At 39.3% G+C, this 72,089-nt stretch overlaps 5 protein-coding genes across 5 annotated transcripts; 4 read left to right on the top strand and 1 right to left on the bottom strand.

Annotated features, from left to right (window-relative positions):
- Positions 1-13,183: 13,183 nt before the first annotated feature.
- On the top strand, positions 13,184-17,576 carry LOC121318735 (L-proline trans-4-hydroxylase-like). The gene is made up of 6 exons (XM_041255739.1): positions 13,184-13,543; positions 14,485-14,719; positions 15,343-15,434; positions 15,744-15,883; positions 16,344-16,448; positions 16,759-17,576. Exons 1-6 carry the CDS (start codon positions 13,414-13,416, stop codon positions 16,852-16,854), a joined length of 798 nt encoding a protein of 265 aa, XP_041111673.1. The 5' UTR covers positions 13,184-13,413; the 3' UTR covers positions 16,855-17,576.
- Positions 17,577-27,320: 9,744 nt separating this feature from the next.
- On the top strand, positions 27,321-30,830 carry LOC121318734 (cis-aconitate decarboxylase-like). Its single transcript, XM_041255738.1, has 6 exons — positions 27,321-27,413; positions 27,580-27,649; positions 27,846-28,033; positions 28,343-28,435; positions 29,309-29,514; positions 29,847-30,830. The coding sequence occupies exons 1-6, from the start codon at positions 27,396-27,398 to the stop codon at positions 30,769-30,771; spliced, it is 1,500 nt and encodes a 499-aa protein (XP_041111672.1). The 5' UTR covers positions 27,321-27,395; the 3' UTR covers positions 30,772-30,830.
- A 13,891-nt stretch (positions 30,831-44,721) lies between these two features.
- Positions 44,722-51,419, top strand: LOC121318733. The gene is made up of 9 exons (XM_041255737.1): positions 44,722-44,801; positions 45,878-45,991; positions 46,725-48,407; positions 48,533-48,632; positions 49,033-49,181; positions 49,433-49,545; positions 49,656-49,745; positions 49,980-50,102; positions 50,530-51,419. The coding sequence occupies exons 1-9, from the start codon at positions 44,735-44,737 to the stop codon at positions 50,707-50,709; spliced, it is 2,619 nt and encodes an 872-aa protein (XP_041111671.1). The 5' UTR covers positions 44,722-44,734; the 3' UTR covers positions 50,710-51,419.
- A 7,434-nt stretch (positions 51,420-58,853) lies between these two features.
- On the bottom strand, positions 58,854-65,940 carry LOC121318731. The gene is made up of 11 exons (XM_041255736.1): positions 65,918-65,940; positions 64,253-64,427; positions 62,392-63,858; positions 61,923-62,015; positions 61,682-61,786; positions 61,157-61,266; positions 60,761-60,958; positions 60,463-60,625; positions 59,721-59,886; positions 59,248-59,342; positions 58,854-59,144 (listed from the first exon to the last, which is right to left on the bottom strand). Exons 2-11 carry the CDS (start codon positions 64,407-64,409, stop codon positions 59,059-59,061), a joined length of 2,640 nt encoding a protein of 879 aa, XP_041111670.1. The 5' UTR covers positions 64,410-64,427; positions 65,918-65,940; the 3' UTR covers positions 58,854-59,058.
- A 6-nt stretch (positions 65,941-65,946) lies between these two features.
- LOC121317866 (cis-aconitate decarboxylase-like) lies at positions 65,947-69,751 on the top strand. The gene is made up of 7 exons (XM_041253963.1): positions 65,947-65,962; positions 66,152-66,203; positions 66,473-66,531; positions 66,729-66,916; positions 67,230-67,322; positions 68,194-68,399; positions 68,747-69,751. The coding sequence occupies exons 1-7, from the start codon at positions 65,947-65,949 to the stop codon at positions 69,669-69,671; spliced, it is 1,539 nt and encodes a 512-aa protein (XP_041109897.1). The 3' UTR covers positions 69,672-69,751.
- The last annotated feature ends 2,338 nt before the right edge of the window (positions 69,752-72,089 follow it).

The following is a 72,089-nucleotide window of genomic DNA, read 5'->3' as shown; positions in this document are numbered from 1 at the left end:
GAAACTACAGCAGTGGACCTATGGGAGGCGACGGCAGGAGCGGACCCTCGGGAGGCGACGGCAGCAGCAGACCCTCGGAAGGTGACGGCAGCAGCAGACCCTAGGGAGGTGACGGCAGCAGCGGACCCCCGGGAGACGAACTCGGGAGGGGAGCCTCTGGCCATAGAGGCGGCAACGGGAGCTCCACTTCTCCCTCGTACCCTGTACCTGGTGATTCCACAGATGATGCGGAGCAGCAGGCAACCCCGGGCAATGCGGAGCAGCGGACAACTCCGGGCGATGCAAGCAGCAAGCAACCTTGGGCGGAATGTGGAAGGCATCCTTGGGCAGAGCGCGGCAGGGAAGGAGCAGTCCCTCCCATGGTGGTGGATGTGGGAGCGGCCAGTAGTCCTCCCACTGCTGTGGAGGTGGAACCAGCAGGAATTCACCCTCTGCTGGTGGAGGTGGGAGCTGCATGCAGTCCTCCCATGGCAGTGTAGAAGGTGGAGACAGAGGCAGCTCCTGCTGCTCTGCTTCTTTTGGCGCTGGAGACAGCAGCAATGGTTCTCTCCCTCTAATAATTCACCCACCTTTTTGAATAACTTTTTAATAATTTATTTATTTTGAGCCAACACCTATAAGCCTTAACTATTGAAGATATATAAATACATACTGTACATAAATAAATAAACTTTGATATGATTCTTTTATGAGCTCAGAATAATTTTGAATCAGTTTGTTAATCATTTATGCAATAAAAATCGTACTTGAGCATCACTGATTAATGTACCTAATCATCAGGACATGTAGGTTCATTGTTATGTAATCCACTTGTTTCTCTTCTGGTAATGCAATGGCATTTTGGTTCAATTTTTTTGTATTGGGAAAGACAAGAGCCACCAATTGCTATACATCCATTTCTGTGTTATATATCTGCCTGGATTCACTGCTTGCAAAAGTACATACAGTGTCAAAAAAAAGTTTGTGAACTCCTTAGGATTTTTGCATATTTCAGATATTTCAACCCTAAAATGTTATTAGATTTTAATCTAAGTCTAAATAATAGATAACGATAACCCGTTAAACAAATGACAGAAACATGATACTTTTTAAACATTTATTTATCCACAAATGTTTCAACATTCAATATCCATGTGTGAAAAAGTATGATTCAGTTACTGGTGGCACCCCCTTGAGCAGCAATAACTTCAACTAAGTGTTTCCTGTAACTGTTGATCAGTCTCTTACATCGGTTTTGAGGAATTTTGGCCCATTCCTCCTTACAGAACTGCATCAAATTTGAGGGCTTTCTTGCATGGACAGCTTACTTCAGGTCCTGCCTCAACATTTCGATGAGGTTTAGGTCCGGACTTTGACTAGGTCATTCTAAAATGCAGAATTTTTTCTTCTGCCGCCATTCTTTTGTAGATCTGCTGGTATGTTTAGGATCATTGTCTTGCTGCATGCCCCACTTTCAGTTCAACTTCAGCTCAAGGATGGATGGCCTGACATTCTCCTCTAGTATCTTCTGATACAATGTAGAATTCGTGATTGTGTCAATGATGGCAAGCCGTCCAGGTCCTGAGGCAGCAAAGCAGCCCCAAACCATCACACTCCCACCACCATGCTTGACGGATGGGATGAGGTTTTTCTGTCTGAACACAGTGTTTCGATTTCACCAAACATAACATTTCTCATTGAGGCCAAAAAGTTCTACCTTTGACTCGTCTGTCCAGAGAACATTGTTCCAGAAGTCCTGTGGATCATCTATGTGCTCTTTGGAAAACTTCAGACGGGCAGCAATGTTCTTTTTAGAGAACAGTGGTTTTATCTTGGCTATCTTTCCATGAACACCATTCTTGTTCAGTCTTTTTCTGATATTTGAGTCATGAACATTCACATTAGCCAAGGCAAGAGTGGCTTGCAGATCCTTGGATTTTACTCTGGGATTCTTTGTGACTTTCTTGATGATTTTCCGGTTTGTTTTTGGACAGATTTTTGTAGAAGGACCGCTCTTGGGAAGAATGACTGTGGGCTTTCTCCATTTGTATACTATCTGTCTGACAGTGGATTGGTGGAGCCCCAAATCCTTAGAAATGGTTTTGTAACCCTTTCTAGACTGATGAGCATCAATAACTGTTTTTCCGAGGTCCTCAGAGATTTCTTTTGATCGTGGGATGACGTGTTTCCACACACCTATATGGCGAAGAACAAACTCACAAAGTTATATTTATATAGGGTGAGGCCTCCCATACTCACCCATGAAGATCTACCTAATTACAGTGCCATGAAAAAGTATTTGCCCCCTGTCTAATTTTCTGCATTTTTGGATATTTTTGTCATTGAATGTTATCAGATCTTCAACCAAAATCTACTATTAGATAAAAGGGACCCTGAGTGAACAAATAGCACAAAAGTTTGTAGTTATTTAATTTATTTATTAAAGAAAGTTATGCAACACCCAATGCCCCCGTGTGAAAAAGTAATCGCCACCTTTAGCAGCAATAACTGCAACCAAACGCTTCCTGTAGTTATTGATCAGCCTTTCACAGCGCCATGGAGGAATTTTGGCCCACTTCTTCTTGCAGAACTGCTTGAACTCAATGACATTTGTGGGTTTTCAAGCATAAACTGCACATTTCCGGTCTTGCCACAACATCTCAATGGGGTTTAGGTCTGGACTTTGACTAGGCCATTCCAAAACTTTAAATTTCTTGGTCTTCAACCATTCTGATGTAGGCCTGCTTGTGTGTTTCGGATGATTGTGTTGCTGCATTACCCAGCTGCGCTTCAGCTTCAGCTCACGGACGGATGGCCTGACATTCTCCTGTAGAATTCTCTGATACAGAGCAGAATTCATGGTTTCTTCAATGATGGCAAGTCATCCAGGTTCTGATGCAGCAAAGCATCCCCAAATCATGACACTACCACCACCATGCTGGACTGTTGGTATGAGGTTCTTGCCAGACATAACGGGACCCATTTTGGCCAAAAAGTTCCACTTCTGACTCATCTGTCCATAGAATATTGTTCCAGAACTCTTGAGGATCATTCAGGTGCTTTTTGGCAAACTTGAGACCAGCATTCATGTTCTTAATGAGCAGTGGTTTCCACCTTGCTACTGTGCCTTATATCCCATTTTTGCCCAGTGTGTTTCTGATGGTGGAGTCATGAACACTGACCTTAGCCAAGGTGAGAGAGGCCTACAGATCCCTGGATATTGTTCTAGAGTTATTTGTTATTTCCTGGATTTTACACCTTGCTCTTGGAGAGATTCTGGCAGGACGGCCACTCCTAGGAAGATTCACTACTGTCCCAAACTTTCTCCATTTGGACAGTATGGCTCTTACTGTGGTTTGGTCTAGCCCCAGAGCCTTAGAAATGGCTTTGTAATTTCCAGACTGATAGGCAACAACAACTTTTTTTCGGAGGTCTTCAGGAATTTCTTTTGATCGTGGCATTGTGCGCCTCTGTGTGCTGTCAACTTAATTCTGATGGTAAGGGCCAAAGTTAGTCAGATTTATATTGGGCAGGGTTGGCCCAAATCAGGCCTGGTTGTTAATCAAAGTATTCAAACAGCTGACCCTAATTATCCCTTTAATTGGATTAAGTTAACTAGGGGGGCAATAACTTTTTCACCTGAAGATTGCATCTTTGATTACCTTCCACACCAAACAAATGAAAGAAGCAACAAACTTTGGTGTCATTTTTTTTCTCTCAGACTCCCTCTATATACTACTACAACCCACAAAAAGATCTGACCAAATTCAATGTGAAACATGTGCAGAAATGCAGAAAATCAGATAGGGGCAAATACTTTTTCACGACACTGTATTTAAATACCTGATTCTAATTATCCCCTGAATTGAGCTGATAAAACCAGGGGTACATTTACTTTTTTTGTTTCGCTAATTCATACATAATTTTGTTTAAAAAAACATGAAATTGGTTAATTTAAACTCTATTGGGTATTTATGAAAATAATGGTTTTGATTAAAGAAGGCCACCATGGTTAAATTATGGAATTTCCATAATTATCAATGGGGTTCACAAAGTTTTTGTCGGCATTGTAACTAAGGTAAAGCTTTTCCCCAAAAAAACTTTAAGCTTTATTGAACATTCTTCATTTAACTGAGATTAAAAGCAAAATAATTTAGAAACCCATTATCAGCATCTTTTTTTTATGACATGCTGTTATTATAATTGAAGTGCCATGTAGCTACAGTGGCTCTCAAAAGTATTCAATCCCCTTGGACTTTTTTACATTTTATTGTGTTACAACATGGAATCAAAATGGATTTAATTAGGAGTTTTTGCCACTGATCAACACAAAAAAAAAGTCCATAATGTCAAAGTGAAAAATAAAATGTACAAATTGTTCTAAATTAATTAAAAATGCAAAACAGAAAATAATTGATTGCATAAGTATTCACTCCCTTGAGTCAATATTTGGTAGAGGCGCCTTTGGCAGCAATTACATGGATAAGTCTCTACCAGCTTTCCACATCTGGACGCTACAATTTTTGGCCACTCTTGCAAAATTGCTCAAGCTCCGTCAAGTTGGATGGGGACCTTTGGTGAACAAAAATTTTCAACTCTTTCCACATATTCTCAATTGGATTGAGGTCTGGGCTTTGACTGGGCCACTCCAGGACATTGACTTTGTTGTTTTTAAGCCACTCCAGTGTGGCTTTGGCTATATGTTTTGGGTCATTGTCCTGCTGGAAGATGAATCTTCTCTCAAGTCCCAGGTCTCTTGTAGACTTCAGCAGGTTTTCCTCTAGGATTTCTCTGTACTTTGCTGCATCCATTTTGACCTCTATGTTCACAAGCATTTCAGGCCCTGATGCAGAGAAGCATCCCCATAGTATGATGCTGCCACCACCATGCTTCACGGTAGGGATGGTGTTCTCAGGATGATGTGTGGTGTTAGGCTTGCGCCAAACATAGCGCTTAGTGTTGAGGCCAAAAAGCTCTATTTTGGTCTCATCAGACCGTAGAATCTTCTTCCGTTTGGTCTCAGAGTCTCCCACAAGCCTTCAGGCAAACTCTAGCCTAGATTTGATGTGAGTTTTCTTCATGAATGGCTGTCCTTTTGCCACTCTCCCATAAAGGCCAGTTTTGTGAAGCACCGGGGCTATTATAAGAACATAAGAACATAAGAAAGTTTACAAACGAGAGGAGGCCATTCGGCCCATCTTGCTGGTTGTTAGTAGCTTATTGATCCCAGAATCTCATCAGGCAGCTTCTTGAAGGATCCCAGGGTGTCAGCTTCAACAATTGTAGCTGTATTGTAGCTGTATGCACAGTGTCTCCCAGCTCAGCCGTAGAATGCTGTAACTCCTTTAGAGTTGCTATAGGTCTCTCGGTGGCCTCCCTGACTAGTGCCCTTCTCGCCCAGATACTCCGTTTTTGAGGGCGGCCTGTTCTAGACAGATTCACAGTTGTGCCATATTCTCACCATTTCTTAATAATGGACTTTACTGTGCTCCGGGGGATATTCAGTGCCTTGGAAATGTTCTTATATCCTACCCCTGATTGGTGCTTTTGAAAAACCTTATTCCGGATTTGCTTTGAATGTTCCTTCATCTTCATGATGTAGTTTTTGTTAGGAAATGTATTAACCAACTGTGGGACCTCCCAGAGACAGGTATATTTAACCTAAAATCATATGAAACACCTTAATTGCATACAGGTGGACTCCATTCAACTAATTATGTGATTTGTAAAGACAATTGGTTGCACCAGAGCTTATTTAGGTGTGTCACAGCAAAGTGGGTGAATACCTATGCAATCAATTATTTTCTGTTTTATATTTGTAATTGATTGTGGCAAAGTGGTTTGTAGTGCTCCGGTGTATAGGTGAGTTGAGGTGCTCCAACAAAGGACAAACCGGTCTACCGGTCAAGTTTCTTGTAATGCCCTTTTTAAACCGGGTTTCAAATAATAAAGCTAGCTCTACCCAGCAATGGGTATTGTCAGTGAAAACTGGACCCAAAATAATAAAGCTGGTTCTACCCAGCAATGGGTATTACCAGCTACAAAACAAAGGGGTTGCAGTCCCAAAATAATAAACAGAAAAACACGTCTCCAAACTGGGTGCTCTGGTGCAGGTACGGTGCTCTGAGTGCTGGTGCTCGTGCGCCTTCAGGTCCGGGCTTCTTGCTGCAGCTCCAGCTTCGTATCAGCCGTCTGGCAAAACAAACACAATACTCCTCAATGAACCCGCACTTCATTCAAGATTCCGTACTTGTCTCCTCCCATTAACCACAACAAAGGAGCCGATTACAGCGTCACGTCCCCCTAAAGTACCCTAAGCCCCGCCCCCTCCGATAGCTAGTTCAATCACGTCTCCTCCAATTCATGACTGAAACTTCGCTCACCGTACTAGGGCGATGACTCCAGGTACCATAACGCCGCCCTCTTCCTGAATGGCCGGCTCCTGACTGTCCCCGGGATGAACTGCCCAACCATTCAGTAGGAAGGCCGCAGCTCCTGTTTTACAGTGCCCTCACTGGTCGAGAGGGAGATTTTTGATTCGGATTCATTCGCTCTCTGTCACATTGATTTAGAAGAATTTTTAGAATTTATTTTTCACTTTGACATTATGGACTTTTTTGTGTTGAACAGTGGCAAAAACTCCTAAATAAATCAATTTTGATTCCATGTTGTAACACAATAAAATGTGGAAAAGTCCAAGGGGGGGTGAATACTTTTGAGAGCCACTGTATATCCCTTGTTCCAAATAACCTTTTTAAATGTAACCTCATCGATGTAGTCGGCTTTTTACCTGGTGAACCTAAGCAGCAGATTTCCCAGGAGGAGAGAGCTCAGCTTGGCCTGTTGCCAGTGCAGGTTAATCATTGTTCTATAATGCACTTATTTGTTTCCTAGGTTAAACAATGAATTTCTTTGTTCCAGGAAGTGCTAAAAGTGTTACAGTAATCCACCCAATATGGTGAATTGGCAGCTCTAGTTCTCTTTTTCAACAGTAGATTAAATGGATTGACACAGGAACATTCCTCCAGCCGGAGGTATTTTCCTGTCAACACCTTTCAATGCATTTCTGTGATAATGAACTTATCAGTCTAATATTTTTTGTTTGTTTGTTTCCTCCATATTGACATCATTTTCCAATAAGGGCTTCAAACATGACTTTCTGACTTGCTCTAAGTCCTACAAGGTGTGTGTTAGACATCAATGCTACCCAGGTTGTCTGCTTGCAGTCCTTCATCTCTATGACCTTGATGTACTTATGTCAGGTTATGTTTCAGATTGTCAGAAACAGCAACTGTATTGAGTGTTATCACATGAAACTGCAAAGCCTCCACTTTTACTTTAATAGTTATGTAGCACAGAGAGAGTATGCTCCTTCACGGCTGGACCCCACTGTTTATTTATGTCTCTAGAGGCACACTATGTTAATTTAATATTATAATATTCTGTATAGTATAATAATATAATAACAAAATGCAGAATAACATTATGTACAGTATATAATTAAGCAACAACTTAAGTACATTGTTAGGCATGAAGAACCTCTGTAAATAGGGTGTCCCTGACGTTATTGACTAACACATAACCACTATCTTGTGGACCCAGAACACTTTTAAAATACCATGAAAATTAAAAGCATTGAGCCACACTTGGAGCTCGATGGTTGAAACAGCTGCAGCCATAAGCTGACTCTTCACATTGTTGATGTTGAAGCCCAGCCTTGCCAGATGCTGCATCACAGTCGTTGTGTGGGCCACTGCTCCCTCTCATGACTGGGAGCAAATCAGCCAGTCGTCGAGATAGTTTAGAACTCTTATTCCCTGCAACCGCAAGGGGGGAAGGATAGCATCCACTCACTTTGAGAATGTACAATGAGCTATTGAGAGGCTGAACAGCAGTACGGAGAACTCATAAAAGCTTCCCTGAAAGGTGAAGCAGAGGTACTTCTTGTGCTCTGTATGAATAGGAACTTGAAAATACGCATCCTCTAAGTCCACGGTGGTAAACCAGTCACCCGGCCGGACTGACTGGAAAATGTGATGGTAAGTCAACATTTGGAACCTCCTCTCCTTCAAGAACTTGTTGAGGAATCTCAGGTCACTGTCCTTCTTGGGTACCTGAAAATATCTCGAGTAGAACCCCTCTCAGAAAGAGGTGGAGTCTATGAGACGAATGGCTCGCTTGCACAGCAAGGTGGCCACTTCTTTTTTGAGTACTGATACCTGAAGAGGGTCCATCATCGATGTGTGCGTGACTTCCCGGAAGGGGGGAGGTCCCAAACAAAACTGCAGCGCGGACCTGTTGTGCACGGTAGCAAGCACCCAGGATTGCAGCTGGTGTGTGGAGAAGGGATGGGTCTGACGCTGTAGGCCTACAGGGCCCCTGCTGGGGCTGCTGAGGTTTGGGCGGAGCATGCATGACATGGTTGGAATTTGTTTCTTGGAATGCTGTTGCACAGATGCACCGCGCTCTGCATTCCCTTTGTCCTGAGGAGGGGCTCGGTTGCCTGTAGTCTATGCCTCAAGTCACCCAGCAGAGCCGTGGGCACCAGGACCGTGCTTGTGAAAGTGTGCAAGTGGGTAGCAGCCATTGGCTTGACCTACCCCGCACCAGAGCACGGGGATGGAGATGCAGCGCAGCCACTTGTTGAGATGGTTCACAGTCTTGGTGAAAGCGTTGCAAGATCTCCCCCACAGCCGGCCCAAAGTTATGTCCCGGGGATATCGACGTGTCCAGCAAAGCCGCCTTATTCGCGTCAGTCATCCTTGCCTGCGACAGCCACAGATCTCTGCAAGCCACCACCAGGATTTCCAGGCTTTGGCCTAGGGCTTGCCCTTAAAGACAGGAGATCTGGAGCAATGTGCTTGAAAAGAGGCGACGCTCATTTGCCACTGGCTTTGGGAGTGGGGTCTCTGTGAGCACGTCATCCAAATACACAGTGAGTATATCCACCATATTAGCCAGATGGGTCACCTGCGCCTCCGCTGTGTAAGCCCTCTTCAGATGTGTCTCTGTAACCCCGCACTAAGGGTTTGGGCACAGCGGGTCCCTAGGCAATCCTCCCCACCGCGGAGCCTTAACCAATGCCACGATGGTGGAGACAACCGAGGGAAATCCTGCCAGGGACAACTTTTCCACACCTTCCAATGAAATAAGCCGAATGGCTTCCTTCAACACATTCGGCGCTGATGCCAGTCGATCCCAAGAGGAGCGTACCTCTTCCATAAAATCAGGGAACAGTGGGAAGGACTGGGTCTGGGAGCCACTGCCTGCGTCCGAAATACAGACCAGTGGGGATCTGTCGTTGTCGCCCAGAGATTCTGCAAAAAGTTTACAGCGCATCCCATCAATGCCGACATGGAGCTGGGCAACGGTGGAAAACTAGCCTCATCAAAGCCGAGCAGCTGTCGCAGAAGTCCTTGTTCCCTATGGCCTCAGTGGCATGTTAGACCCCTAAGTATCACATGAGAGAGAGTTCTTGTCATAGTGGATAACACGTGCACTGAGCGCCGTATGCACCAAGTAGTTAAGCGCACCAAGTGCACCAATTGCACTGAGCATGGCGTAAACCAAGTGTCACTTGTACCGAGTGCACCAAGCACCGTATATATGGTAGACACTATGCGCACTACTTGCACCAAATGCCTTGTATGCAAAATGTACCAAGCGCCTTTGTACGCACCTTGTGTGCACTGCCGATGTGCTAGCAAGGTTAAGGTTATTTAGCATCACAGTCGTGTATATATATATATATATATATATATATATATATATATATATATATATATATATATATATATATATATATATACAGCTCTGGAAAAAATTAAGAGACCACTGCAAAATTATCAGTTTCTCTGGTTTTACTATTTATAGGTTATGTGTTTGGGTAAAATGAACATTTGTGTTTTATTCTATAAACTACTGACAACATTTTTCCCAAATTCCAAATAAAAATATTGTCATTTAGAGCATTTATTTGCAGAAAATGACAACTGGTCAAAATAACAAAAAAGATGCAGCGTTGTCAGACCTCGAATAATGCAAAGAAAATAAGTTCACATTCATTTTTAAACAACACAATACTAATGTTTTAACTTAGGAAGAGTTCAGAAATCAATATTTGGTGGAATAACCCTGATTTTCAATCACAGCTTTCATGCGTCTTGGCATGCTCTCCACCAGTCTTTCACATTGATGTTGGGTGACTTTATGCCACTCCTAGAGCAAAAGTTCAAGCAGCTTGGCTTTGTTTGATGGCTTGTGACCATCCATCTTCCTCTTGATCACATTCCAAAGGTATTCAATGGGGTTCAGGTCTGGAGATTGGGCTGGCCATGACGGGGTCTTGATCTGGTGGTCCTCCATCCACACTTTGATTGACTTGGCTGTGTGGCATGGAGCATTGTCCTGCTGGAAAAAAACAGTCCTCAGAGTTGGGGAACATTGTCAGAGCAGAAGGAAGCAAGTTTTCTTCCAGGACAACCTTGTACTTGGCTTGATTCATGTGTCCTTCACAAAGACAAATCTGCCCGATTCCAGCCTTGCTGAAGCACCCCCAGATGAGTCCAATTTTCAGCTTTGCCCAACACCTGGTCATCTACTGGTTAGATGGAGACCTGGAGAGGCCTACAAGCCACAGTGTCTCGCATCCACTGTGAAATGTGGTGGAGGATCGGTGATGATCTGGGGATGCTTCAGCAAGGCTGGAATCAGGCAGCTTTAGTATGAATCATTATTTCCTCAAAGAGTGTTGATGCTTTTCTTTTGTTTTCTATTTTTAAATTTAAATGGTAGATTAAACTAATCAGACAGGTGTTACACAACGGTTAACCATAAATCAAAATGACAAACACCAACATACTTTTTTTTTTTTTTTAACACTTTTTTTTTTTTTAAAAACACAAGGGTGCTGATCGATCATACAACTTAGTGTTAGTGTGATGTTACAGAATCAACACATTCTGGATGTAAGAGAAAACTGAAACAAAACTGCTAATGTGAATGATCCTACACATCAGATATAAGGTTGCTTTAATAGGTACACATGTCAATGCTGGTCAAATGATATAAAAACATGTAATTGTAAGAGTAGCAGCATGTATGCATCGTGAACAAGTAAAAAGTAAGAAAGAAAAAGTATTGTCCACAATAGTCTATAACAAGATAATTGGCTTGTTGCAAGAACTTTGTAATAGTAAAAGGCTTGTCTATTTCTCAAAAATAATAATCCCAGTCCTCTTGATATGATTTTCAACAGAAACAGTTTAATTCTGAGACTAAAAGGAAAAATATCAATGATACACAGTTTGTTATCTTGTCTGTAATAAATGCCAGTTCCAGACCCAGTTGTCTGTTTGTGAGAAGCGGTCTTTCGTTGGGTTTGATCAACTCTATGTTAAACAACACTTGGAAAACAAAAGGGTCCTTTGAAATACAAAGGGAACAGATCTTGTCCTGCTTTCCCACTCCCTCTACAAAGCTACTCATGGAGAGGGCATTTAATGAATACATTTTTATATGGAAAATGTTATATCTTACAACCTCCACTTTTCTGACACAAGGAAGTTGACTAGCATGAAAAAAAAAAAAAAAAAAAAAAACCCAATGAAGGCATACACCCAATGAAGGCATTCTTGACTTTCCATTACTTTTCTTATACAGTATTTCCTTACACACCTTCTAGTATTACATACGTGCTGTCCTGCAACACTCGCTACCTGATTTCAAAATTCCCTTTCTAGATGCTTGCTATTTCCTGAACTGGACTAACAATGGTGCTCATTTTTTCCATTTTAAACTGTATGCACTTCACACTTTCCACCACCAAATAGGCGCCCCTCTTAGATCATTTGTGCACCTAGTTTGGGGAGGGTTGTTTAAACTTCTGTTTTAAAAAGCTACCAGGAGGTAATGACTGAAATTATTTAATATACACAAAGTGAACCTAAGCAACAAGGAGAACACACGGTTAACTCTTTTATGTCATTTTATGGGGTCTATCACAACTTAGTCACTCTGTATTTGTAATGTTAATACTGTAAGTAAATCCCAGCTGGGTTAACACTGAGTTAAAGAGCAGGGGTATTTACATACATCACTCTTTAGATCATTGAAATAGACTGAAATAGGTGTTTTGCCTCATTCGCAATTGCTTTTTCTGCTTTGATCATTATTGAGTACTGAATACTACTAAATACAAAATGTTGTACCTGCTGACACATGCAAACAGCTTTTTTGGTGATCGCTACATTTATCGGTTTTCTTTTTCCAATTTGAACAGCCACTTGTACACAACATTTCCTCTGCACATACTACCAACGAGTACAGATTGGTCAACAAAGATAGGCCTACCAGCATTAATTCCAACAAATTTCTCACTAATTAGGTAGCTACATAAATGAATTTTGAAACAATCATTAAACCTGATGAGGGGGTCCAACTTGAGAATTGACATTGACACCTGACAAAGGGGCTGGATGGTGTGTTGGTCCTGCATGCAATTCAAAATCATAGGCTATGCCACTAGCCCCAGTAAGAAACAAATGTAACTCCACTTCTTTGGTTTCATAAGTTTATTTCTGTCTATGTTTTTTTTTGTTCAACTTTCCACAGAGAGGTTGAAGCAGTTCCCGCAGTTTGATAACACAGTTAGTATTGCCTTGTGGCATTTTAGGTTTGTCAGTGAAGTGAAGGTTTTGGTTGATGTTTTTCCACTGATAAAGTGGCATAACATCAGCTGCCTGGGGTATATAGTATTTTAAGCTCCAGTACTTCCTTAACCCAAACATACCAATGAAGGACAAGTAGAAAATAGCACCTAAGAACTTTCATACATTTTTTACAACATACATTGTGTCCCACAAATACAAAGGCTAACTTTCTTATTTTGGCATTGACATGCACGAAACAGGGTTTAAAATATACTGGCAGGTTGGGTATGGTCATCTAAATGGGCAGTTTCCTTGTAATACTTGAGTAACTCTAAAATGTATTTTAAGAAGAAACTGGTTGAACAATCATTCATTTCCTTGTGCTAGAATGAGTCGTGCTTATTGGATGATATCACTGTAGATTGAGTCACTGGGGGAAGGTAATAAGTATTCTTTGTACTTTGAAATGTTTTGCAATTTTAAAAGTTCTCCCAAAAACATGGTAGTGTCAGGAGGTGGAGTTACCTGCACAGGTATATATTGTGCTCATTTTCTTCTTATGAGATAGACTAGAGGTAATTTTAAGCCTTGAGTAAGCCTGCTTAAAATAAGTGGTGAAACCTGCATTACCCTGATTTTCATAATTTATTTTGTTTCCTAATTTTTACCTGTATATAGCAGTCCGGAATTCTCCTGCCTTAAAACATCTAAGACTATCAACCAGACTCCGAAACAAGAAACACAGAGAGTGATCTTGCAGCTGTACCTCCAATTCTACACAACGATGACCCCCTCACTGGCTGAACTGTCTGAGACCTACTGGAAGCATGGCTTCCTAACGGGAGTGCCAGTGCTAGACCCCGAAGAGCTGGAGAGAGCTACAGAGGGCTTCAGTAGACTGGAGAACGAGTTCGGTGAGTATATCCCTAGGAGGTTGGGAGACATTTAGACAGTATAAAAACTAAAAGAAACAATTCAATTCAATGAGAAACTTTTGACTAGAGGTCATTTTCAATGTCTTCAAATGTTGGAATTGTTTTGGATTCACATAATGTGCTTTTGTAGTATGGTCTCCCCCATCAACTGATAAAGTGTGGTTGCTGTTTTAATGGTTACAGGAGGTTAGGAGGCGTGTGCGTGTGCTAATTATCCACATTATGGGGACTAATAGGGGGTGCCCTACTAGTATCTGTAGTGCAACTGCTAATACTGGGCAAACAAGTGCAAAGAGTAAGCTTCAAATATGAATTGCTTTTTTACATTCATATTGGATGTTGTTTGCAATCATTTGGAGTGGTTCTGGGTTCAGCTGAGTTATTGAATGTTTTTATAAATCTGCCTTTACCTGGCTTTTAGCTGCTTCCAGCTTATTCACAGAATTCCCAACCTGCATATTCCATTCAAATCATATGACAAAGTGACCTTTCAACCTTACCAGCCACAGAGAGTGCAGAAGGTGAGGCCAGTGAAGTTGAAAGGTCACATTGTCAAATGAGGAAGGAAGGCTGTTCAGTGCAGGCACTTAGGATTCTCCAGACAAGCTCAAAGCAAATTTAATGCCTAGTAAAGGCAGATTTAAACTCAGTATCGGAACAACAGAACCCACTCACGCTAAATGACTGTGATTGCCGTACAATAATAATGGAAATGCAAAAATGCAATACAATTGTAATACAATTCAATAACAGCTGCTTATGATATACATTTTATAACCCTACCAAAGTCTTTTCTATTAAATTATTTCAATTTGTTTGGTTGTACTATTTGAACAGATGTAAAATCTTTTGCCATGGCTTGTATCAATGCACTGCTGAGTGCCTGTCCTCACCTCTATTACCTACTCTCTCCACTGTAGGGTTGGAGTATACCCAGTACAGTCTTCATAACGTGCACTTGAAGTACCGCTGGGTGATGTCTCTGGCCACCCATCCCAAGGTGCTGGAGCTAATCAAGGGGATCCTGGGACCCAACGTCATCCTCCTTGATTCACGCTTCATCTGCAAATACCCGACCAAACAGAAGAGCCCCTCAGATGCCTGTGAAAGTCAGAAGCATGTGCTTCCCTATGTTGCCTGGCACCAGGACATCAGGTCAGTAATGTAGGACGGCAGTGCTTCATTTTAAACACATACCTACTGTACAAAGCTGTTTTATTGCCAGAAATTTTGAATAACCACCAGGGGGCAATAATGTGCACTATAAATAGTATAGGGCACATATGTGACCACTTCCCTTTATACACATACAGTACATGTATACTGTCCCCTGTCAACCTTCTTTCTACATACCCTTTAAAGGTTTTGAGGTTTCTTTATAGCACCCTGTTTATTGCACCTTTGATTAAATGTCTTCATAAAACACTGACATAATGCAGGTGCTGTATTGTTTATTGAATCAACCTTGGTTACTGAAAAGTCCATGTACAAAGCTTATAGCTCCTGTATTTTTTATTTATTTATTTATTTATTTATTATCACAGTCCAACTGGAAGTTTGTCTAGTATTAGAAAAAAAAAATATTTTAAAGGAAAAACAAGAAAATAAGAGGATGTTTATTTAGTACAAACTCAGTGACTGCACTAATTACACAAGCACTGGACCTCAAGGGAGCTTGTTAATGCAATGCTTGGGGGGGGGGGGGGGGGGGGGAGTCTTGTGGTTGTGGAGATGATGCTTAAATCATCACTGACCCTGAGTGTGATTTTGAATGGCAGGTACTGGGGTTTTGAGGGGGGTTCAGTGGCTTCGGTGTGGCTGGCCCTGGACGACGTAGACCAAGAGAATGGAGTCCTGCAGGTTATCCCAGGTACTGCAACTCTCACCTTCTTGTATTTATTGTATATTGCTACTTATTTAGATGTATCTTGCTGCTATTTCATATTTAAACATTGCTTATATTTATTTATCTCTATAGCTGCCGGGGTCTTTAAATTCCTGGTTAACAAATTAAAATAAACATATTTTTCATCAACATTTTGAATGGCATGTTTTTAGATTTTATGACTGAATCTTAAACTGCAGTCTAACCGATCAACTGTAATGGTACACAAACTGGTGTTCATTTTAAGCAATTTCAATGCCTTTAAATGAAACTTAATTCCATAATATCTTTTAGGAAGTCACCATCAAGGTCTCCTCCCCCACATCACCTCACCCAACCCAGGGAACATGCTGACAGCCAATCAGGAGATCCCAGAACACCTCCTCAACACGAGTGAGGCTGTGGAGTGCCCTCTACAGGCAGGACAAATGTCTGTAAGTAACTTCTATGTACCCAATAACCCCTGAGAAGTGGGCTGGCTCATTGAAATTGTACTTCAAGAGTGTTGTTGTGCTTTTGAATATTTGAGTTTTTGTATATGTTATCAAAAGAAAGCTTAACTTCTCAGGAACAATAAATGTCCACATATATGCTGGCAATTGTGGCCTTCACTTTGAAATAGGGCTTCACAACCAAAAAAGGACATCCTTGAGAAATTCCAAAGTGTTCTATGTTCAAACATGAGATCATACAAAAAATACTTTCCCATACTCCATCAATCATGATTATTGAACTAAACAGTTTTTGTTTTATTATTTAAATGTTATAAATATTGGATATTCAATAAAAAGGAGTTTAATTCACAAGAACACTGCAAGAACCAGTTGTCAGCAGAGTCATGGTTCCTGTCAGCATAAGAAGGCACTCTGCTCACTGTATTACCCTCTACCCTAGATCCACGATGGTCTGACAGTCCATGCCAGTGAGTCCAACCTGTCCACTCGGAGGCGCTGTGGGTTCGTTATCCGCTATGTGCCAACCACTGCTTATCCTGTTCAGGTAAGCATATCACCTTTCATGGGAGAGAGAGTGTTTTTGGGGGGGCGGGGGGTGATAACGAAATATAATGCTGCTTTTGGAATTTTGGAAATCCTTGCACATTCAAGTCTGTGCTGAACCCATTAGGTCCTGCGTGGGCTTCAAAAAGAGAATTGGGTTTTATAATGTGGGACTACTGAAAGGGTAAAAGGGTGAGACTACCACATTAGCACAGGATTCAAACCCATAGGTAAAAGGAAGTGAATTATCTCACTACATTCACAATCTTTTTAAAAGCAGTTTGAAAACCTTTTTTTTTTTTTTCTTACAGGACCCGGATCGTCCTCGCACCTTTAACGCTACAGTCCTAGTCTCTGGTGTTGATGAGTACAGTCACTTTCCAAACAATGCCCCCAATCTTCAGTGAGGTACAATGCAGACCATGGAGCCTACTGTAATGATCAAAACTGCAGTGGAACTAAATATCTCTATATTAATCCAGCTGATTTTTTTTCTTTGAATTATTGATGCCATTATTAATTTTAAAAACACAATAATGTTGTAAATGTTATCATTCTATCAGTGATGTAACTAATTGATATGTTGTTGATGTATTTATATGACTTCTGTTATGGTCTATACCTGAACCTTTATCTAACTCTTTTTAAAACTGTTTTTATTAAACCATTTATGGAGTATTTAAATGGTTTGAATCCGCTTTTAAATTCAACAGAACAGATGTTCATTTTATTGTTCAAAATTATGTTAGTTCCTTAAAATACCTGGGAGAGAACATGTGATGCCTCTCAGAGAGGTGGGAACATAAAAAAAAAAACTTCAAAGAGAGGGATACTGGATTTATAAATCAGATACACTAAAGCCGAAAGGTCTAAATGATTAATTTTATTTAAAGTATTTTTGTAAGATCCTAGTTACTAAACGCCTGCTTTGTTATTTTCTGATTGTGATATTATGAGAACATAGTTATCTGATTTTAAATATTAAAGCATATATATTATTTTGACATATAACCACAAAATGTACAATTGAAAACTATGCTACTGTATCTCCTAACTATGTGATGTGGATTGACCCAATCAATTTATTTTCTTCATTGTTTGCAAGCTTTTAATTATTAAAAAGATATTTTGACTTAAAATAAGTCAAAATAAGTAAGAATTGTGTAATTTAAAATAGTACTTGCACTAATTGTGTTATGAATTGACTAACAGAAAGTTAATTTAACCCTTTGCATTTCAATTATTTTGACCCTGTCAGGCTGGTTAGGTCTTATCAATTTTGGGGAACAAAATAACACTTTAGACTATGTGCTGTTCAGATTTAATTAAAGTGGCTTTATTTTCATAAAACATGTTTCAAATCACTATATAATCAAAGTGATACTCTAAGGAAACAACATGATAATTTTTTTTCAACCAAAAACACGTTTTTATTAATTTCATTTACTATTTATATGAGGGGATGTGGCAAAGTGGTAATTAGTGCACAGGTGTAGTGCAGGTGCAGTGCAGTAATCCAATAATGAAAGACAGCCGTCAAAGTACTGGTGAAATGGTTTCTGTTTTAATTCAAAAGGGTCTGATGATCACACAGTAAACAAAAGAAAGGCTGGCAATACACAATGACGTGTACTACCCAGGGAATAACTATGGCTTGCCATCCCGTAAATAATAAACAATAATTCAGTACATATACACAAACACAAACACAAACACGGTCACAAGTCCAAAGTGAGTGTTGTAGTGCTCGTGGTGAAGTGCAAGTTATCCGTGATACAAAGTGTAGTGTTGTCCAGGTTTGGTGCTGGCCTCAAGCAACGGCTCCAGATCTTGTTAGCTGTCTAATTTAACAACAAAGAACCAGTTATATTAAAGACGAGGCAGACAAAATAAACAAAACACTCACAGTCGTTTCACAATTAGACCATCCAGTTTCAGCTTAACCATATTAAGGACCAGATCACCTCGCTTTGTTACTTTATATACCATCAAACATGACCCCTTGGTTAAAGGCTGCAAACATGGTTTCCCTTCCGGGTCGATGATTTTGTTTACCATAGCTCCACCCCCTTTCTAGATGTCCAACTTCCGCTTAACCCTGGGAATGAATTGTCGGGCTGTCCAGTTAGGGCACTCTGTTCCCTTTACACAGCGGCCTCATAAGTCGGGAGGGAAACACCAACACCACTCCTTCTATCTCTGTCATCTGGATAAGTTGCTGCATTGTGTATTTAAAAAGCGATTGTATACTGGCTCATGCTGACTGATTTATAAAGATTGTTTTTAAGGGCAAAGTTTCATGCAATGGTCTTAATAATATAATCTAGTGACATAATAATGATATTATTGGTCTCTGGGTTCATAAATGCTTATACAAATCCATTGTGCACATTTCAAATATAATTTAGAAAAACACCTTCCCACATTACCAAATCAAAAGGTTGAAAAGGGATAGCCAAGGCTTTAAAAGGCAGTATCTTACTACAGCAGCACTAACAACATGATCACCTCATTACAGCATTGACAAGGATTTGTATTAATATATAAACTATACACACAAGATATATTATACGGATATCTATTATATATATATTATATATAATTTTATATATATAGATACTATATATATCGGTATATTATATAGAATGAGGTCGACGTGATATATAATATATATATATATAGATAATATCTATATATATATATATATATATATATATATAGTAATAATATATAACTATAAAAATGTTTTACATAATTGATAAGGGTCGTTACCACTGGACACGGCGCGGCAGTACAAAATTGTTTTCAATGAAGGCGGTCACACGAAGCGCCACCACAGAGTGTCCGCTACAGAAAGTTGAAAAGCGTTGCAACTTTCGCATTTGCCGTCGTCGTCAAACCCCTTTCATCCAGTCGGGGAAAGTAGGAGGCTCCTTGTGAGGAGAGGAATAATAATAATAATAATAATAATAATAATAATAATAATAATAATAATAATAATAATAATAATGGAGTAAAAGCTTGTGGTTCTGATTTCTGATTCTCCAGAGCTGTATAATACAACATTAAGTAGGTTTGAAATCTGCCTTCATCAAACCGGAGCTCCTGTATCAGCCGATGATATTCGCATCACCGATATTCGTTTCTCATTACTTGAAATATATATATATTTTTTTTACTAAGCTTTGTGTCTTCTGTATAAAAAGATTTTTCCCTTCCCGCTGGCATTTACTGTTTGTTGTTTGTACATGCAGCCGTGACGTCACAACAGACCGCCCACTGATTTTTCCCTGCCGCTCCCCAGCTGTGGCGACTGCAGAGGGATGTGCAAGGAGATGGCATGCACGCTGTGTCCGGTGTGAATTCCCCTTTAGGATAAAGTAATGAATGGATACCTTCTAAATTTCATTCAAATTTTACTTCTTATATATTTAACCCTAATAATAGTTCACTATTGTTATTTTTGCTTATATTATTTACCAGCCTTACAAGTAAATGTCCTTCAATCACTGATAAAACATGTAAAAATATTTATTGAAGTTGTCTTTCTAAAGTGAGGATGTTTTAGAAACGAGCACTAGGTGCTTTGCAACTGTTATTTTGCCCTCTGTAACTGTGAGTTAGTAAATGATAAGTCTCATACAAAATTACACATGTTTCAAAGGGGGTTGGACTTACATCTGATCACAAGTGGTCACTTTCCAAATAACCTCAATGCAGCAATTCAGTCTCTCCAGAATTCAGCTGTAGTATTCATGGTAATATATTTGGTATGCTGCAGATTATAAATTAAAACATACTGAAGGTTCTTAGTCACACAACATAATATTCTGCCTTTGTATATTTTCAAACTTCTGGTCTATTTAGATTACTCACATTTTATAAGCATGTGTTTTTATTACATTTTCTGGGGTTCACTACAACTTCAGTTAGCTAAAACTGTCTTACCCCCCTTATGAATGCTAAATAATATAACAGCTCTGCTTACATTTCTCACTCCTTGTCATGGCCCACAGTGAGCTCACAGCCAGGCAGGATCTTGGCTGCCAGGGCAGGGGAGATGCAGCACAACCCCAGGGGTTTGCCAGCTTTGTGGAAATCCTTGATGGCTTTCTCCACAAGCATTCGGTGCACTCCACCATACCTTCCTGGAAACAGCATTTTTGTTTAAGAAGGCGAAAGGTTGCAACGCCAAGTACCTGGCAATCCTGGCATTATGGCCCTTCATTTGGTGGAAGCGCCAACGCAGAAGGTAATGGTGGAGTGCCTCGATAGTCCATTTGACTGCAAGACACTTTTTATCTATAGTGCTATATTTCTTCTCTCTGGGAAGGAGCTATCTTTTTGGTTCAATCTATCAGAGGTGGCCAGAGTTACAAATCTTGGTAAGAAATCCTTGTGATAATACCAGGCCAGCCCTACAAAGGACCTCACCTGTGTTTTGGACTTGGTGACGGAATAACCTGACAATGCCGTGACTTTGTTAACTAGTGGTCGGACTTGTCCCTTCCCCAAGAGGTACCCCAAATATTGTGTCTCTCCCTTTCCAATGACACATTTCTCTAGGTTAGTTGTAAGACCTGCAGCCCTCAGAGACTCAAGTACAGCAGCCACCTTATCGAAATGTGAACTCCAGTCAGAACTGAAGACTCTGGCATGAGGGGAATCTGCCAGTAGCCTTTGGTTAGGTCTAGCCTTGCCTAGCCGATCCAGTAATGTGTCCACTCGAGGCATTGGGCAGGCATTAAATTTGTACTCTCCATTGAGCTACCAAAAATCAACACAGAACCTCACTGAGCCATTTGGCTTGGGGACAAGGACAGAGGGGTTGCACCAATCACTAAAGAACTCTCTCAGTCCCAACTCCAACATTTGTCTAATTTTGGTTCGTACCACCCCGTTTTTATATTCGGAGCAAACAATATGGCCTTTGGTGAACATGTACCTGTTGTTCATCAACTATATGGCCACCCACAACCACCAGATGGTCATAGAGTTGGGACAAGGTTGCATCTCTAGACTGTTCTAAGCGAGGAGGTCCCTCCAATCCCCTCCAGCCCCAGGGTTGATGAGCCCACAGAGCTTTGAGGAGTCCCAGGGTTAGCACCCCCACCAGTGGAGCCATCACTATCAGAGGGGAGCCCCAAACCTCCTCCCCAGTTCCCCACGATCATGTGCACCCACTGGCTTACCTTTAATCTTAGCAAGTCTCTTCTTATGCCTGCTTTTTCATGGTTTAAAGTGAGTTTCAAACAATAAAGGCTCAGAGAAAGGAAACAGCTCATTAATTAGTTTTTCCCTGCTAATCTCATAACCGAGACCGGCCTCAGTAGGTAACAAGGACGAAAACTGTTGAAAACCCCTTCCTAAAATTACAGGTTAGGGCAGCGAGGCAGATAACACTACCCTTAGTCGAGCGATTTTTGTGCCAATTTGAATTTTTAGCCTGGCCATAGGGTAAGTATGAACATCCACATGAATTCAAAACTGCCACCTTCTCTCCATGCCTCCCATTCCTCATAGGAACCAAGCTGTCCTGGACAAGCAGTTGACCACACCCCAAGTCAAGTAGAGCCCTGGTCTCAAGCCCCTCAATTCTAACCGGTACCATGAGGACTGCTTCTGGATCGCTGGGGCACCACTGGGGCAGCAGACAAGATCCCACAAACTCCATCACCATCACAGGGCAGTCTGCCTTCCAGTGCAGGATGCTGGCATTGACAGTGAAATAGTTGAGAACCTTGTCATTGTTCAGGGAGCAACATGCCGCCTGAGCCTCCTTGGTTAGTAGGGGTGCGGTTGTTTCTGTGTTCAAAATTTTAATGTCCACAAAGAAAAATAAAATAAATAAAACAAAGTTCAGCAAACAAGAGGGACTGTTCCCTTTTCTTGTCCCTTAGAGGCTGTATAGACCATGTCATTGTTTAGCTCCTCCAGCTAACAGGACTATTGTCGCACCATCTTTCTAGCTGTGGAAATCAACAGCTTTCAGCACTTGGACAGCTCTGCATCGATTTCAGCACTCTTCTCACACTCTAATTTGGACAGCACCTCCAGCATCTTCATGGTTCACCAATACTGTTTGAAATAAACAGACAGCTTTTATACACAGTTTAAGAGCTACACAGTCAATTTACATACCACATTCTTGTGATTTTCATGTGGCTATCCAACACTTTAGGCACTGAAGCAGTCTGTAGCACTGCCACTCTGTCACTAGGGGTTTATTAAAACAAATTGGTTGATCACTCTTTGTAAAGTTATCATGTGAATCTACTTAAAAAGACAGTAGGCATTGCCTTTTCCCCTTATTAAAACATACCCAAAACGCCTTCCCTCCTGAATGGCCAGTCGGCTTACATAGACCTGGATGATTGTTCCAGGGAACAGCACCCAAGGAAAGGAGATGGAGGGTGGGGAGCACGTCCTGGCTGTGGATGGCAGAGAGGGCAGCTATGCCATTGGTCCTGTAGAAAAGGACATCAGGTAGCTGTGTAACAGTGCTGCGAGGGAGGTTTTGGGATTTCACCCAGCACAGTTTGAAGAGTCCCAGGACATCCTGGAGCTTCTCTGTGGATAGTGGCTGCACTCCAACAGGGATCAATGTCTTCTCCCCAGTGGAATTAATGAGTTGGGCAAAGGTACGGTAGAGAGACAGGGCTGTGAACAAGCTGCAGATCAGAAGATGTAGTCGCCCCCCAGTGGGATCTAGGAGATTGAGGATACTTTGAGCAGGAGGAATAGCAAATTATGGGCCACCTCTAGCATATCCATGTAGAGCGACATCAAGCAGAGAACAATTGCAATCGCTAGGAAGAACCAACCATCCTTTTTCGCTCGCTGACCACTCCTTCTCTGTCGATGAGAACCAACAGGAAAAACTCCTCCCATGACTTCACCAGCCAGTAGGTGCTATGCGCACAAAACTTGGTTGTGTGGTAGATGTCTTTTCTGAGGTAGGTATAGTATTTGGACAAAAGCTGGGAGAAAGCGCTGATAGTGACCCAAATGGTGCCCACAAACAAGGAAGGTAGGTAGCCAAAGCAGAAAAAGGCAAAGATTAAAGGGGAGATTGTGTCACACAGGTAGCCCAGTGCCATGGGTTCAGCATATCAGGTGTTGTTCTTTTTTTACCCTATTTTTTGGGAGTTGCTTTTGTTTGCTGTCCCCAGGAGCAGCATGTCTAAAAGGGGGGTTGCAAAGCCCTTGAGGATGTAACGTTGGGTGACACCTTTCAGGAGCAAAGCTGCTGCTCCATAAAGTGCACAAATGAGGATCACCAGCTCCAGGACCCAGGGAATTCTCAACTTGGTAAAAGAGTTCTGGGAGGAACAGGCTTCCAACGTGGTTAATGTAGTTAGAAATGTCTTGGACCTGCAGACGAGGCTGAAATCCTTGATGGAGTTCACCGAGTCAACTTGAGTCAAGCCCACAACAACCAGCAAGCTTCCTTCAACCGTATATATATATATATATATATATATATATATATATATATATATATATATATATATATATATATATATATATATATATATATTAAAAAATTTTAATAAGGTGATCACGTTGTTAGTGCTAATGTAGTAAGATAATGTCTTTTAAAGCCTTTGATTTGGTAATGTGGGAAGGTGTTTTTCTTCATTTTATTTGAAATGTGCACCATGGCTTTTTATAACAACTTTATGAACACCGAACAAAACTTTTAGCATTTATGAACCTAGAGACCAATAACATCATTACTATGTCACTATCAGCATCATTTATATTATTAAGATGATCACGTGAAAGTTTTCCCTTGAAAACAACCTTTACAAATCAGTCAGCATGAGCCAGTATACAGGTACTTTTTAAATACACAATGCAACAACTTCTGGAGGTAGCTTACCTTTAGATGTTTACCAGATGTTTGCATGGTATGTTGGCTGTTTCCCTGCATTTTACCACTGCTAACCATGTTTTTGTACACACTTTTTACCATGCTCCTACCACTGTGTACCGTAGTTAATTTTTATAAAGGTTTTAGCCACAACTGGGTAGTCTAACTTTCAAAAGTACATTTAGAAAGAAGCAACATGACATCATGAGCACCCTGAATGGCCAGGTGGGAGGCCAATAATTGTTATCACACTCATGAGAATGGGCGCCCCCAATGCATGCAGTATCTGATATATGTTCTACAATAATCTACATTTCTACCAGTTAACTAAAATAGTTGGTATTTTTAATAATATACAAAATTATCAAACACTAACATAATTTACATTAAAAAATACATTTAAATAGTTTCTATATAATTAAACAAGCATCTGTCTAACTGTAACAATATGAAACAATATTGGCATTACAGTACCTGGTCAAAAAGGTTTCTCTTCAGTTGCAATGTGGACTTTAAGAGATGAAAGTTTTTTTTTGTTTGTTTGTTTGTTTGTTTGTTTGTTTTATAGCAGAGCCTTAAACTAAGCGTATTAATGCCCCGGGCATGCAATCATATTTGCCCCCGCCCGCGGCCCTCCGTTTTTTGTCTTTTTCTGTGTTTGGAGTTAGGATGGATTTGCTCGCGTTTCATAGTTTTTAATGTTTGACCAGGGTAAGATAATACTTAAAACAGGAAGGAACTTTTTAAAACGTGTTAACTGCAAGGTTAGATTCCCTGTCTCTGCGATTATATTCAATCCTCGCATTTTCAGTATCAGTCAACGATAATGAGTTTATTTTACGTGCGGTTGTTTTTTGTTAGTCAGGGCTGGGCTTTTTGATTTCACAGTAAAAGATAAAGATATCAAGCTTGTGCTTACAATAAGGAAGATTGAATTAAAACTTGATCAGTAACTGTACGCATTTGCCACATTATTAGCCCTTACAAAATCCTTTAATATCTCGATACAGTAGTATTCTCGTTTATATAACTTTAAGCAAGTTCACGTATGGCATTTTCTCATAATCATTGATTGGTACTGTAAAAACAAAAGCATGGATTGAAAGTAATCGTGAAAGAATAGATGCAATGAATTAATGGCATGAAGCAAATTCTTAAAGACATAAAGTCGCATTTCCATCTATACAGTTAGCAAAAAGAAATTCTTCAGTTTCCCTAAAGAGCCAAAACAATTTAGAATTTGGCAATAGTCTTGCAGGTTTGTATGCTATTTTTAAACTAGAAATTAAGAAAATAACAACATATTAGATATTGCTTTTGATTAGATATTGCTGTAAGGTGTTTGCTGTAGTACATAACTAGATTGTGTGTTTCTTTAGACATACATGTTTTAAAGCATTAACGTAATAAACTTGCTCATTCAAATTCCAGCACTAGATGGTAACCAGCTAATGTTGTGTTTTGGAACAAGTTAAGCTGGTCTGACCAGTTTACCAGGTCTTTTTAGTCTGACCAGCATCTCCCAGCACTTGGCTGGTCAAGAGTCCCATTAGTAATGACTTACTCAAAACTTTTGCCCAATATATCTAAGATAGTTTGGAAACACTTGCAGATTCTACATAATTCAGAAAAATCGAAAAAAAAAAAAGTATTTCTTAAGGCCCCAGTTGTAGCATTCAGAAGAAAAGCTAATTTGGGTGATATTTTAGTTCACAATAAACATAAAAGAATAATTGACAGAAAAGGTTCTACAAATACTTACACTAGTACATGTAAAGTGTGTAAATACTTGCACAAGTACATGTAAAGTGTGTAAAATTTAATTAAACACAAGAACAACACATATCCACTAAATACTAATATCTACTGTAAAAATAGCAATGGTGTTTATGGAATAGCCTGTGAAAATGTGATGAAATAAAATATGTTAGAGAGACTGGAACAACTTTACATAAAATAATTCAGAACCACCTTTCATTAATTAGAAATAAGAAATGAATGAACCAATAGTACAGCACTTCACCAGTCAAGGACATGACATAAATGATTTAAAGTTTCTACTATTAGAACAGCTAAAATTAGACAATGCGACATATAGAAGAATAAAAGAAGGTAAATGGATAAATAGACTGAACACAGTTATGCCAGAGAGGCTCAACAGAAAAGAATGAATGAATTCATTCCAATTAATATATAAAAGTTAAAAATAATGAAATAAACAAAATTAATTCAAAAGTTATGCACGCTAATGCGCTGGGGGGACCAAATCAAGGTTGATCCTCAGAGCCAGCATTGCATGATAATATAAATATAAGTTTATATAAAATAATGTTAATTAGACTTAATATAGATATAAAGATATAAGTAAAAATAATGTCACAATATATAGAACACCATTACATCATGTAAGAATAAACCATGGATTTGAATATAAACAATAACAAGTAGTTGTCATGCTGTCAAACACCTATAAATACCTCCAATGTTTTGACTCAAACACAGGCTCCCTTGAGAAAGATATGTACAACATATACTATTGAATGTTGGGCAGCTGACTCTGAGCTATATATATATATATATATATATATATATATATATATATATATATATATATATATATATATATATATATATATATATATATATATGTTTACCATTTTCTTATCAAGTTACTATCTAATTATGGGCAACATGCCTAGCTTTAAGACATTGTGCTGCCAGCTGGCATATTGAGATAGATTTAGAATTGCTCGATCAGGTCCATTTTGGATGACCATTCAGGCAGGGAGTCTCCCAGTGCTAAGTTCTCAGTAAGTGTCCTCCCAGAACAGAGAAAGAGGGTGATTCCCCCACATTCCGGACCCTTACGGCTATTACATAACCCATTTCCTGGTCAAATTACAAAAATCCCCCTAATTAGTTGAATAGTTTCACTAAAAGAAGGAGGGGTTTGGAACCTGGAGGATGACTGATATCAAGGTATGAAGGAATATATAGAGAGGATGGAACCACGGCAAAATAACAGCTCAGTGACAGAACATTGTGATACACAGCAATCTACTGGACAACATCATGCTCTCAGCACTCAAGGTAATTATTGCATTCAAACTCTTAGAAATGTGTACATTTTATATATTATTATTATTATTATTATTATTATTATTATTATTATTATTATTATTTTTTTTTTTTTTTTTTTTTTTTTATGTCATATAGCATATTTATTTTTTTATTTTTTTATTCCTTTTTAAATTAGTTTCAAAGAACTCCAAGGCACTTTTCATGCCTGCGACGCCTGCGACTTCTACATAAATCTGCAGTTGAAGGTAAACATTTTAAAAAACTATTTAAGAAAAAAGAAAACTGTAGATAATGTAGATTTTAAGGATTTCATACTAACACCAATTGAATGGACCCAATTATCATTAATTGTTTTTATTTTAGTCCATTATTTTAGAGTTGATGCTCTGAATACTAAAGTGAGGCACAGTCAGAGACTGACCTGCTGTTTGTGCCCTGCAGTGCAGGAAAGGCCTGCCCCAGAGGAGACAGTCACCAGTAGTTTTGGAGGGTTTATCCACTTGGTGCACCCGGGCCAGCTGTCAGACACTGTGCTGCACCGCAGTAAGAGGATGATCCTGGACAGCATCGGGGTGGGGCTCCTGGGAAGCTGCTCCCACGTCTTCGAGCTGGCTCTGCAGCACTGCCAGGTAATCCTTCAGCTGAGACTTACACTGGGCTATGGTACAGAGGGCACACAGGCTCCTGTATTTAGTGGCCCCAGAGGTAACAATGCTGTCCTAAAATGATGAAGAAGTGAACCCTGGCTGTACAATTTTAATATAAACCATTCCTTCAGTACTTACCTCATTTTTGAAAAGTTTCACTGAACAGTCACCATTCCAGTTGAGGTTTGCATTGTCAAACCAGGGTGATGATAATCAAGAATTTAACTTGCTTGTTTCCATCTTATAGAACGTTCAAATCCTATAATGATCTGTGATTAACCCTCTTTGCAGCAAATGTATGCTCCAGATTACATCAGTTCAGTCTTTGGACGAAGGAACACAAGACTCTCTCCGAGTCTGGCAGCGTTTGTCAATGGAGTAGCGGTAAGTCTCTGAATTTGTTTACATAATGCTCAGCCCTTTCAAATTGTAATCCTGTACTCCATGAAATGAGCACATTCTAGCTGGTGACGAGTTCTGCAGCTCGTGTCTGTGACTGGTTGTCCTCATTACAGTGTCTGCAGATATTTTCTGTGAAAACACCTTGATACACAGCATTTTAAAAAATTACACTTTAAAAATAAATAAGAAAAGAAAGAATAACAACGGCTGGGTTTACATGCTTGTGAAAATCGACTCTGTATTCAAAAAATAAATGTATTTATTAATTTTCAATTTAAAATGATGTAAGCACAAATTAATCCAAACATAAAATCAAAATGAACTACATTTACTATCACTATATTCATACACAAATCAATAGATCTTGTAAGAGATGTGTTATTATTTCAACATAAAGTGGTTTAAAAGTTTTCTCTCGTTTTATGCAATTGTTTGAGAAAAGCCAACAAGTGTACTTTATGGGTTACATAGCAGATAATTAAGGAGTAGTTCTATGAGAACTTCAAAGGAGAAAAAACTTGTTCTGAGGCCTGAGGCTAAACCTTTTCATAATGCAGAAAATTCAAAACCAATGTAATGCCTCAATTGTGTAAATATAATATAAATGAAACAATTGTAATTTTTTTCTTTAACTGGACATTTGCCCATCAGGGAGTGACTGTATTAAGGACACGTTCTCTTTATCCCGTTCTTTTTTTTTTTTTTTAGAAAAGTGAAAGCTTAAATTTGTATTCATGTCCTTGAGGTATCTTTGTAGAAAGATGGTGCACGGCCAGGCCTCCTCACAGTCAGGATGTCAGTGGAGATGTCTCGCTCTGCCAGACGCTTACTGTGCCCTCACGTTCTTCTTTGCAGGTTCATTCAATGGACTTCGATGATACCTGGCACCCAGCCACACACCCCTCAGGGGCGGTCCTTCCTGCCCTGCTCGCTATTGCTCAGATGTTGCCTGGCAATGCCAAGCCCAGTGGGATGGACCTTCTGTTAGCCTTCAATGTGGGCATTGAGATTCAGGGCCGGCTCATGAGGTTCTCCAACGAAGCCCAAAACATCCCTAACAGGTGAGGAGACTGCTGCCCAACTAACTTGGCACAACAACATAGTGCTGCCAAGAAGGAAGTGTGCTAGTATTCTTCCAGCATGAATGAGACCGTGTTTAAATTTGAAAGCAAATCTTAATCTGTTTTTCAGTTTTTTTTTAGCCTCACAGTGATTATGTTGTTTTTATTGGAAATTATTATTACACTTTCCTAGCAAAATAACACATGTTTTTTTAGAAGGCATGATAATAAACATTTGTTTTAAATTCAGAACTTTAAAACCACTAAAAACATATGTAATGTTAAAAGACTCTCAGTTACCAGGATGGTCATGCCAGTGTTTCTCCCTTCAGGTTCCATCCCCCGACTGTGGTGGGCCCTCTGGGTAGTGCTGCTGCCTGCTCCAGTCTGCTCTCCCTGGATCGCTCGCAGTGCTCAAACGCCCTGGCGATTGCTGCCTCGCTGGCAGGGGCTCCCATGGCCAATGCTGCTACTCAATCCAAGCCTCTTCATATCGGGAACGCAGCCCGACTCGGCCTAGAGGCGGCTTTGCTGGCATCCCGTGGCCTGGAGGCCAGCCCGCTGATCCTGGACTCGACCCCAGGCTGCGCTGGTTTTAATGCCTTCTACAATGACTACCTGCCACGGGCACTGCCCTCCCCGGTGGAACAGGATCCCCACTTCCTGCTGGAGGACCAGGACATAGCCTTCAAGCGCTTCCCTGCACACCTGGGCATGCACTGGGTTGCAGATGCAGCATGCTCAGTGCGAGAGCTTTTGGTCAACACCGTAGGGGGGTTCCACCCCTCTATGATCCAGAGCATCCTACTGAGAATTCCCCTCTCCAAGTATATCAACCGGCCCTTCCCTGAATCTGAGCACCAGGCCCGACACTCCTTCCAGTTCAACGCCTGCACTGCTCTGCTGGATGGCGAGGTCAGTGTCCAATCCTTCAGCTCAGCCTTCCTGGACCGCCCCGAGATGCTCAGCCTCTTAAGCAGAGTACAGGTCGAGCACCCCCAGGACAACCCTGCCAATTTCAATAAGATGTACGCAGAGGTGCTGGTGACCCTCACAACGGGCGATGTCTTGAAGGGTCGTTGTGACACTTTTTATGGACACTGGAGGAAGCCACTGAGTCGTGACAGTCTTCTGAAAAAGTTCCGGGCCAACGCTGGGGCAGTCCTGCCAGGAGAGAGGGTGGAGGCCATCATTGATACTGTGGAGAACATAGAAGACATGCAAGACTGCTCCCACCTCATCATGCACTTGGAGTGAAGGACTTCATGACATCCTTTGATGATGTACACTTGAAGAAAACAATATGAAATCATTGAGGAAAAGATCTTTATGCCTTTTGTCTTATTTTTTATTATTATTATTATTATTATTATTATTATTATTATTATTATTATTATTATTATTATTATTATTATTATTATTATTATATTATATAATAATAATAATAATAATAATAATAATAATAATAATAATAATAATAATAATAAATAATGTTGTTGTTGTTGTTGTTATATAGTGCATCATACTCAATTGTAAGTAAAGAAGAGGTGTCATTATATGACAGGTAGGGATAGTCACCTCTAAACCATACAGTTTACATGGATTATGCAATGTATATACTGTCATTTCTGATAGCACTATGAATCTCACTATTGCTCTATTTATTGAATTATTGTTATTTTATTTGATCTTGATTATTTTGATCTTTTGTGTGTAATTTCAGACTTTTGTATTGGAATTACAATACTGTTAATTTGTGTAATTGGTCACTAATTTGGAAGATACCATCTGTTAATTCTATCAATTAAATCATCAAAAACAGGATGACAATGTGCACACAAGATGCAACATTTGAAACTAATGTATTGCCCCAAGTGTGCAAATATAATTCAAATCAAAAGATAGTAATTGCTTTGGTGCTTATATTTTATTTAATTGAAAAAAGATGATTAAATTGCAGTGTTTAAGGTGTACAATAATACCGTACTTTCATTGTCAAGGAATATAAATGTATATACTGCATATAATAAACTGGTAAAATGAAGTGTTCTCTTTTGAAATCAATTGCCTATGCAAGGGCATATTTACTTTCCTCTCCTTGAAATGAGATCAATAGACAAACTGCAGTGTGAGACAACAATGAGAAATCTCACATATATTCTAATTAAGGTACATACTGTAGGGTCGCAAGATAAAGTGTGTAGATGTTCAGAGACAATCGATCACACCGATCGTTACATTAAAGGTTTATTGCAGTGGTCATCAAAATACAGAGCGCTCCAGAGAATAACAGTCACTTCATCAGTAACTAGTGTATTCTGCCGGGGTAAAGCACATACATGGGTTATATAGTTTCTACATAAAATTCCCTGCTCCTATCAGGATTTGGCACTCAGCAGACAATTCATCCATCCCTACCCCCTAAACTCATACACTCAACCAATAGAGGATAGCTGTGGGGCATGATTGCCCCCTCCGTTGCGATTGTTATGTTCACTTCAGCCTGGAATTTATGACCTAGCAAGCAAGCAGGCATTGCCCTTCTTCTACCATCCCCCCACTGCCCCTGGACATCTGACCCAACCTAATGGTGTACTGAAACATTCTACCCTTCCCCCCTCCTTTCACAAATTCCTCACTAAACATTGTAAAACCGCACTCAAATGATCGTTGGTTGATCAAGTTATAATATTTGGTTCTTTCAATACTGTATTAATTAAAGTAGAAAAAACCCAGCCCTTGAAATGTCCACACACATGGAATAACGCAAAGATGTAAATGAATGCTGAATTGATAGGATCTTCCTAAAGGGGTTGTAGGTAACAAAATAATTCCATAGATCTTACCTGTTTTTCACTTGCATTTTCTATATAGGTTCCAAATGCACAGCAGTGAAAGAAAGACATACCGTACAAGTACAAGAAAGTTATACAGTACAAAACATGGTATTTTTTCATGGTAACAAAACATGGTATTTTGTAATACATTAGGTTACAGAAACTGTCCATGCCATTTTATACCCAAATATCATAGCACACTGATAGAATCTACAAAATAACTATTAAACAGAAACACTGGTTATTTCATTTTCTTTAATTTCTATTTCTGTTCACCATCACTGGCATTGGGGACAACACCACAAAAGTAAAAAATATATGACAAACATTATTTGTTATTGGAAACAGTCTCAGTTTAAAAGAAAGAGAATACTTGACGGGTTTCATGAAGTCTCAGTGCAAATATTTCTACTGTCTATAAAGCCACAGATAAATCAAGACTTTGTTACTTTCGCAAGAATGCAGACTCATCTGTTTTCTCCTGGCAAGGAAAATGGGCCTCGTTCAGTTTATTGACTATAGCTGAATTCAACAAGAGGTTGCAGTTGAACAAGCAGTACTCAATACTCAAATAAAGAAACATGGAAAACATGTTTTTCAGCAGCATGAATTCAAGAACATGTTAGAACAGTTATGTCAATACTTATGAAACACTGACAGCACATTTTGTTTAATAACAGCAATAACAGTGATAAATAGCCACCATTGACTGCCAGGACTTATCACCGTTGCAAGTCCACATGTTGTTTAAATTCTTCTGGAGGGGCCATTTCACATATTGTAAGGTTCCTACATTCTAGAATCCGTCTCTACAAGGGGTCCCCTCCTGTTTTACTTTAATACACCTGGGTAGTCCCATCCTGTAGCTTTGTATGTTAGTGATTTGAAAGAAACACAGCCTATATAAGCAAGAAACAACAACAATAAAACAGAGTGTAATGGGTTATTGAGCTTGTAAAATCTGTATTGTATAAATTTTAAACTTCAAATTAAGTTTTCTGTAAATATATGGGATTATGTTTTTAATATTAGTGCTTACATCCAGCTTCTACCTAACCTAGAACCATCTGATAGTGTAAATAACCCATCAAACTTCCCCAAATAAGTCTTCCTCAGCTAACAAAAGAGTTATCTCCCCCGAAATCTCCCCTTTTCCAGTAGTGGTTTATCCCTGAGGGATAGAGGTTGATCAGCTAAGAGTTGGAGCTCCAGTTGAGCTGGTGTTTTAATTTGTGTCTAGCGTGTGAAACAGACAAATGCAGGGTATGTATTGACATGGATTCGGCAAGAAAACTCACAATTCCACTGTGGCAGGGCAGAAGAGCCCTGCATGTAATCAAAGGGGCAGGGCAAAGCCCTACTGAGAAATGATTTGTGGAACTGTATTATGATTTAAAAGTAACGGTTTATTGTTGTAATTGTATGATTTAAAAAGAAGTCTATTGTTTTGGAATGGGTGATGTTATTATTGTATGTGTGGCAGGCTGGCAAGTGGATAGAGGTCCAGAGACAGTCTGTAGTTCAAAAAAATAATTTTATTATAAATACACAAAAATAAAAGGGCACAAGGGCCAAAACAAAGCAATTTAAACACAAAAAGAAAGACAAAAAGCAAAACTAACAAAAATAACAGTTTCCAGGCTGGGCAATGCCTTCACAAATCTCAAATCACACACCAAAAACCACCAACCTGCTTCCTCAGCTCCCTCCTCCCAAATGAAAAGCAGAGGCCTCCTTTTATGTCAGGTGGCTGGGCGCTGATTGATCGTTAATTAAACTAATCATCTAATCAACCCCAGCCACCTGAACACAATGAACCAAGGCAGGTAGGGGAATTTAACCCCATCCCTGCCAATTTCTAAGGAGCAGAGCTGTGCTCTGCCACAGTGTAATTTAAATGTATTGTTTGTGTTGATTTAGAACAGGTGAATGTTTGTTAGTGTTTGACAGTGTGGATGGGATTAAAGCCTCATCCCTCTAAACTTGTGTAGAATGTAGTTTTAATTAAGTGCTTGCTGATCCAGAGATGACCACATGTATAAAAACCTGCAGCCTTTGCTGACCTGGGTGGATGCTCCAGAAGGAGGAGAGTGAGAGAGCGAGCGAGCAAGATTAGAAGAAAGTTTCAAAAGAAAAGAGACGATTGATTCTTGTTTGGTGGAGGCATTTGTGTTTCAGAATTGTTTTTTGTTAAACTCTTTAAACGGCTCTGTGAGCAGTGTTTTTTGTTGGCATTTTTTATTTATTTGTGTAATAGATACACACACCAACACTTCGACTTGCCGTACCTGTGTTTGTGTGTCAACGTCACCACCCAGCCATCCTGCACGTCCAATTAAAGTGTTAGCTTATTGTGCATAAATACTTACCCTGTTTCAGTGATCTACCTAAACTTAATCTCTTTTTACATTTCATGAGTGTGATGACTCTGGACATAAAGGATATGTGACTTGAGCAACAAAGTAAGAGTGACAAAATACAGCAATTATTTTGATTGAAGAAATCATCAATCATGAGCTTATTGCAAATTTAGAAACCTTCACAATCTTCTGTCAAATATAAACCTCAAATGTAACTGACCTCTTCCAACCGAAAGAGCTGCTATGTCAATGCCCTGGGTACCACACGATTTCTGGAGGGGAAACAAATGCCATTCCCATAATGTATTAATAGACATTTCCTTCTAGATAACCTGGATGTGGGTAAACTGTGCCAGATTAGCTTAAATACTTGAATGATTTCCAGTGAAAATGAAGAATTTCTGTTGAAATTACAGTTTCTTCCTGATTCAAGCTTATACTATTCTCTCAACTAGTCTTAAAAGTGACACTCCCCATGACTGACAACAGCCAGGCTGTGTGTTTTGTAAGTATATAATTAACATACATCCCGACTACAGCTGTAAAATCTAAATTGGATAATTGGATAAGTGGTAAGACCTAGAAGTCATTCAGCAAGAAAATGAGGTGTTAGTATCATGGTAATGTATAACAAATTGTATGTGGAAAAACATCTTGTCTTCTCAAGATGTAAGGCAGATGTACAGACAGAGAGCTCATGTTTCCAGCTATGTGCAGAACTGTGGCTCTATGTATGAACAGACACCCAAGTATATGTCCAGTCTAATACTCCCATATGACACACATTGCTGTTTAATACCCATGCGTTTCTAATCATGTCAATAGACTTTCCTATATTCTCTGAACCCCCAATCATTAAGAAAGACTGACCTCATTTAAAATTTCCACGCCCCGCCATTCTGAAGAGTTTACCTGGGTACAGGTGCAACACAGAGGAATGTAATCCTATACTTCCTCATATATATATATGTGCCAAGAAAAAGTTTGTGAACCCCTTAGGATTTTCACATATTTCACATATTATAAACCTAAAATGTTATTAGATCTTAATCTAACTCATAATAATAGATCAACATGACCTGATTAAAAACATGACACAAAACACGATACTTTTTTAAAATGTATTTATCCACAAATGAGTCAACATTCAATATCCAAGTATGAAAAAGTATGGGAACCTTTAGATTCAGTAACTGGTGACACCCACTTCAGCAGCAATGACTTTAACTAAGCGTCTCCTATAACTGTTGGTCAGTCTCTCACATCGGTTTTGAGGAATTTTGGTCCATTCCTACTTACAGAACTGCTTCAACTCGGTGACATTTTAGGGCTTCCTTACATGGACAGCTAGCTTCAGGTCCTGCCACAACATTTTGATGGGTTTTAGGTCTGGACTAGGCCATTCTAAAATGCGAAGTTTCTTCTTCTGCAGCCATTCTTTTGTAGATCTGCTTGTATGTTTAGGATCATTGTCTTGCTGCATGACCCACTTTCGGTTCAGCTTCAGCTTATGGACAGATGGCCTGACATTCTCCTCTAGAATCTACTGATACAATGCAGAATTTATAGTTGTGTCAATGATGGCAAGCCATCCATGTCCTGATGCAGCCCCAAACCATCACACACCCACCGCCCGCCCACCATGCTTGATGGCTGGGATGAGGTTCTTCTGTTCGAACATAGTGTTTGGTTTTCACCAGAGTGACTTTGATGATAAGTAGAGTGACTTTGGTGATAAATCTAGGGCTTACTTTTTCACATACCCTGAATCTTAGTTACTCATTGTTTATTTAATTCATACATCATTTTGTTTTAAAAGACAGGGAATTGGTTGATATAAAACCTATTGGATATTTAAGATATATATTTATGTGTGTGTGTGTGTGTGTGTGTGTGTGTGTGTGTGTGTGTGTGTGTGTGTGTGTGTGTGTGTGTGTGTGTGTGTATATATATATATATATATATATATATATATATATATATATATATATATATATATCATTGGTAGTAACATTCAATGTACTGGCATGAAATTAATATTATCAGAACATATACAACAAACTAAATGCAATGATTACTGGAATATACTGTACAAAGTGTTTGGTACAGTTTACATTCACTCTTTAAGTTTATGATGAGATGCATTCAGGGAGAAGGACACACACCCAGTAAAGGTATGCTGGACTCTCCATTGCTCTTCTTTTACAGTATTTCCTTACACACCCTTCTAGTGTTACATACGTGCTGACCTGCTACAAGCTCTGCCTGATTTCAAAATCCCCTTTATGGATGCTTGCTATTTCCTGAACTGGACCAACAGTGGAGCTCATCTTTTCTTAAGTAAAGAGCCTGTTAACCATTTTGAAAACAGACAAAAAATCCCCACAGACATGTCCCTTACCCACCATTTCTCTCATTTTCACAATTTCATTACACTTGTATTTATTTGTCATCATTCCTAGTCTTTCACTTTGCTTCATCGGCGTATTTTTTATTTACTTATTTTAATTTTTGTTTCCTTTAAACTTTATGCACTACACACTTTCCTTCACAAACTAGGCGCCCCTCTTAGATCATTTGTGCACCTAGTTTGGGGAGGGTTGTTTAAACTTCTCTTTTAAAAAGCCACCAGGATGTAATGACTGGAACTATTTAATTTGCAAAATGAATCTAAGCAACAACAAGAATACATGATTAACGCTCTTGTTTATATCGTATTGAGGGGTCTTTTTTATAAATGTAAATCTAGATTTTTCCCGACTTTGTCACTCTGTATTTGTAATGTTAATACTTTAAGTAAATCCCAGCTGGGTTAAAACTGAGTTAAAGAGCAGGGGTATTTACATACGTCACTCTTTACATCAGTGAAATAGACTCCTGTGGGTGTTTTGTCTCGTTCACGATTACTTTTTCTGCTTGGATAATTATGTGTTTATCAGGCTTACTAACTGAATTTCTGAACTGAGGTTTAACCTGTGGTATAGAAGAATATTTATTTGACTTTAATGTTCTTTTTGAAAAGTTTTAAAGACCACATAACTTCTATTTTTAAACTAACATGCCAGCATTAGTGTTGCCTGGGGCCCAAATATCATCATTACATAACCACACAATGCAACCCATATTATCAGTAAAGCAAGAAAAACTGGAATTTCCCTAAACTTTCCCTTTAGTGTCATACAAAATATGTACATAATAACGTCTCTAAAGAAAAGACTTGAATTAGGTGTAAATAGGTGAAGATGATGTCATATAGACAGCATAGCTAGTGACACACTTATAAGCGTGTTGGTGCTTTTCTTTTGTTTTCTATTTTTAAATTTAAATGGTAGATTAAACTAATCAGATAGGTGCTATGCAACTGTTAAACATAAATCAAAATTACAAACAGAAACATTTTTTGTAAGAAGTAATATTTTAGTTTATTTTTGAACAACTAGGTTCCTAAACCATGACGCTTTTAAAAAAAAAAAAAATGACTGATCGATCATGCAGCTTAGTGCTACCATGCTGGGCGAGCGTCACGGGGGGAACGATAATAGATTTACCTGTATTAAAAAAAAAAAAAAAAAAAAAAAAAAAGCGCTCAGTGGAAGTAAGCTAACTTTTCCACAGTTGTGGTAATAAGTACATAATGTACGGTATATCGAATATGCCATCAAAACACAAGTCGGTTTGTTCAAAGAGAAAAAGCAGAAAAGACAGCTAGAAAATCCCCCCCCCCCCCCCCCCCCCCCCCCCCCCCCCCCCCCCAAAAAAAAAAAAAAAAAAAAAAAAAAAGGTACAGTAAATGGTTTCAAAGTGGGCCGACAACAGCAGTGGAAGTATACTACAGCTGAACTGCCAACCTCCTCTTCGCACGAAAAATAAACACGTTGAGCCAGAGGAAAGACGTGAATCAGAGACATCGGATTTTTGGAAATGTAAAACAACAGCAAATACAAGCTACTGTGTCGTGTGTTGTAAAGCCGGTACCCAGTCAGTCACCTTTATGTGATTTTTATGATCCAGCGACTTTGAACCAGAGAGCTAAGAGTTGAAATCATTTTTTTTTTCAGGGTTGTCTATGGCACACTCTTGCACCAGGACCCAATACATCCTAGCACTGACCCTGCTAGTATGATTTTACGGGATCAACAGCTTCTCCATGAAAGGGAAATGTTCAATCTGCAACAAAACTGCTAATGTGAATGTTCCTACACATCAGATATGAAGTTGCTTTAATAGGTACACATGTCAATGCTGGTCAAATGATCAAAAAAAAAACATGTCATTGTAACAGTAGTTGCATGTGAGCATCAGAAGAAAAAGTATTGGCCACAACAATGTCTAACAAGGTAATTGTCTCTGACCTCCACCTTCCGGACACAAGGTAGTTGACTAGTTGGAAAAAAGCACTTTTACTCAGAAGTTATAAATTAATGACTCATATTTTTAAGGTAATGCAGATATTCATGTGCTAAACGCAAATTCAGATGTTGTCTTTTTATTATCAAATAAAATGCAGGTAATTAGTAAAAGGTTATCAGTAAACTGTCATTGTGTTATTTTATTGTTATCTTCAGCTATGTAAAAGTTTTACATCACCCTATAGAATTGACTCATTTTGCTTCATAAAAAATATTGTTAACAGACTTTCCTCTTCTGTCTATCTTATACATATGATCATATTTTGTACACTTCCTAATATAGGGACATAAATGTATTTATTCAGCTTACTGACACGAAATGAATATTATCAAGCGATACAACAAACTAACTGTAATGATTCACTGTAATATACTGTACAAAGTGTTTAATACAGTTTACATTGCCTCTGTAAGCTTATGAGTAAGTGGTCAGATATTTATGAAAATTTAGGGGGAAGTAGAAACAACAGCTGTAGTTAAGAGTACACCCAGTGAAGGCATGCAGGACTCTCCATTACTCTTCTTATACAGTATTTCCTCAAACACCCTTCTAGTATTATATACGTGCTGTCCTGCTACAATCTCTACCTGATTAGTGCTGTTTTCTGAATTGAAAAAATCCCCTAACTAGACCTTTGCCATTTCCTGAACTGGACCAACAAGTCTAACAGAGATGTTTGCATACTGACTTTCCTCGTCATGCAAATCTTTTATTAAGTAAAGAGACTGTTGACCATTTGGAAAACAAACAAAAAAATCCCCACAGACATGTCCCTTACCCACCCTTTCTCTCATTATCACCACTTCGTTACACTTGTATTTATTTGTCATCATTCCTTTTCTTTCACTTTGCTTCATCAGTTTGTTATTTATTTACTTATAACCAAGAAAGCTGGAAAGCAAGAAAACTGGAATTATGTATTTGCATAAATACATAAAATATTTCTCTTTATTGTCATACATCATCAAGAAAATGTACAGTGACTATAGAAAGTCTACACCCCCTTGAACTTTTTTCACATTTTGTTGTGTCAGTGCCTCAGAGTTTCATGCATTTAAATTAGGATTTTTTTCCACTTATCTACATACCATACTCCACACTGTTCAGACACTTATCCAACCAAGCTATTTCAGTTTTTATTCGTAATTAATTTTCTACACATTTCTAGAATATTTCTTTCACTTTGAGGTTGTGGGGTAGGATGTGTAGCTAAATTAAGAAAAAAACAAACAAAACAAAACACTATTTTAATGCATTTTAATTCCAGACTATAAGGCAACAAAAGGTGAACATTTTGAGGAAGGGGGTATAGACTTTCTATAGGCACTGTACATCACAGTAATTTCTCTAAAAAATCCATAAAAGAAATTGAATTAGGTGTGAATAGGTGAAGACGAGGTCCTATAGACACCATAGTATTGCCTCAAACGTGTTGGTGCTTTTGTTTTCTATTTTTAAATGATAGATTAAAACTAATCAGACAGGTGTTATGCATGTTAACCATAAATCAAAATTACAAACACTCATTTTTTTCCTCCACTTTCCTGACAAGGAAGTTGACTAGCTGGAAAAAGACACCTTTACCCAGAAGTTATAAATTAATTACTCATGTATTTAATGTAATGCAGATATTCATGTGCTAAATGCAAATTCAGGTGTTTTCTTTTTTTACTATCAGTTAAAAAAAAAAGCTTGTAAATAGTAAAAGGTCATCCATCAAAATTTCATGGTGTTATTTTACTTTTAGGATTGAGGCACACACACACAAACATAATGTCAACCAGGCATCCTCTCTGCAGTTTAATGTTCAAAAGTGACATGTATGCTAGATGTCATTTGGTGGTGAAGCAACTTAAGTCTTAGAAAACCTTGGTCATCCTCACACTATGAGTTGTACTACAGGTCATGGATGGGAATCCTGGTTATCTACTATCTGAAACCCAAAGAAGCAATGAAGAATAGACCTGTTTCTAAGGTGTTGAAATGCCCTGTATAACATGTCTACAGGACCTACATTACATAGTCATAGATTTCGGCTTTCTTCTCAAGCCATGTTCTAAGCCCATAAATGCAGATACAAAGTCCACACTGAAGCAAAATGTACCCTAGAGTGTTTTTACCACTATCTATGTTGTCTTAAGTGATTGGTATAACAGTTCAAGTTTTATTTCCTTTCTGCAAATATTTATTTATCTGGACCGTGCTTCACCTAATCTCATGGAACATTTAAACTGTTTTCCAGAAATATGCTATTTATAAAACTCATTGGTACATGGGATTGGCACACACCCACACTTATCACAGGGGAAAAGATGTTCCATTTTCTAATACATGGAGGCAGTGTTGTCCAGTGGTTAAAGTCTAGGGCTTTTAACCACAGGGTCACTAGTTCAAATCCCACTGCTGCCACTGACTAACTCACTATGTGACCCTGAGCAAGTCACTTAACCTCCTTGTGCTCCATCCTGCTGCTGAGATGTCAAATCAATGTCCTATTGTAAGTGATTCTGCATATAATGCACAGTTCACAGCCTACCTTTGAAAGGTGCTATAAAGATATTATTATTATATTATAATCAGTGATGTGTCAACATTCACATTCATGTAAAATGTTATGATATTAAGGTAATGAATGTTGTCCACGCCTAGGTAATTATGTAGCAGATCTGGAAACTCATTTCACCTGTGACCATATTTACAAGTGCACAGATTTGTTGGCAACTTCTGCAGTATTATGCCTCTGTGGCTGTCGGTTTCACACAAATAAGCTTCAGAATTAGGACCTAATTTGAGAAAACAGTTCAGGAGTTATTTACACTTGGCACAGCTGTTCTGATCTTATCCTGAAAAGTTTCAAACCCTTTCTTGTTCTGATGTGAAACTCCAGCCACTCCTTTCGTGACCCATCTGAGGCCCATTGAGCCGGAACTCAATAACAATGGAACGGGGTCGGCCCATTTAATTAAGCACCATTTCCCTCCCTTACTGGGTGCACTGTACTAAGACCTTCACCAGTCTGTCTAAATATAACACACAAAGTGAAATGGGAGTAATCCAACACCTTGCTTTAACAAGACTTTAAACCAGACAATTTTATTTTGAAATTTGCTTTTTAAAAATATGCTTTTTGGGGGATTTTTTTTTTTTTTTTTTTTTTTTTTTTGTTTTTTTGTTTACCTTTTGCTTTGCTGTGCTTGCAATTTGCTTTTTAACACTATGAAAAACACAGCAATTCAATCAAAGCAAAACAACCCACAACTGTACAAAGTTAAAAGAGTAAAGACCTTCATTAATCTGGAACAATCACTGAAACTTTCCATGAAAACGTGCTTGAAAGCATCTCTTCGCAAATACCATACCACTCCTCAAGAAAGTTGTGGAAGGGTGGTGGGTAATTCACTGACACAGGAGACAGACAGGTGTACTTGGAAACACCACACAGGTGCCTAGTTTTATTGTGCAGGGTCTGCCAACCAACGATGGTAAAAGCAGAACCACAGAAATACCACAGGCGCTACAGGTCAAGTGTGGATGCACGTACAGGTGCTCAAAACAATAATCCAAAAACCAAAGGCGAAAGAAAAAAGGAAAATAAAATACAGTAACCAAAACTATAAATGAAAGGTGCTGCACTTTGGCAGGGGTACCCCCGCCGTCTCTACCCGCACGGCACGGATCACCGTCCTACTCTGACCGTTCCTCAGCCTGCTATACAAATTCACAGGGGATCTGCCCACGGTTTCTCGTTATTACTAGGTCCGTCTTTTGTTTGTCTTTTCGGTTTCTGTCTGTCCCGGCCATTCTTGACTCTTGACCCGAGCGTCCGTACTTCCTGGTACGTCCTAAAAGAGCAGACCTGAGGAAACAGTAGAGTGACATTCTATAGGGCTAACAATCCCCCCAAGACCCTCCTCTCAGCCATTCAGAGGGAGGGAAAGCCCACACACCCTCTTTCCCACCTCTCCGTGTCACTGCCATGATCCACAGGCGGGTATGGGCGACTGCTGTCCTCTTTCTGCAGCACTATGAACACGCCCGCAGAGTCAGCACAGATCTCCCCCTGCTAAGAAGTAAAATTGAAGAATGCATGGTGATGCAGAATGCATGGTGATGCCATTTACGAAAGTGGCTGTCAGATGTCCACTTACAGAAACGTGTTTTGCTGAAGGAGAACTGACAGAGAACTATACAGTGCCTCACATCAGTCTAGTACATCAATGTGTACTGAAAACTAGACGTTAAATAAATAATGTTTGAATATTCAAAGGTTTTTGCTTGCTATAGAATTACTCTTCTACTCCCCACAAAAAAAAGTTCAAAAACTTTGTGTTGTTGAAAATTGTTATTTATTTTATAACTGCATCTCGACAGCAAAAAAATAAAGGTGCTTGGAACAGTAATTGTCTCTGAAGAGTCCTTTATCAAAATGCTAAAAACCCCACCTATGTCCTAAAGAGCAAATTTGAAGGGTTACACTTATAACAACCATCCAAAAGCATTCCAAAATGTTCAAGTTCAGGCCTTATTATCGAAAATATCGATTTATTTGGGGGGGGATATATATATATATATATATATATATATATATATATATATATATATATATATATATATATATATATATATATATATATATATATAAATCTGTTTTTTTATTAAATGTATTTTGTAATTTCAATTTGTATTTTGTATTGAAAATACACTTCCTATTTTAGTATTTTGCCCAACCCTGCGTGTAGGTTTGCAATACAATCATATGTTGCCTTTCAGAGGTGCTTTACTCTTATTCGATCCAATATGATTTTTATTTTGCACGCATTGCCACATCGGCGACCAAATACTGCAATTTCAGTTTTAATAATAACTTTGAAAACAGTGCAACCTGGTGATCAAATGTTAGAATTGCATCTAAATAGTCCCCTGTCCAAAATTGGAGGGCGTGAGCACATTTTTCTGGGGATATAGTACCTTTAAATAAAATGGAAGTTCTGGTAGCTTTACTCATGGTGCTATACATTGCATATACGGTGTAGGTTGTGTAAATGTAACTGCTTCACATTGGTTTCCTGTTACAGAACTATCCTGCTTAAAAGTAGACAAACGGCTCTGTTTAATGCTGCTGAAATATGACATATGTCCTAAATTACAGAAACTATAGATTTATGGTAATCTATAGAACATAATTGTACTGTAATCTCTTTTATGAATGTGCTGGTACCACTGTATTGGGATTGTTGACTCACACCAAATTACTGACTTTTTTTACATCCCATGTTGTATCCCTCAACCCAAATAAACATGTATTTATGTACATACCAGTACTATACGAATTCCACAGGCAGGTGAGGTCACACTGACTGAGGTAGCTGGCCGGTTCATGTATTTATTTATATTTTTCAAATCAATATTAACAGATGCTTCCTTGTTAAAACAGAAAGACATCTCCTGTTGGGGATCTGATGCAGATGGTTTACAGGGACGGAACAGGAAGGATCTTTCTGTGTTTTAAAGTGACGTTATAGTGGGAGGCTTTGTAATCAGCAGCACTATAAATATGGGGTGGAGAAGTTTGAGCAAGTTAGTATTCCTAACATTCAACTGCGAGTCTCAGCGATGACTGAGGCACGGGTAGAGATTGAGTCTCTACATTTCTCTGTTGGGATCCTTGGAATATCCGCAGGTAGGAAACTATATGAACCCAATGTCTAAGTTGTGTTGTTACAGAGTTGAACGCCGAAGTTAAAACCACAATGTGAAAATAACGTTGTTATGTGCGTCATACTTAACTTATACACACATTCAAATATTCCTTACAAGTGCAGCTTTTTCAACTAATTTTTTTTAACGTTTTCTGTACTGGGTTACATTTTGTAAAACATGGCTTGGTGCAGTACTTTTTTTTTCTTGCCCACTAAACGAATAGTTTATTTTAAACTAAATGATTCAGTCAGATGTAGGGATGTACTATGTAAAATATTTAAGAATTACTTTTTACGACTCTGGTAATTCTATACTTTTTAATTCGTTTATTGTGTAATTTAGTCTAGTATTACCTGTGTAAATACCGTCAAACCCGCTTATTATCACCACGGCCAATGGGGATATATTTCTTGATAATGTCAATTGCATGCCACAGTCCGGTTATCATCACTCAGCCTTACACCTGATTTCCACCTGTTATTCTGGCAATTAAAAACACAGAATTGCAAGGTTTACATGTAAGTACCTTATTTAAATGTAAAGTACGGTAGCGGCATACAGCTTAATCGGCACAATACACAAGAAGGCATGTGTTGTAACAGCACTTGTTTTGTGTTTTAATGCATCTTTCGACAAATTATCGGTGACAACCGTAAAGTTAACAGCTATTTGTGATTAGCTATGTTCAGTCCATTTGAAATGATATCATGCAACATGTCAATGGTGTATAGCTGATAGTCTACCCTACACCACCACTCAGTCAAAATCTCTTTTGCAGTTAAATTAATTGTGCTGCAGTAGTACTAATTTATGTTACTGAACTACTCGGTTTACTATGCTGAGAATAATGCAGTAATGTTTATTTCTGTAACAGGTTAACCACTTTGCAGTGTTTCCTTGTTTTTAAACGTTGCTCAGTGTCGCGTCAGTCTGCTGTTTTTGTGACTCGATAATGGTAACAATTGCTTCTTTCGCTAATGATTTTGAAATGTATGTGTAGTGTGAAAACCAATCAGCAGGAATAGCGACAAGTATATAATGTCTCAATACTCCCAGGTTCCCTTTTGCTGTTGGTCAATGGCTACAGTCACACCCAGACAGGCCCATGTATTCCAAGCACTGCACTGGGAATCTTGCTACTAATCGTTGCTGCTCTCCTGGCCTATGCAGGTAAGTGCCATTTGCCTCAGGCTCTGCAGTACACATAATGAATGACTAGGGTAACTCTTGCATGACAACCACCTTGTGGCAATATTAATGATGTCAACCACATGTAAACCTGTGGATCACATGAGCCGCACATGTTACTTATATATTGGCTTGGGTATATTGATAGCTTTATCCTTTCTGGTATCAATGTCTGATGAATCCTGCAGCGTTCATTTTTCTATTAACCACAAGTATATGCTGTCAATTGGGTGAAAGTAATGTAATGTTTTACAAAGTTAGCGCTTGATAAAGGTACACAGCCATGAAGATTCCATAAATGTCAAACCATGAGAGATTACATTTACAAGTGGGTAACCTTTTAATATAAATAGCAAAGTGACTTCAATGAAATACTGGGACAACTGGCGGTTAACCCCCCTCCCCCAAAAAGCTAATTTTAGAGGTTAATTTGATGGGAAACCAACGTTTAATTCCACAGTGCTGCACAAAGAGTAACACCTGAAGATTTACAACACATAAAGTAGGATAATGCTCAGGCTGTCTCTACCAGAGGTACGATACACTGGTGACATTATTAACCATGCCAAACATCCATGTTTGCTCAAACATTATGTGACCTTCGTTATCTCAATTTGTCACGTGTATGTTACTGCTCATCTTAACTCTATACTAGGGTTGGCACTGACTGCTGTGTTTATCTCCCCCCTTCCCCCACCCCCTCCCCCGCCTGCAGGTGTGAGACGGAGCCTGAACCATGCCCCTGTGTTTGTGTCAGTGTTTCTCACCATCTCTGCCCTCTGGTGTGGCTCAGGACTTGTTCACATCCTGGTTGGGCAAGGGGTGGTGGTGGGGCAGGCTGGGCTGCGTGATGCCCTGGTTCCAGGGCTGGTGGCATTTACCCTGGCTCTGCTGATAATAGGAGTGGTGGGGGTCATGCAGAGGGAGGTAGTCCTGTCGGTCATCTCCTTCACAGTGTGCCTGGCATGTGCACATGAAATTGCTGGGCTGTATGATCGCTCCTTTGGACAGGGGGCCACGGCCGCCAATTACCTGCTGGTCTGCCTTTTGGGGGCATACTTTGGCACAGGGCGGATGCTCAAATACATCACCAAGGGCAAGCTCCAGCTACCAGGCACTGGCCTGGTTAAGATAGACAAGCTAACAGTCTCGCAAGCTCAGGACAAGAACGACATTGTGATAACTGGCCTGGTGATGAACCTGCTCTCAGCCAGCGTCTTCGCCTGCCGTCTGTTGGGGGTGGTCTCCACTCTTTTCCAGGGTCAGGTTCCTTGGCTGTGGACTGCTGGGGTTTACCAGATTGGGGTGTGCATCCTGTCTTACCGCTGCCTTGACACACTCTCTGCCACCTTCTACGGTTTCACCTCGGTGCTGAAATTCGCTGAAGGCTACACCCTCCTTCTGACTGTCTGGCGCCCAGCTGAGCCCTACTTCCCAGTCCCCTTCCCTGCTGTCTTTTCCATCCTATTCTTTGTGCTGGCCCTTTTCATTACGCAGAAGAGTCTGGCAGATGGGCTTTACCTCCTGTTCTACGTGGCCTATTGCATTGCCATTGCTGCCCAGCCCCAAGGCTTCTTCCAGGGAGGCACCCAGGGAGTCCAAGCTGCCATTTTCATTGTCTCTGCCATCATGGTACTTGTTTCTCTCCACAACATGGCATCACCTTGGAGGATCCCCACTGGAGAAGGGGTGGTGAAGGCTTTAGTCTCCAGGACCAGTGACTTAAACCTACGAGAGCAAGATAAGGACTTGCACGCGCCCTACTTGGGTTACTCCAAATATGCTGATGCAGAAGTGCTAGGCCATGCCTGCAGTGTGCTGGCTGCCTTTGCCATTACTGCAACCGTCAGCCCAAGTGGACCCCTTGGCATCGTGATCCTGCCCTGGGCAGTGGTAGCTGGTGGAGCCCTCCAACTGCTGTCTGGCTCAGTGGCATTTGCACGGGGCAAGACCCTAGAGAGCACGGCCTTCATCCTCTATGGCATCATGTGGGTGGTGTGGGGGCTGACCAGATATGGCGGTCTTTATGGGGCCACAAGGGGCTTCAATGTGGCTGTGGGCATCATTTGCTTCATGCTTTTCAACTGCTTTGTGATGGTAGGGACCCTCTTCCTCAGCAAGGCCTGGTTTGCCTATGCTCTAACTTTCGAGCTCATCCTGATCAGCTTCCTGCTGGACGCAGTCAATGCGCTCCCCTTTGGCTACGACATCGGGGTGACCATCATCTTCGGCCTGGTCAGCTTCTACTGCTTCCTGGCCAACCTTTTCAACAGCAGCTTCCAGAGCCCCCAGCTGCCTGTTGGCGAGCCCATCATCAAGCTGAGCGGCTACGGGGGCAGCAGTGGCAAGTGTCCCCATGTCCCTGCCAGAAAGGCTACTTCTGTCCAGAAGATTGCAGGTACTTTGAAGTCTGTCGAAATGAGGTTAAACTTTATTACTACTCGTTAATTTCACTGTTCTTTATATTAGTTGGGATATGTGAAAGTGAATATAAACTTTTATCCCTCCCCCCACCGGTTTCAGACATCCTAAAGAACGGTGGCACCTGCGGGATTCCCACGGACACAGTCTATGTGCTGGTAGCTGCTTGCAATCGGCCCGATGCTGTAGAAAAGGCATACAAGTAAGTTTTCACTGTGGTTACTGTACACATCCCATGTGTTATCTTGCCATTCTGTCTGTGTATTATTTGATCGTCTGTCTTCTGCCTTTTAGTAGGAGCCTTAATTGTGTACAGTATTATCAACCTGTCTTATCTACTGTATACTTTCTTCCCCTTACTTTAAGGTAGCTCAACCGTACGGTTGTATAGCAATCGCCTTCACAACAGCTGAAACAACAAATATTAGAAGTGAAAGACAAATTCATAGCGTGGTTTAAAAGTCACGGTCAGCTCACAGATATGGGTCATCGAAAAACGAAAACATATGTGGTAAAGGTGATGTTTACCTTGAGCACTTATCAGTGTACAGTTTGATGTCTCTGTATGCATTTGCCTAAACTTTGCTGTATTTCTGTTCCAGATCGAAGGTGCATGCTCAGGACCGGCCCATGTCCTTGTGGATCTCAAGCATCAAGCAGTTAGAGCCAGCCAGACACCTCATTAACCCACTACTCTGGGACTTCATGGAGGCAGCCTGGCCCTCCTCCATCAGCATGGTCATCCTGAGAGGTAGGGGGCACTACTGAGCTGGGTTGGGGTCATTTACCACCAAGACTGGGTGGTTAAGGATTAATCTGATTCCTACAATGGTGGCTTGCATTTTTTTTGGTTGGTCTGTCTTTGCTTTGTATCCGTACAGTGGAATATCTATATGTAGTAAGTGAACTGTGCTTCCATTCTGTACTACACCCCAGCAGTTCTCTGCTTTGGTGTTGTGGTGCTCTGTTAACGGAGATGTTGGTGCTTGTTTTCACTCCTAGGTAAATGGCTTGAGTGCTTTGGTCTGAAAGACTCGGCGAAGTACATTGGCACCCCTCAAAGCATCGCCATCCGTAACCCCAACTGCACCGTCACCACGCACCTCATCGACTTGGTAAGGAGTGCTGGGTTAAAGGTTGAGACCTACTGTATGAGATCAAGGCCTAAATTCCTGAGCTATATGTTGGAGAGTGTTATCTAACCGAAACACTTCTTTCTGGACAGGTGGGTCCCATTGCAGTGACGTCAGCAAATCCAACAGGAGAAGCAGACACTACCCACCACAACCAGGTCTACGCTAAACTGGGAGATAAGGTGAAGCAGCTGAGATACAATAACAGAAATACACACACAAACCAAGCTTGGAGCAAAACACTCAAACAAACCCAGTATCAACAGGTATCTTTGTCAACTTAAAACAGTTGCACTTGAAAAAGAAAGCATGACTACACATTGATGTAGTGAATTAGTAAATAAGGAGTTTAAGCTTCTGCGTTGTTAGTAGTAGCTGTAAATGTGTTATTGGAGAAGTCGCTTGTTTTCTCTCAGGTGGATGGGGTTTTGTGTGACGGGCCTTCCCCGGAGAATATTGCCTCCACTGTTGTGGACTGCACCAAGATAGAAAGCGGGAACATTGGCTTCTTCAGAGTGGGCATCTTCCCCAAATCCCAGGTACTTCCCTGCCACCTTGGACAGCGTGGGCTTCAGTGGTGGCTTCACACCACTTTAAAATTAGAAGCTTGGCTATCTACTGTTATATAAAGCAGTGATAAATATAATTGCAATTTTTATATCACAACTGCTAAAATTACCCCATACTCTTACAATTGTTGGTACTTCACAGTGGTAGGAACCAGTACACACTGGTAATTCCTAGCACCAGTATCACATTTGTACCAGTGTGTTACTGTATCATTACCACTGTGCAATACTGTTGCCATTGCTGGTCTGCTAGGTTTTATTCTGGTTATTCCACTGGTATAAGATGTTTCCTAATGCTATTGTTCATAACCATTGTTGACAGCATTGTGACTTCCATTTCAAAATGGTGTGTACGGTATCTGTGTATTTCTGCTGAAAGTTTTGTTCTTAATCAAAGGTGCTGCAAATCTTTGAGAGGGTTCAGAGAAAACACAGAGGAGGAGGAGTGGACAATACTGCCTTCGTGACTGATATCATTGAGGAGACCACAACTCCGGAGACGGCTCTTCACTCCAAAGGAGAACTTAGATCTGTGAAGGAGGAGGTCGAACTTCAAGAAGAGGGGCAAGACAAATAGGGAAGTCTATAGGAACTTCTAAGGCTATTATTTCAGAGATTCTGCATAAAGTGAAACATTCAAGAACAAGTTATTTGAAGTGGATACCTGGTTGAGGATGCTTCCAAGCTATATACTCATAAGAAGTACCCAAACATACAGGTATCTTTATAGTTGAATAGCAGCTGTTGTGATATATCTGCTTGGCCACCCTAGCCTGACTCTTGTTGCACAGGTAAAATAATATTATTGTAAATAAGTAGACCCAGCTACTGTTCTGTCAATCTCACTCACTGTATAGACAACTGCCTTTGTAAACACATGCAAAAATGAGTGAAGTCATTATAGTATATGTGGAGGTTTAATCCTATGTAAGTTTAAATATAATAAATAATACTTGAATTAAAGGAAGCTTTACAGCAGATTGTACTTATAAAGCTATTCCAGTTATCATGTAATGATTTTTGAAGTTGTCAATGTGACTGTTTGTATATTTTTATTGATATATTTATATAATTTTTGTATTTATTTTTTAAAGTGTTAATTCAGGATTACATAAATAAAACACCCACACACTAAAGTGTTTTTTTAGAAAGGTTTGCTAATAACATTTGGACATAACATATAAAGGAACAGCAACATTACAGTCAAATTGTCTCCAACAAGACCTACAGTTGGAAGTCAATAGATTTTTTGAATAAAGCTTTTATGTTTATGTGCATGTGGTCCCTTTGTTGTTCACTGTGGCAAAGTGGGTAAGTGTGTGCAGGTGAAGGTAATACAGCAGTGCAGAAGAAACAGACAGACAACGATATCCCGATGCAAGGGTGTTTACTGATTAGTAATTGTCCAGCGCCTCACGGCAAACAACTGTAAACAATAATGAACCAACCAAAGAGTCCCCTTCTTTATACACCCACACGTAACACAAAACACATACACAGTGCCTTTAGTGAGTGAATTAGAGCTTGTGGTGCGGAATACAGTTCTTCATGACAACAAGGGAAATGCTGGGGTCCGGGTTTGATGCTGGCCTTCGGCTATAGCTCCGGATCGTGTTAGTAGTCTTAAATAACAAACAGATTTTACTAGACAAACAAACACAACACTGACATTTTTATCACAGGTTTCTCCTTCTAGGTTGTTCTAACCATTTACAAAGTAACAGATCACTTTTACTACATCCCCTATTTATACCCTCCCTCATGACCACTTGGTTAATGAGCGCATGCGCTGCTCCAATTTTCGGATACCAGGCCGTTTCCCGTCCGGGTCATTGAGTTTGGGGACTGTAGCTCCACCCCTTTTCTAGATGGCTGACTTATACTGTAATCATGGACTTATGTATTATATATTGTATTTACGGCTCAACTTAAATTGAGTGGCCAAAATATAATAATTTACTCATCTTTTTGAAGAACATATTTTTTGAAGCCAATACCAAAAAATATAGCGTTATACATCCACATGTGTTGCTACAACTGTTTAAATAACGTACATGTCATTTTTATTTTCATTGTAAACATCCTGACAACATTTTGCACTTCTAACTTGAAAGTCTGTTTCAAAGATTTTTTTCAAAATGGCTACTCTGGTGCACTGGGGTTTGAGATCTGTCCTCTAAATCACTGCAAGAAGAGCGATTTAAAAACTATGGAACAATGAGTACTGCTAATCTTAAAAATATTAAAATAAATGAAATTGCAAACATTTTGAATTGAAGTCTTTTTCTATGAAATTCATTGAAACAATTGTCATTTAATTTATTTAGTTTCTTTTAGTAACTGACACATCATGAAACATGTTGCATTACAGTGGGCAGGGACAAAAAACTGAGAGAAAGCTATTCGGATGGCAATCATAAAACCTGTTGACCCAGAGATACTTTGATCTTAATGCATGGAATGAAAAGAGGTTTGAACCATTGGGTGTACTGTTTGAAATGTAAGGCTTTGGAATGTCAGCAGCCAATCACAATGCTGGACATTTTCAAGCCATTTAATAATCACAATAATGTATACTGTGTTGTTGGTATGTTCAAATATTTAAAGACATGATGTAAGCATGCACTTTCTTTTTATTCTCTTGTTTTTCCTTTCAGATGTCTTAAAAAATAAATGTATAAAAGCCTCAAAAGATATTGGAAAAATAATCCAACTTGAGCAACACTGACTAATGTATATTGACATGAGGAAATGTAACTTCACTTTAATATAATCCACTTGTCTCTCTTCCAGTAATAGTAATTTGTACCAGGTGACCCTAAGCAGCCAATGTTGCCAAAGCTACTGTACTGACACCTGGCCAGTGCAAATTAATCAATCAGTGTGTTTACATGAGCATAAGAATTCCGATATTCTTCGGAAAAACTAATTCCGATATCAACAGTCATCTAAACACAGTTTTCGGAAACTGTATCAGAATATTTCGAAAGTCAGTACATAATCATAAATACTGAAAAAAATAAACTTATAGGCCTATCAGCCAACTTTAATTCTCTGTGTGAACTGTTGCATCACACCCCAATTTTCCATAATAGACTTGCCTGGTTAAAAAAATATAAAAAATAAAAATAAACGCTTGATGGAAGTAAGCTAACTTTTCCACAGTTGTGGTAATAAGTACATAACGTACGGTATATCGAAAATGCCATCAAAACACAAGTCAGGTTGTTCAAAGCGAAAAAGCAGAAAAGAAGCAGAAAATGCAACCAAAAAGTACAGTAAATGGTTTAAAAGTGGGCCGACAACAGCAGATGGAAGTATAGTGCGGCAGCTGAACTACCAACCTCCTCCTCGCACGAAAAATAAACAGTTGAGCCAGAGGAAAGAAGTGAATCAGAGACATCGGATTGGAAATACACACAACAGTAAATACAAGGTACTGAATCATGTATTGTAAACCCAATACCCAGTCAGGCACCTTTATGTGATTTTTATGATCCAGCTACTTGGCCTGAATTTTGTATCAAAGTTGAAATTCTGAAAATTAACCTGTGCCGTTAAATAAACTGACATTGAGTTCCCCAAAAATCACACATGATTAGCACAAATTTTTGGAACAAAATTTAAATTTATTTTAAGTTGAGGTTTTTTTGGGGGGAGGGGGTTCTAGTTCACACTCTTGCAACAGGGCCCAGTGAATCCTAGCACAGACCCTGAGTGCACGTTCATCATTGCTCTATAATCCACTTATTTGTTTCCTAGGTTACACAATGAATTTCCTTGCTCCAGGAAGTGCTAAAAGTGTTACAGTAATCCACCTAATAATATTTATCTTTCGTGCAAAGGTAGATCAAATGGATCGACACAGGAACATTCCTCCAGCCAAAGGTATTTTCCTGTCAACACCTTTCAATGCATCTCTGTGATAATGAACGTATCAGTCTAATATTTTTTGTTTGTTTGTTTCCTCCATATTGACATCATTTTGCAATAAGAGCTTCAAACACGACTTTCTGACTTGCTCTACAAGGTCCTGCAAGGTGTGTGTTAGACATCAATGCTACCCAGGTTGTCTGCTTGCAGTCCTTCATCTCTATGCCCCTGCTGTACTTATGTCAGTCTATGTTTCAGATTGTCAGAATCAGCAACTGTATTGAATCTTATCACATGAAGCTGCAAAGCCGGCACCTTTATCTATAATCTTCAATGAAAAACCTGAGTCATCTAAAAATAAATACACCACGCGACAAGGTCAGTTCTGTATTACTTTTTGTGCTCCTCAAAATTAAACACAGAAACACTACAGTAGTTATAATACACTCCCAGTCATCTACTATTTTATATGCAACATGAAATGTTTATCACAGGAACATAAAGAACCGAGATGGGGAGGCATATTACCATTTGGTTGAGGGTAGGTTGAAATATTGTGCATTGAAGCATGTACAACACTAAAATATTTCCCCCATTTCACTTTTACCACCATCACCCAAGAGGATTATTTCCAGAAGCATTTTCTGGAGTAGTAAGCAACTGTTGATCTTAGGAGGAACAGCAATGGAGCAGTACACAGAATACTATGACATTAAACAGGAAACTAAATGAAGATGATAAAAATAGCCTTTTAAAATAACATGTTACCAAAGATGCAACAAGTAATGAAGTATAACATAAACTTGGGGGAGGATAATCAGAACAGATGGATCTGTCATGTTTTCTTTTTTCACAATGGGTGTGTTTGGTACTTTAATATTTATGTAGCACAGACAGAATATGTACCTTTGCCAGTTAGACCCCCTGTTTATTTATCTCTCTAGAGGCTGGCTAGGTATGTTTCCTGGTCCGGGGTCTTTCCCCAGGAGCTTTGAATTCCCAGACAGTGTGCTGATGTCTCACTGGAAAGCCATGATGGATTGACATCCTCTTGCCAAAAACAATTAACACAATTGAAACTGGTCATTGTATAGACCTAGGAACAAGAACATAATTTAGACAGTATTGTGTACAGTATATAATTAGGCAACATCTTGGCTGTTTAGGCATGAAGAGAAGCTGTAATGAGCTGTTCCTGACATGACTGATTAATGCAAATTGCATTCCTGAGGTGTGCTGGCCCATCAAGAGAAGCCCACACTCATCACACCTCCAGAATCTTAAAATCAAGTGTGTCATTGGTATCTGATGGTGAGGTCGCAGATCCAGTTCTGTGTTGCATAACCTCTTGGATTAGGTAGTCACTTCCAAGAATGTTTAAGGAAAAGTACATAACTGACGTAAAGTTGTTCCAAAAAAAAAAAAATATTCAACATTCCTCAATGAGACCAGTCTAAAGACTTTAGAAACCATTTTTGTCAATATCTTTTTTATTATATGTTTTTATTCTAATTGAAGTGCCATGTATCTATTTACCCCGTTTCTCCCCTATTTGAAAGCCGGCACTTTTGTACGGCCGTAACGGCGCTATGCTTCAGTGCGAGAGGTCCTGGTTCACAGCCGCCCTCCGCCTGTGTGTGGATCGCCTCGATCTGAGTGATGCTCCTGTCTGCAGGAACCGAGATCGCTACATTGGTGTCAGAAGCGGACACAGGTAACCTGGCACGCACTCGTCGGACTGTAGCCTGGTGAGCAAGTCCGGGGCGGCAGGGGAGAGTACCAAAATAAATAAATAAAACAGTCAATAAAAAAGTCAAAACAAACAAAAATCAACATGGTGATTGGTAATGAACGTTATTTCTTTTTTATATTATTATTATTTTTTTTTTCTTTTTTTTTTTTAAGGACAGGTTTTATAAACATCTACTACCTGTTTTTAAATTAAGGCAAAGAGGCTACAGATAGAACAGTAACAAGTTGTGTTGGAACTAACAAATAGTGCTGTCAAAAATAGTGAAATCTTTTACAGATTACCGATTGCATAGGTGCGCAAAAAAATAGCTCCCATCCAAATAGGCTACCATATATTTTTTAATTGAGGTACATATTATCAGATATAATGGAGAAATTGCACCTGCACTTCCGAAGTGCTACTTCAGGGGAGGGTCGTTTTATCTGATGATTTGAGATACGGGAAACTGACAGTGGAGTTACACCTGGAACTCAATGTTATGTGCAAATAGTCACAAGAGGACGATTGAGGTAATCAGCGACAATCAATTCAGTGTTCCTGGCAATTGTACGAGGGACGCAGAATGTTGTTTCACTTTGTTTTGACTTTGTTTATTTATTTTGGTACTTTATGCCAAATAATAATAATAAATTATTTGAAGATGAATTGTTTCTCAAGTATCCTTTATCAAAAGTCTGCATGGAAAATTTAGTGAAGAAGAGCAACATGTTAAACTGGTGTGTAAAAATAAAATAAATAACAATAACTTGAAACAAACCATGCAGCTACTGCACAATAACTTATCGGGCAGGCAGCAAGTGGAGCTATAAAGTTGTGCGCGGTGATGCTCTGTAACGGGGCTTGCGGTGGTGGTTTGTTGCTGTAAAGATGTCCCGCAGTGATGGAGTTGCGCTGTATTGGGTCACGCGGTGGTGGGTTTGTGCTGTACTGGGTAATGCGTGGTGGGGTTGCTCTGTACTGGGTCACAAGGAGATGGACGCCCTGTGGTGGGTTCGTGATAATGGATGCGCAGTAATGTCCTGTAACCCTAAACTAGTGAACATAAATCTGAAAGAGAAGAACACAGACTAGTTCAAGTTCTAACACAGAATAGTTTCTTTGATTTATTGAACCCGATATGTTAGTTCAGCTGGAGACTCAATCTATTTTTGATGCTGATATCTTGTGTGCTACAGAGCACCATACAACATGCAACATGTCTGTAGATCTAGAATTTGGAATTTCTAATTCATATCAAGCACCAAAAAAATAACTATTAAATGGTCCTTGAACTGTAGTTTGACAAATACAAGACTTAGCAAATTTAGTAAATTGTATATCCTTATTAAGCCTGTTATAAGATTTAAGATTTGCAGTTTGGACACAATAGGCTGTAACTTTTCCATCAGATAATTGTGGAACTGTTTTAATAATTGAAGTCATTAGTGAGATTAATTGATATGGCCAGCTTTAATAAAACGGGTTCTTCCTCTAACTGGGTATTATAGATACTGAAACTCTCAGGGGATTGACACTTCTAACCAGCACTCTGGCTTTAATAGTGAAATATATCACTGTACCGATTCTAGTTCAGGTTTCATCCCAAACCTTTTTGTCTGCTTTTAGAATACATATAAAATAGAGCAAATAATTATTTTGCATGGAGGATATACCATGAATGTTTGTCGAGTACTGTAGTTCTCTCTTATGAGAGGTTGGTCGTCATCCTTATGAGTGAAATACACACAGCACTTCATGAGCGTTCTCGGGTATTGTGTTTGTATAACAAGTATGTATAACAAAGTTGACTTTTTCTCAGCTGTCTGTCGATACACCTAGAAATCTCTATTATGAAATGTGAGTAAGAGACCAATTTGAGCTTAATTAATTAAGAAAGTCTGAGTTGCTGTAAAACTTAAGATTCAAACCAGATAACACATAGTGGAAGTTTTGTGCTAAGTGAACTATGTACAGAAAGTAAAAATGTCAAGGGGAAATGCCTGAGTGTACCAAAGATGCGTTTAGTCTTTGACAGATGTATTAGATCAAGCTTTGGCAAGAGAATATATATGCACTGACCTATAGTTAACCTGTGGTATCTATCATAAGGTGATGGCTGGGACATAAGCATATTGACATGTTTGACAGAAATTGGTTTATGACCAGTTTCATGAGAACAGATAAAAGGAAATAGTTAAGGGACCTCATCTTATTTTAAAGATATTTTCAGTAGAAATATAAGGGTAGTTGTGAGACACCCCAAGACTATTCAAACACCTCCAGTCCTCCTATCCACTACTGAAGGAGTCATATATCATCACCTCCCAGCAAAAAACAGGTAGCCTGGCCATTACCTTAAATCTGCTGTTGGATGCTAATGACCGCCTGACAGAACTAATGTAATGGAAGTTTAATACATGTAAGTTTGTGTATTGGAAATTAAATAAATGTAACCCTGTTAAGTTTCAAGTATTAGTCATTCAAGTCTTAATTATTCTTTATTGGTGATCATTGATAAGGACAATTACAGAATTAATATTGTAATTATAACACATTGAACCACAACCCTAGTGCTTTAAAATGTATACAGTTTTAACGAGGATTATTTACAGATTGAAAATCCAGTCACCACTTCTGAGGCATAATATACTTTATCAGAATAGAAAAAAAATATCTATACACATATATACACAGTATTAAAAATATCTTATGAATTAAAAAAATACATGTTTAGGGAAGGAAATTCATAGCAGATACAAAACAGAAATGTCACCCCGACAAATATAATTTTGAACACTTGATACATGACACATGTTTCTCTAATGCCTAGACTATGCATTTAATTGCTTGACCAGTTCTTTTATAACCAGGATTTTGAGACAATCATAGCAAATAGCACTGCATTCAGGGTTAGATTCACCAAATTATTGTATTAGCTTTTAGTAAATACAAACCTTTATAAATACAAACCTACTACAAGTATCCTTACATAAAGTACATAGCATAGACAAATTGTATTGTAATTTACCATACATGTATTTTAAATATATGCACACACAACATGTTTATTTACTTTATTAATATATACATTATTCACAAATATGAACTGTAAAATTTGAAATCTTCATTTCAGGAGTCAGTCAGTCAGTCTTTATAGAAATAAGTTTAAGAATAAATTCAATTGCACAGTTTTTATAATTGTAATTATTATAGTAATAATTTATGGGTGACCACAGATCCTAGTGATGTCATTATGTCATCTCAGCTCTAATTGAAGATCACTGCTTACATTCTCACCAGCTAGTACACTTGTCACATCCTTTACTCCATGGAATTTTTGACTTTTTCAAAAATGTGTCTGACTTGGGCAGCAGGAAAACAGCCTTCTCTTATAATAGTGATTGTACCTGAAAGAGAAAACAAAACCGAGTAAGTCTCAATGTACAGTGTACAGTAAATAGCTGTCAGTCCAGGCTGCTTTACACAAAAGGAAAAATATCCAGGAAATACCTTCATCTATCTTCAAACAGTTGACCACAGTGGAACCGACCGCTTCATTTGATTCTCCGTCACACAGAACCCCACTGATTTTGTGCCCGAGGCGCCTGTGGAAAACAAAAAGGAAATTATAGCGTTTCTAACAGTGACTACAAAATATTAGCTTTCCTACACTTGCCCAGTAGGTCCTTTAATGTAGGTAAATATTATTCTAACATGCAATATTATGTATCCATGATACAACAGTTTTTGTTTGTTTTTTTGTTTTGTTTTTTTCGCATTAGTACCCAGTAGACTCAATAATTAGGAACAACCTCACACTGTCATGAATATATTATGGTTGCATCTGTATTTCATTTTACTTTGATGAAATATATATTGTTACAGTTTCATAAACATAAAACAATTACAATAGAAATGAATCTTCCTTAACGCCTCCTGTTGTGGCTGTCACCTGGTCATTAGCTCATAGCACAAATACTTACGTTATCACCATGTCATGGTGTGTGCTATCAGGCTCTCCACTTGGATTGGCTGAAGTGATGGCCAGTGGGCCAGTCATATTGCACAGATGGGCGGTCACTGTATGGTCAGGGACTCGGATCATGATGCTTTCTTTGGTCCCCACTCTGTCATAGGCTGGCCCAACTCCTAAACCAGAACCAAGAGAAGGCTGTGAGTGTTGGTCTTTGGACAGAGCCTCTCTTACAAACTAAACTCACACAGATTTTTGGATTTTCTTAAAGGAAGCAAAGTTTATCCTTCCATATGAGTAAAAGAATCAACAGATGTAGCAGTGCTATAAAAGGAAGAGGGAAGTCACCGGTGGTTTTACACAGAAATTGCCATAAAACCCATAAACTACTAGACCAATGCAGTGGTGACTGTCAGAATTAGAAACACAGGCCCCGCTTTTTTCTCTAAATTATACATTGCAATTTTTGGAAGGACAAAAACATCTATTAATGTTACAAAACTATAAACATACAACTAAACATTCAACAGCAGCTTTAGAAGTACTTTTGTTAAATTAACATGTGTTTAAATAGTTCATATTTAAGTTTATTTATTTATTTATTTTTCCCATTTGCCAGCAATATCAGTAATACAATTAAATAACAAAAATGTACTGGGTAAAATCCTATATATACAAACGGCAGCTGACCTAACTGCCTGTACAGTGGAAGGGATCATTTCCTTTAGATGGAAGAGCCTCTCTGAACTCACCTAGCTTATTGAGCCACTCGCCCTTCTTGACAATGCAGCTGATGCCTCCTGGGTAGACATTCCTCATGAACTCCCAGAGCAGGGGGCTGAAGGGGGGCTTGGCGGTTGACAGCTGCTCCAGGTTGGAGATGCAGATACAGATGGGCTTCTCCTGTGGGCGATCCTGAAAGAGGGACAGAAGTGTGAGCTGATAACACAGCTCTGGAAAGTGGCTCTACTCCTGCCTCCATGCAAAAGAATTCGAGTGCTTATTTTATATGGCACAGACAAACAAATACATAAAAAAGCCTGTCTATACCTTGATATTGTAGATCTTCTCTATAGCCTGTGGGTGTTTGCAGGATGCTGCCAATGCGTACACAGTATCGGTGGGAATACCACAGACCCCACCGGCATCCAGGAGTTTTGAGATGCTCAGTAGCCCACTGGTCTTTATTGAGGTGGCAATGGAACAAGGAGGAGGAGGGGGAGTTTTGTCTGCTTTTTCCTGTGTAGCCTATAAGAAAGAGTGTATTTAAAAGCATTGTCAAATCCACAACAGTCCACTTCAGCACTTTTGTAATGACCACTGGGAATTCAAAGGCTTTGTAGACATACTTTAGTTTAAGGATCTTTTAAAAATCTTTATTTCATATTATTTTGAAAAACACATTCTTTTAACACTAATTCCAGTATAGCCAGATGGCAACCTTACCTTCAGCAATGGGGGCCCAAGAGGCAGCAGCTCCTTTGTGAAGATGGAATTTGCAAGGGAGGCCAGAGTACCATACAAACAGATCAGAGAGAAGATGGCCAGCATCGCAACTGTAATAGAAAGCCAACTTAGTTATATCACCATCCTTGGAAAAAAAATGTAGTGGAGTCTACAGGCAGGCTCGATAGAGGTACTGAATGTGTGTAACAAAACAGACATCAGACTCAACAATGGTAAGAAGAACTGTGGGTGAGCCAAAAGTCTAGGATCTGGTGAGTTTAGTTTAATCAAAAGCCAAAAATGAATACTCTAGTCTAAGGAAAACATGTAGTCAAATAACTTAACCTGTTTGCCCGCCAATTGAAACATAGAATATCTTTTCATTAAGAATAAATTAGTAGTCATCATGTATGGTGTTGGAGTGGCAGATGTCTGCCTTCCTAATTCAAATTGTTTAAAATAACAAGTTGCTGTTAATCTTTGCTCCTGGTTTGACTTTGGGGAAGGAGAAGGGGAGACTCTTACTTTCCAGTTGGTAAGGCAGTCTGCCCAGTGTGGAGAGCAGGAAACACACCATAATCACCTCCATGACAAGAGTCAGCAACAGCAGCACAACATTTACATAGGCACCTTGGGAAAGAGAGGAAAACACACAACAACACACATTAACATTTTCCATCCATTTACTCTGACACTTCTTTTCACTCCAACTAAACCAACCCATAAATGTTCGACAAAGACCCAATGCTGTTAAAAAATGACTTACCTGTAAGCATTAGGAAGCCATTAAGTACCAAGAATGCTATAGCTCCAGCTGTGAATCCACCGGCAAAATCAGTAGAAATGCCAAGCAGCACACCTACAAAATAAAGACATTATTTTACTAGTTGTAAAAGCAAGACATTCCTAACTAAGCAAATCATGAATTAGGTGCAGGACAGTCATAGACATCCTCAGGGGAATTTTACACAAATCTAGAAAATATTTAATACTGTTCTAGTGCAGTCTAACCAAGCTACTCTTTTTTTACAACGGGGACATACATCTTTTATTTATTACTTTTTACACCTATATACTTCCTCAACCACCTTATTTAATTGAAACTGGTTGCACCCCCACTGATATGACTATTGCCTACAACGAGTTTAATTAAAACAAATTAGTCAATCACTGTAAAATTATCATGTGAATTTATTTAAAAAGACAATAGGCATTTTCTCCTCAATAAAACATACCTGAAAACCGATACCAGGTCCAGGTAGCCCAGATGGCAGCATAGCAGGTTGGGATAATGGGCCCAAAGCGCCTTCCCTCCTGGATGTCCAGTCGGCTCACGTAAACCTGGATAATTGCTCCAGGGATCAGTACCCAGGGGATGGTGAGATGGAGGAAGGTGGGGTGCACATCCTGGCTGTGGATGGCAGAGAGGGCAGCAATACCATTGGTCACATAGAAAAGGGCATCAGGTAGCTGTGTGACGGTGCTGCGAGGGAGGTCTTGATGTTTCACCCAGCACCGTTTGATGAGTCCCAGGACATCCTGTAGCTTCTCTGTGGATAGTGGCTGCACCCCAACAGGGATCAAGGTCTTCTCCCCTATAGAATTGATGAGTCGGGCAAAGGTACCATAGAGAGACAGGGCTGTGAACAAGCTGCAGATCACCCCAAAGAAGATGTAGTAGTCCCCCAATGGGATCTGGGAGATTGTGGATACCGTAAGCAGGAGGAATAGCAAGTTATGGGCCACCTCTAGCACATCCATGTTGAGTGACATCAAGCAGAGAACAATTGTGGTCGCTAGGAAGAACCAGTCACCAACCATCCTTTCTCGCCCGCTGACCGCTCCCTCTCTTTCGATGAGAACTGACAGAACAAACTCCTCCCATGACTTCACCAGCCAGTAGGTGCTGTGCAGACAAAACTTGGTTGTGTGGTAGACGTCTTTTCGGAGGTAGGCATAGTAACTGGAGAAAAGCTGGGAGAAGGCATTGATAGTGACCCAAATGGTGCCCACAAAGAAGGAAGGCAAGTAGCCAAAGCAGAAGAAGGCAAAGATGAAAGGGGAGATTGTGTCGCACAGGTAGCCAAGTGCCATGGGTTCAGCATATTTGGTGTTCTTCTTCTTTTCTTCCCCTATTTTTTGGGAGTTGCTGTTGTTGGCCGTCCCCAGTAGCAGCACATCGAAAAGGGGGGTCCCAAAGCCCTTGAGGATGTAACGTTGGGTGACACCTTTCAGGAGCAAGGCTGCTGCTCCATAAAGCGCACACATGAGGATCACCAGCTCCAGTACCCCGGAGACCACTAGAGCCCACACCCCGACAAGCCCCACTGCCTCAAAGACCAGGGTCAGGGTGATGGCCCCAAAGACAAAAGGCATGATGTAGTTTACAGTGGCAGAACAGAAGGACAGGATAAAGGAGATGGAAATGTAAGCGATTAGCCCTGCAATAGCAGACTGACCGATTGGTGGCGTAGCCAATTCTGGATTTTGAAAAGTGCTGTTGGCCGGGTATAGCTGGTCAGTGGTGTTGGTGCTGTTAATAGAAGGTGGAAAGGCACCCAGGACTATACGGGTAGACCCATAGCTTCCCCAGAGAGCAGCAAATGCGATGAAGGATGTCCCACTTAGGTGATCGTACTTCCGGAAGGATAGGAGCCCAGCCAACAGCTGAGTTACCCCACCGATCAGAATCAGTTGAACACCTGTGAAATGTAGATAGATAGAAGTTAGAGTCCAGCAAGGTCACCTAACAAATAAACTTCAAAGTAATTATCAGCTGTGCTATTACAGGTCCCCTTATTGTTGTGCTGAAAATATTTATTTTCTTTTTTAAAATTAGTATACCTGGTCACTATGTGCTCATTTTGTTTTTTAAATAGAATACCAACTTTCTTTGCTGCACGTCAACCATACACCTATGGTCTACAAGACTGGATTGAAGCATATAAGAGTGATATAATATCAGGAAACATCAGTTTAAGCGAAGGGTCCATCTTATCTTAAATATCATAGAAGAGATCAGTACATGATGAATTGGTGTTTAGAGAACATGGAATCCTTTTTTGCCTAAAACAGACAGATATATTTAGTTTTTACCAGCCAAAATGTGCTCAACTCCCTGGGATGGTACACCAGTCTGTGCTCCATTGAAGTTCTGCAGAAGAACAAGGAAAGCACTGATTCCATTGGCCAGGAGGCCCAGGACCCCAGGCTCTCCATAGAACATGGCCGCAAATTCATTTGCACTCGCCATCTTCTTAACGTCAAAACTCTGTCAAATTAGAAAACCATTGAGTAAACTCAGTCAATCAGCTTCCAGCTCTAGCAGGCTTCTATCAGATGGTAGATGCCCGCTGAAACGTCACAGCATCAACTTTGAATCAACTTAAAATCAATCTGTTTGATTTGAATCCTAAAATCAATTTCATTTTGACATGCCATAATGAAAGCTCAGTTCTATTGGACAGCAAATACTAAGCAAAGACACAACTGGTATAAATGTATTTTATTATCCACCACAAACAGCCAATCAATAATTTGTACTGATGTCTCAGTCTGTATCCACAACTGCCAGTCATCTACTGTACCATTTAGATATCTGGTACTGCCCAGATAAACAATTAAAATGGATACACCATTTTTTTTCTGCTTTTCCTTTAAAGTAATTTGGTGTTCATATGCACATCTGTCTGATTTTTATGGTAAACACTGTACAGCTGATCACACAATCACAGTCAAATTACTTCCTTAAATAAACATGACTAATACACAATGCTATTGAAGCCTATCGTCAGAAGAAAAGGATTGAAAAAAACAGCCTGGAGTGTCGACATGCATGAGGAAATTCCTGAATCCAGCTATCAGTGATCTGTCTGCCTGCCAGCCAAGGAACAGTTAGCAACAGCAGTACCAATTGAATGCACAATTAAGCATACAAATGAAATAACCATGTACTAAGAGAAAATAATGTGTATATACATATACACAAATACATAAATACACTTTTGTTTAATTATGGGTAATATAATCTGTGTTAATAGTAAACTGAACTAAATGGTCTTTTCAAAAACACAACTTATTTTCTAGAGTGCAAGTTTATTATGGAGGCATTTTATTTAAAGCTTAAGCATACTTGTTCAGTACAGTATAGTTCAGCATATTATAGTGACTAATGAAAGTGTCAGAAAACCATGTAGATATTCTATGAATCCCATTATGTGATTTATTACAAATGATTATAATGATATAGATCTTTTTCTTTTTTTAATGACATATATTACCTACACTGTATATATACTTTGTAAACTTAACTGTTTGTTCACATAAAAACTTAATAAATTAATTATACTTGTTTATGAAAAATGATTTACTTGCTTTTAGTGTTTGTAAATGTAACAAGGAAATATTCTGCCCAATCTTTGTATTTCCTTTATTATATACTGTATGGTATGTGATAATAATAATTATTATCACACTCATGAGGGTAGGTGCCCCCAGATGCATGCAGATATATATATATAATATATATATATATATATATATATATATATATATATATATATATATTATATATATATATATATATATATAAATGATCAATTGATTTACTAAAATACAGTTGGTATTTTTAATAATACAAAAATTAATCACACACTATATAACATATTTTACATTAAACAAATACATTTAAATAGTTTCTATGTAATCGAACAAACATTTGTCTATATGTAAAAACATGAAACAAGATTGGTATTACAGTACCTGGCCAACAAGGTTTCCCTTCAGCTGCAATGTGGACTTTAAGAGGTGAGAGTTTATTTTTTATAGAACCTCTCTCTCAAGCAGGGGAGGAGTCTCCCAGTGCTAAGATATCAGTAAGTGTCCTACCAGAACAAAGAAAGAGGGTGATTCCCCCACATTCCTGACCCCTTCCTGATCATTAAATAAACCCATTTCCTGGTTAAATTTGAAAAATTCCCCCAATTTGTGGAATAGTTTCACTCAAAGAAGGAGGGGTTTTAGAACCTGTTGGACGATGGGTATCCAGGTATGAAAGAATATATAGAGAGTATGGAACCATTGCAAACTAACAACTCAGTGACAGAACATTGTGATACATAGCAATCTACTGAACAACATCATGCTCTCAGCACTCAAGGTAATTCTTAGAAATGTGTGCATTTTATATATTATTATTATTATTATTATTATTATTATTATTATTATTATTATTATTATTATTATTATTATTATTATTATTATTATTATTATGTATTATTTAGCATATTAATTTTATCTGATTCCTTTTTAAATTAGTTTCAGAGAACCAAGGCACTTTTCCTGCCTGCGACTTCTACATAAATCTACAGTTGAAGGTAAACAAAAAAAAAAATAATAATAAAAAAAAAAAAAAAAAAAAAGGTGTACATTTTAAGGATTAAACACTAACACCAATTGAATGGACCCAATTATCATTAATTGTTATTAATTTAGTCCATTATTGTAGAGTTGATGCTCTGAATACTAAAGTGAGGCACAGGCAGAGACTGACCTGCTGTTTGCTGCCCTGCAGTGCAGGAAAGGCCTGCTCCAGAGGAGACAGTCACCAGCAGTTTTGGAGGGTTCATCCACTTGGTGCACCCAGGCCAGCTGTCAGACACTGTGCTGCACCGCAGTAAGAGGATGATCCTGGACAGCATTGGGGTGGGGCTCCTGGGAAGCAGCTCCCAAGTCTTCGAGCTGGCTCTGCAGCACTGCCAGGTAATCCTTCAGCTGATGCTTACATTGGGCTATGGTACAGAGGGCACACAGGCTCCTGTATTTAGTGGCCCCAAAGGTAACAATGTTGTCCTAAAATGATGGCCAAAGAAGTGATCCCTGGCTGTACAATTTTAATATAAACCATTCCTTCAGTACTTACCTCATTTTTGAAAAGTTTCACTGAACAGTCACCATTCCAGTTGAGGTTTGCATTGTCAAACCAGGGTGATGATAATCAAGAATTTAACTTGCTTGTTTCCATCTTAAAGAACGTTCAGATCCTATAATGATCTGTGATTAACCCTCTTTGCAGCAAATGTATGCTCCAGATTACACCAGTTCAGTCTTTGGACGAAGGAACACAAGACTCTCTCCGAGTCTGGCAGCGTTTGTCAATGGAGTAGCGGTAAGTCTCTGAATTTGTTTACATAATGCTCAGCCCTTTCAAATTGTAATCCTGTAGTCCATCAAATGAGCACATTCTAGCTGGTGACGAGTTCTGCAGCTCGTGTCTGTGACTGGTTGTCCTCATTACAGTGCCTGCAGATATTTTCTGTGAAAACACCTTGATACACAGCATTTTAAAAAATTACACTTTAAAAATAAATAAGAAAAGAAAGAATAACAACGGCTGGGTTTACATGCTTGTGAAAATCGACTCTGTATTCAAAAAATAAATTTATTTATTAATTTTCAATTTAAAATGATGTAAGCACAAATTAATCCAAACATAAAATCAAAATGAACTATATTTACTATCACTATATTCATACACAAATCAATAGCTCTTGTAAGAGATGTGTTATTATTTCAACATAAAGTGGTTTAAAAGTTTTCTCTCGTTTTATGCAATTGTTTGAGAAAAAACAACAAGTGTACTTTATGGGTTACATAGCAGATAATTAAGGAGTAGTTCTATGAGAACTTCAAAGGAGAAAAAACTTGTTCTGAGGCCTGAGGCTAAACTTTTTCATAATGCATAAAATTCAAAACCAATGTAATGCCTCAGTTGTGCAAATATAATATAAATGAAACAACTGTAATTTTTTTTTTTTATACTCGACATTTGCCCGTCAGGGAGTGACTGTATTAAGGACACAATCTCTTTATCACGTTCTTTTCTTTTTAGAAAAGTGAAAGCTCAAGTTTGTATTCATGTCCTTGAGGTATCTTTGTAGAAAGTTGGGGCACGGCCAGGCTTCCTCAGAGTCAGGAATGTCAGTGGAGATGTCACGCTCTGCCAGACGCTTACTATGCCCTCATGTTCTTCTTTGCAGGTTCATTCAATGGACTTCGATGATACCTGGCACCCAGCCACACACCCCTCAGGGGCGGTCCTTCCTGCCCTGCTTGCTGTTGCTCAGATGTTGCCTGGCAACGCCAAGCCCAGTGGGATGGACCTTCTGTTAGCCTTCAATGTGGGCATTGAGATTCAGGGCCGGCTCATGAGGTTCTCCAACGAAGCCCAAAACATCCCCAACAGGTGAGGAGACTGCTGCCCAACTAACTTGGCAAAACAACGTAGTGCTGCCAAGAAGGAAGTGTGCCAGTATTCTTCCAGCATGAATGAGACCATGATTAAATTTGAAAGCAAATCTTAATATGTTTTGCAGTGGTTTTTTAGCCTCACAGTGATTATGTTGTTTTTATTGGAAATTATTATTACACTTTCTTAGCAAAATAACACATGTTTTTTTTAGAAGGCATGATAATAAACTTTTGTCTGTCTGAGTTTGTTTTTAAATCAGAATATTAAAACCATTAAAAACATATGTAATGTTAAAGTACTCTCAGTTACCAGGATGGTCATGCCAGTGTTTCTCCCTTCAGGTTCCATCCCCCGACTGTGGTGGGCCCTCTGGGTAGTGCTGCTGCCTGCTCCAGTCTGCTCTCCCTGGATCGCTCGCAGTGCTCAAATGCCCTGGCGATTGCTGCCTCGCTGGCAGGGGCTCCCATGGCCAATGCTGCTACTCAATCCAAGCCTCTTCACATTGGGAACGCAGCCCGACTCGGCCTAGAGGCGGCATTGCTGGCATCCCGGGGCCTGGAAGCCAGCCCGCTGATCCTGGACTCGACCCCAGGCTGCGCTGGTTTTAATGCCTTCTACAATGACTACCTGCCACGGGCACTGCCTTCCCCGGTGGAACAGGATCCCTGTTTCCTGCTGGAGGACCAGGACATAGCCTTCAAGCGCTTCCCTGCACACCTGGGCATGCACTGGGTTGCAGATGCAGCATGCTCAGTGCGAGAGCTTTTGGTCAACACCGTAGGGGGGTTCCACCCCTCTATGATCCAGAGCATCCTACTGAGAATCCCCCTCTCCAAGTATATCAACCGGCCCTTCCCTGAATGCGAGCACCAGGCCCGACACTCCTTCCAGTACAACGCCTGCACTGCTCTGCTGGACGGCGAGGTCAGTGTCCAATCCTTCAGCTCAGCCTTCCTGGACCGCCCCGAGCTGCTCAGCCTCCTGAGCAGAGTACAGGTCGAGCACCCCCAGGACAACCCTGCCAATTTCAATAAGATGTACGCAGAGGTGCTGGTGACCCTCACATCAGGCGATGTCTTGAAAGGTCGTTGTGACACCTTTTATGGACACTGGAGGAAGCCACTGAGTCATGACAGTCTGCTGAAAAAGTTCCGGGCCAACGCTGGGGCAGTCCTGCCAGGAGAGAGGGTGGAGGCCATCATTGATACTGTGGAGAACATAGAAGACATGCAAGACTGCTCCCACCTCACCATGCACTTGGAGTGAAGGGCTTCATGACATCCTTTGATGATGTACACTTGAAGAAAACAATATGAAATCATTGAGGAAAAGATCTTTATGCCTTTTGTCTTATTTTACTGTATTATTATTATTATTATTAATAATAATAATAATAATAATAATAATAATAATAATAATAATAATAATAATAATAATAATAATGTTGTTGTTGTTGTTGCTTTTATATAGTACATCAAACTCAATTGTAAGTGAAGAAGAGGTGTCATTATATGACAGGTAGGGATAGTCACCTCTAAACCATACAGTTTACATGGATTATGGAATGTATATACTCTCATTTCTCATAGCACTATCAATCTAAGTATTGCTCTATTTATTGAATTATTGTTATTTTATTTGATCTTCTTGATTATTTTGATCTTCTGTGTGTAATTTCAGACTTTTGTATTGGAATTACAATACTGTTAATTTGTGTAATTGGTCACTAATTTGGAAGATACCATCTGTTAATTCTATCAATTAAATCATCAAAAACAGGATGACAATGTGCACACAAGATGCAACATTTGAAACTAATGTATTGCCCCAAGTGTGCAAATATAATTCAAATCAAAAGATAGTAATTGCTTTGGTGCTTATATTTTATTTAATTGAAAAAAGATGATTAAATTGCAGTGTTTAAGGTGTACAATAATACCGTACTTTCATTGTCAAGGAATATAAATGTATATACTGCATATAATAAACTGGTAAAATGAAGTGTTCTCTTTTGAAATCAATTGCCTATGCAAGGGCATATTTACTTTCCTCTCCTTGAAATGAGATCAATAGACAAACTGCAGTGTGAGACAACAATGAGAAATCTCACATATATTCTAATTAAGGTACATACTGTATTAATTATAGTAGAAAAAACCCAGCCCTTAAAATGTCCACACACATGCAATAATGCAAAGATGTAAATTAATGCTGAATTGTTAGAATCTTCCTAAAGGGGTTGTAGGTAACAATATAATTCCATAGATCTTACCTGTTTTTCACTTGCATTTTCTATATAGGTTCCAAATGCACAGCAGTGAAAGAAAGACATACCGTACAAGTACAAGAAAGTTATACAGTACAAAACATGGTATTTTTTCATGGTAACAATACATGGTATTTTTTCATTGTAACAAAACATGGTATTTTTGTAATACATTAGGTTACAGAAACTGTCCATGCCATTTTATACCCAAATATCATATCATACTGATAGAATCTACAAAAGAACTATTAAACAGAAACATTGGTTATTTCATTTTCTTTAATTTCTATTTCTGTTCACCATAAAAATATATGAAAAACATTATTTGTTATTGGAAACAGTCTCAGTTTAAAAAATAGAGAATACTTGATGGGTTTAATGAAGTCTCAGTGCAAATATTTCTACTGTCTATAAAGCCACAGATAAATCAAGACTTTATTACTTTCGCAAGAATGCAGACCTATTCATCTGTTTTCTCCTGGCAAGGAAAATGGGCCTCGTTCAGTTTATTGACCATAGCTGAATTCAACAAGAGGTTGCAGTTGAACAAACAGTCTGGAGGGGATATTTCACATATTGTAAGTTACCTACATTCAAGACCCTGTCTCTACAAGGGGTCCCCTCCTGTTTTACTTTAATACACCTGGGTGGTCCCATCCTGTAGCTTTGTATGTTAGTGATTTGAAAGAAACACAGCCTACATAAGCAAGAACCAACAACAGTAAGACAGAGTGCAATGGGTTATTGAGCTTGTAAAATCTATATTTTATAAATTTTAAACTTCAAATTAAGTTTTCTGTAAATTTATGGGATTATGTTTTTAATATTAGTGTTTACATCCAGCTTCTACCTAACCTAGAACCATCTCAGAGTGTAAATAACCCATCAAACTTCCCCAAATAAGTCTTCCTCAGCTAACAAAAGAGTTATCTCTCCAGAAATCCCCCTTCTTCTAGTTGTGGTTTATCCCTGAGGGATAGAGGTTGATCAGCTAACAGTTGGAGCTCCAGTTGAGCTGGTGTGGTAATTTGTGTCTAGCGGGTGAAACAGACAAATGCAGGGTATGTATTGACATGGATTCAGCAAGAAAACTCACAACTCCACTGTGGCAGGGCAGAAGAGCCCTGCATGTAATCAAAGGGGCAGGGCAAAGCCCTACTGAGAAATGCTTTGTGGAACTGTATTATGATTTAAAAGTAACGGTTTATTGTTGTAATTGTATGATTTAAAAAGAAGTCTATTGTTTTGGAATGGGTGATGTTATTATTGTATGATTTAAATGTATTGTTTGTGTTGATTTAGAACAGGTGAATGTTTGTTAGTGTTTGACAGTGTGGATGGGATTAAAGCCTCATCCCTCTAAACTCGTGTAGAATGTGGTTTTAATTAAGTGCTTGCTGATCCAGAGATGACCACAT

Source organism: Polyodon spathula, chromosome 7 (genome assembly GCF_017654505.1).
Source record: "Polyodon spathula isolate WHYD16114869_AA chromosome 7, ASM1765450v1, whole genome shotgun sequence".
In the NCBI taxonomy this organism is placed as follows: domain Eukaryota; kingdom Metazoa; phylum Chordata; class Actinopteri; order Acipenseriformes; family Polyodontidae; genus Polyodon; species Polyodon spathula.
Note: the sequence above shows the minus strand (reverse complement) of the source record. Positions and strands in the feature narration are given on the sequence as shown.

Coding starts and splice junctions, on each gene's coding strand:
- LOC121318735 (XM_041255739.1), top strand. CDS start 13,414: ATGACCCCCTCACTGGCTGAACTGTCTGAGACCTACTGGAAGCATGGC. Junction 13,544..14,484: donor TAGACTGGAGAACGAGTTCG/GTGAGTATATCC, acceptor TCTCCACTGTAG/GGTTGGAGTATACCCAGTAC. Junction 16,449..16,758: donor CCACTGCTTATCCTGTTCAG/GTAAGCATATCA, acceptor TTTTTCTTACAG/GACCCGGATCGTCCTCGCAC.
- LOC121318734 (XM_041255738.1), top strand. Junction 28,034..28,342: donor TGGCTCTGCAGCACTGCCAG/GTAATCCTTCAG, acceptor CCCTCTTTGCAG/CAAATGTATGCTCCAGATTA. Junction 28,436..29,308: donor CGTTTGTCAATGGAGTAGCG/GTAAGTCTCTGA, acceptor TCTTCTTTGCAG/GTTCATTCAATGGACTTCGA.
- LOC121318733 (XM_041255737.1), top strand. CDS start 44,735: ATGACTGAGGCACGGGTAGAGATTGAGTCTCTACATTTCTCTGTTGGG. Junction 48,633..49,032: donor GCTGTAGAAAAGGCATACAA/GTAAGTTTTCAC, acceptor TTTCTGTTCCAG/ATCGAAGGTGCATGCTCAGG. Junction 49,746..49,979: donor ACGCTAAACTGGGAGATAAG/GTGAAGCAGCTG, acceptor GTTTTCTCTCAG/GTGGATGGGGTTTTGTGTGA.
- LOC121318731 (XM_041255736.1), bottom strand. CDS start 64,409: ATGGCGAGTGCAAATGAATTTGCGGCCATGTTCTATGGAGAGCCTGGG. Junction 63,859..64,252: donor AGTTGAGCACATTTTGGCTG/GTAAAAACTAAA, acceptor TACATTTCACAG/GTGTTCAACTGATTCTGATC. Junction 61,787..61,922: donor TGGCTTCCTAATGCTTACAG/GTAAGTCATTTT, acceptor CTCTTTCCCAAG/GTGCCTATGTAAATGTTGTG.
- LOC121317866 (XM_041253963.1), top strand. Junction 66,204..66,472: donor GTTGGACGATGGGTATCCAG/GTATGAAAGAAT, acceptor TTTTTAAATTAG/TTTCAGAGAACCAAGGCACT. Junction 67,323..68,193: donor CGTTTGTCAATGGAGTAGCG/GTAAGTCTCTGA, acceptor TCTTCTTTGCAG/GTTCATTCAATGGACTTCGA.